The sequence below is a fragment of the Pseudonaja textilis genome, chromosome 6 (assembly GCF_049901715.1).
Source record: "Pseudonaja textilis isolate UNSWEBS1 chromosome 6, rPseTex1.2, whole genome shotgun sequence".
Lineage (NCBI taxonomy): Eukaryota > Metazoa > Chordata > Lepidosauria > Squamata > Elapidae > Pseudonaja > Pseudonaja textilis.
Genome location: NC_141995.1, coordinates 27,822,107 through 27,894,195, shown reverse-complemented (window position 1 = coordinate 27,894,195; position 72,089 = coordinate 27,822,107).

Sequence of the window (72,089 nt, the reverse complement as noted above, 5' to 3'; positions counted from 1 at the left end):
TCATACAGTAACTAAGTAGTTTAACAAATGTGAGCTTGTTAATAGCACTTATTCAGTGACCTCATATTAGCCACATAAATCCAAGAGACCATTAGACAATAGAAAAGAGATATTTCCCCCAACATGGCATAGGTAAGAGTGGAAATTTTCATGAAAGGAACTACCAATAAGGACGTGATGTAGGCAACATGCACTATATGTGGATTTGTTTGTAAATTCAGTATGAAATCCAAATTGATAAATATCCAGGTTGTTAACTTTTCTATATCTGAAATAAGTTGCGATGTTCACTTGCTACATTAGAAATCAAAGAATCTTGAGTTCCAGTTTTTCAGGCTTCGGAGGCAGCAGGAATTCACGTTTGTGCGCGATCCCTGCTGCGCTCACTGCTGGAGTGCCTTCGATCCAACTGGATTAGGAGGCTATAGTTATCCTGTAGGGATAACTGAAGAGAGGGGAGATCCGGGCAGGGGTCGGGAGATATCGCACCCCCCTTTCCCAGCCGGCTTAACTCCCTTTTCCAAAGGTGGTGGAGCGACGGTCAGTAATGGCCGTCACAAAGAATCTCTCAGCCAGACAAGTTGGGTGCAGGAGGAAGTGAAGAAAGAGAAGGCTTTTGGCTAAACCGGGATGACAATTAACATCTGAATACCCTGGAATTTTGGCTCTTTAAGTGATATATTGTTTCCCAGAAGATCGTTAAGCTGCGGTGGAAAGTAAAGGGAAAGCTTTTTTTTTTCTCCTCACTTTCCTTCCCACGGAGACAGCAGATGGAAATCGGAAATACTCGCTTTGGCAGCAGAAGGTACTAACTTTCAAAATTAAAGCCAAGGGGACATTAGATTTCTAAACACTGACATTTAAAAATTAAAATCTTTTTGCTTTAAGTGGGAAGGAAGAGAGGTAAATTATTTATACTAACATTTTCTGAAGGAGACTGCTTGGAGTTTTATAAGATTAGAGATTAAATCGCAATAAAACTTCCAAAAAAATACCTTGGAATTGTGTAATTAAATTCTACCCCAGGAAGAGAAAGTAGAAGAAAGTGAAACAGACTGTGCTGATTGCGCTGACTTTGATTGCTTGATGACTTTGGGACTTTAACTATCTTTTGAAAGACTAAGAAAACATTTGGATTGTTTAAAAAAAATTTTTTTCACAATGGTATCTGTTGAAGAATTGAAAATTCAATTTGAAAATTTAAGAGAAGAGGAAGAAGAAGGCAAGGGTTCCCTTGGATCTATCCTTTGCTTTTTAGAAATGGCGATTTCTACTTATCAGGAAATGCAACAAGAAAAAGGCTGGGATGATGAAGAAGAAGCCATCTTTAATGGACATATAATTTTAAATCAGAAAGAAAAGGGTAAAAAGGAGAAGAAAATTAAGAATTTAAGCTCTAAAAAAAACAACCAAAAAAGGGAAAAGTAAGGTGAAAAATCAATATAATGTCAGAAAGCAACAGAAAAGAGGAATACAACAGAGAGGGGAAACTAAAAGGCTGGAGATTGACAGGGGGGGGGTAAAAAGGTTAGATTTGACAAGGAAGGAAGGGAAAAAGTGAAGGGAAGTTATAAAAGGCTTAAAACAAGATGCTAATAAACAGGTTTTTTTCAGAGATAAAGGGTAAAACATAATCTAAAAAGAGATTCTGCAAAAGTACACAAGATTGTATTTTAGTATTTGTATTTGAAATATGTGTTAATAAAACATTGTAGGGAATGTGTAATTAATGTGTAATTAGTTTAATTAACTAATTTGTTATGGAACATTATTTTTAATATACTATAAGATCATTATGTTTTATATTTTAAAATGTTATGTAGAATGTACTAGGCAGAATCAGAATAGAAACTATGTATTATTTTAAGTGTTAAATTCGGGGGGGAAATAGAAAGGTGTCATACTTCAACCAGTGATTACAGGAAAAAGTTTGTGTTAAAGAGAAAGATAAATGGATAATTGAAAAAGAACGGACAAAAGATATAAGTAAAATGATTTAAATTGAGATTAAGTAAATAAAATAGAATTAAGAGAGTGAAAGAGGGGAGAAGATATATGGAAAATATAGAATGTTAAATAAGATATGAAATAGTATATAAGGTGAGCATGAATTTGATTTATGTCTGTACAAAAAGTTATAACCCGGGGTTAAGCCGCTTTCTAGAAAGAAGTTTTATGTTTTTATGTTATGTATTTTGTTAGTTTATGTTTGTTTATTGAGGATTAATGATGTTGGATAAGAACATATGAAATAGTAATAATATAAAATATAGTAATATGAAATACATGAAAGTATAAGTTTAATGAATAAAATTGAACAGAAATAAAGGAAGAAACAGTGAGAAGTTGGAAAAGAGTAATAAGATATGAAGTTGAATATATAAGATGCATATTAAATTGTGTGTGGAAACGTGATGATTTAGAACTATGTTGTACTTAAATGAGATGTCTTATTTGTTTTGTTAAGCAGTTTTTAGAAAAGATGTTCTATGTTCTTATGTTTTATGTTTTGTTTGTCTGTGTATTCTCTTTGAAAATTAATAAAATTTGTTCCAAAAAAAAAAAAGAAATCAAAGAATCTTGTTCTGTATATGTGTGTCCCAGAAAATTAGAGACAGAAAGACATAGACAACCTGGAAACTTTATCATAATTGAAAGAAAATGTGATCATATCAGAAAGGTGTCCAACAACTTCAGAATGTGGCCCTTAGTGTATCAGACTATAAATTGAAAAAAAAAGTTATACTATGTAGACAGAGGAACAGAAAAATAAAATGTGATTAGTAAAAAATATGATTTTAGTCATGTATATCAATTTTCTCTATCTATGGGCAATGTTGAGTAAAAATATGATTCCATAAGATAAGAGGAGATGGAATCAAAGGATGATGTTGTCATTGGTCACCACCATATTGCAGTGAAAGAAACCAATGTTCCTATTGGTATTCTAAAAGAGTTAAAGAAAAGAACTTGCTAAAATTATTTCAAGGGACTTATATATATTTTAAAGGAATTTTGTCCACTACAGCATAACAAATTAAATTATATTATCAAATATGAAAAGGAAGTGAATTAAACCCTAAACACATGGCTTATGCCACTGAACCTGATACTAGGAGTGTAGGGATTATAGCAATTGCCTCAGTAAGCAGGCACTAAAAGGCAATGATGAACATCCCCTCCCACAACTATTCTTTCTTACAGAATGGTCTTTTTAAAATAATAAAGTGACCTTTACCCCTTAAATAAATCTGTTTCCTACAGATAAAATAGGGGATGCTATTTCTTCATCAAAGTTGAAGTAAGGTTTAATTGTAAGCCCACTGGCAAGAAATGGTAAATACATACCTTGTCTTTTGGGGCCAGGCAGCAATAACTCTTAGGCCAACCCTGTTAAAGGTTTATCTGTTATAAATTCTATCCATGTAATCAGCCAGGTCCATTGTGAATAATTCATGAGCTTATTTTAAACTAATGATAAAAAATAATAAAAAAAACCCACCACCACCAAATAAGAGCAAATATTCTTGTTCCAATTTTGAGCAGATTTCTTGGCTAAAAGCATCAGCAGCTATAACTGCTGCTTCTTCCTGTTATTTTTCTCTTATTTTACTGGGATCACTGAAGACTATGCTTTTTGGTCAAGTAGTTGATTAAATTCTAATAATCCTTATATGAGATCGTGATAAACTTTAAAACTGTTCCCTGCTATCAGTTTCATTTCTATTATATTGCCATTGCAGCAAAGCAGGGTAACAAAATAGCAAAGCAATAGTAATAGCAAAGCAAAAATGTCCACAAGGATTCATTCCACTGAAGTGCCATAGTTAGCTTTAAAAAAAAATGTCTGGGTTGAAAAATATTTAATCAAAATTGCAATGTGTTTAAATAAGGACTGTGAGAGACAATAATGTCAAAGTTGATGGTTCACTTTTAAAGAAAAACATTATGCATGAATTTCATCATTTGGATTCCTGACACTCTGTGATCTAACTTTTCCTTCCATATTTATGACCACTGCAATTTTACTAATCAGATTATTCATCCCACTTTTTAAAGTATTGTATTCAGGAAGAGTGATGCTGAAATATTGATTGCTAGATTTCTGATAGATAGCTCCTTACCACATTAAGTACACTGTTGTTTTTCATTAACCTTTACTTTAGGTGTCTCATTCGGTTTTCAAATTCTGTGGCAGAGTTCATCTTGAAGACAACTTGAAATGCTGCTTCAAATAAAGTGATATAATTGTATTTACTACACAGTCTTCTCTGAATATTATATATCATACTCACATAACTATCTTGGTCAAATGCTACTTGTTCAATTTGTCATGGTGTTATCCCAGAAAGTTTGGGTCCTTTTACCTAATGTGTGGACCCAATGAACCATACAAGATAGGTGGAATGTTTTTAAAAAAAGACTTTTATTTGCAAATCAAAGGGGTATCCAGGAACCAATTTCAAAGAGGCATACCCCTGCTTGGATTTGGTCCCTTATTATACAATTTTGAAAACCCTACATTGCCATGACCCACAACGGAAACACACATTATTATAAAACAGTTGTTTAGAGCAACCATCCCACTTAATCTTCAGTAATCATAGTAACATGATCCAGCCTTTATATTATAACCTTTATAATATATCCCTTTATATTATCAATTATATTCCTTCTTACAAAAAAAAAACCCTTTCCTAAATAACTTAGAATCAGAGTCTTATTCATCACTTTAATCATCAGGCATTCTTGAGCAGGAAGGCAAATCCTCTGACTCAAATTGTTGTCATCTTTACCTAACAAAGCAGCTCAACTCCATACGAACATATACAAGGCATCATGACCATTTCTATGTGCTAAATAGTTTGCAATATATCAATTATAAATGGTTCATCAATGCATAATTTAAATTAGGATAAGGCTAAGGGAATTAAGATACCATATCACATCACTGCATAAGATGTAGGGCATGAAAGTAGGCATGCTCAGTGCTTTGATATAGCAAATCTAAACCATATAGAAACATATTTTCCAACCTTTTTTTAATAGAATAAATATATCTCACAAATTGAAAACAAACACATTCCTTGAACACATTCTTTAAGATGTACCCTTTTTTGCCATGATGGGTAATCCTCTTAGTCAAAATTGAAATCAAAAGAATGTAAGATCTTTGGAAAAGGGTTATCTTAAGATTTAAAATACAATTTGGCACTGCATTTACCTTTTTAAATAATACATTTTTTTGTATAAATGCAACTGATGACCTAAAATGAAAAGAAGACTTTTTAAAATAATAGTCCCCCAGTGATCTGGATCTTCATTTTATCAACCTCAGAAATATAGAAGGCTGAATTAACCTTGAGCCAGTCAGGATTGAACTCCTTGCTATGGGTACAGTTAGCCTGCAATACAGTATTCTAACCATTGCGTCACCATGCAGGGATGGGATTCAGCTGGTATGGACTGATTCAGGAGCGGTAGTTCCAGTGATTGTTTGGCCTTGCCCACCTGCCCCTGCTCTGTTCTGTGCTATGTCTGCTCTGTTCTGTGCTATGTTTCCTTTGTTTGAAGCCCAACTGATCAGCAGGGCAGCCTGGATTGCGACGTCGCAGTTGTTTTTACTCATCCAGGCTGCAGTAAAAGGTAAGTTTTCCTTCTATTTTCAAAAGTACTGTGCGCACAAAGCATGTACCCACCAAACTGGTTGTTACACCAGTTGAATCCCACCACTGCCACCATGGCTCATACTCCATACTCCATACCTTTATGTGTCTATAATGCCTCTCCTTCCCTATTTTTTTCAGTATTTCTATTCCATACAAATAATTATTCAATTTAATGCACACTCATCTGGGTGTAAGTTTTATTAAACATGATATAATTTATTCCTGAATAGACATGCCACAGATTACATAGCCATGATAATTAGCAGCATAAATAAACAGAGCTATCAAGTGATTTTAATGACAATATTGATGAGCTTTGTAAAAAACATTAAATAATTGTAAACCAAATGTTAAATAAAGTACATAACATTTTTCTTCTTTCACTTCACACTATCCATTTTACTTTACTCTGTCTTCCCACAGCCTAACCAATAAACCTGTATTGATCTATGATTAATAGTTTAAGCCTCAAAGCAAACTTGTGTGGCATAAAAAATGGGCAGAGTATAGTGAAACAGGAAGAATATTATGATTGGAAAATATTTCAAATAATTTCATAGCCGTTATTCCCCTGAAATATGTCTGCCTCTAAAAGTACATGTTTTTAAATATCATGTTTTAAAACAATTAAAATATACTAATGTTAAGACTTGAAGGCAGGGTTGGTTTATTACAGAATGCTGTATTTTGAGATGTCAAGGTTGTTTGTAAGTTTTGAAAATGTATAAGTATCCCAATAAACCATTTTTATTCATGAAGGCCATGGGTTTTTTCTTCTTCTTTACTTTGTTGCTTATTTTACTGCAGGCAAAGTTCCACAGAATCATTTCTTTGAATTGACTCTTGTATTGACTGAATACAAGAGAGCACATGAAAGCATTGAAGCAAATCATGTGCCTTTGAATTGCTTCAGAGACAATTAAAGATGACTTGAATCAGTGGTGGGATTCAAATTTTTTTACTACTGGTTCTGTGGGTGTGGCTTGGTGGGTGTGGCAGGGGAAGGATACTGTAAAATCTCCAGTCAGAGGTGGCATTTGCCAGTTCTGTGAACTACTCAAAATTTCTGCTACTGGTTCTCCAGAACTGGTCAGAACCTGCTGAATATCACCCCTGACTTGAATATTTAGATGACTCTCATGCTTTGCGCAATCTCAAACATTGCAAAGTAGAAAGAAAAGAGAAGAAATATTGTTTAAAAATACAGATTTGGTTTTAATATTAACTTAACATATAGCAATTTTGGCTTTTGTATTGCATCATGTTTAAAGAAGCTGGACAATTTTTTAAAGTGTTTAAAAAAACTAGATCAGTGATGGCGAACCTTTTGGACCCTGAATGCCCAAAGCGTGTGTGTGTGTGCATGCATATCCAAAATGCAAGGTGTTCACCCGTGCATGCGTGTGCCCCCACCACATGCGTGCACCCCCACATGTGCCCCCTGTGCATGTGCCCCTGCCCCTACACATGCACAGCAGAGACCCAAAGGCCAGCTGGCTGGCAGGAGGTGCAAACACATGCATGGTGAAGCTGAGCATGCTATAAGTTCGCCACCACAGAGCTAGACAATTGATATGATGCTGTGTAACTTTTTCATCATCTGTGGAGAAAACTATTTCAAAATTTTATTGTGGTTGAACCTTTAAAGGTATTCATCTAAATTCATAGGTTACTATGTGCTAAAAAATTCCATCATTCTAGATATCTTTATCCATAATAGTTAGTATGCTTAATCGCAAGTTATTTATTTAATGATTTTCTTTTTTAATCACTCTTATTTTAATTTCATATAAACATTCATAGATCTGCAAAGATGAAGTGAAGAAAACTAAGGCTCACAATGAAGAAAGGCTTGTGACAAAGTAAAAAAATAACAAAAAAAGCTTCTTCCAACACGTTAAAAACAAGAAAAAAGTCAAGGAAACAATAAGTCCTTTGCTGGAAGAAGGTGTCTTTCACCTTTATGTTTGGTCTTTTTATGTCATGGAGAAAAAAATAATGATTTATGCCTAAAGAACTTGATTATTTGATTGGTTAATAAGTTATCATATTTGCAAACTGCATGTTAATGGCAAAGCCAGCCCAAAGTACTTTATACAAATTTATTGTATTGTTATGCAGGACATCAATTCATTGAAAAAAAAATAGAAAGCTAGGTTGCTGTTGCTGATGAAGAAGATGATGATGAAGAAAGCGATGATGATGATGACTTTGTCCTGAATTGAATATATCAGGATTCTTTCAAGTGGAGAGTCACACTTTTATGTTATAATGAATCATGGCTGTAATCCAAGCTTCCATCTAGGGAAGATTTATTCACAAAATACTTATTGCCATAGTAACCACCACACACTTGGAAGAGTTAGTGGCTATTATTCATGAAGACATTGTGCAAATACAGAATATTCTCTTGTGAAGAGTTTAGATTCTGAAAGGGCTCAGACTTCTTTCTCATTTTAACTAAAATCCAATTTCTTGGTTTCACATAATCAAACATTTCATGCATTTGGATATTATAAAATACTTAAATATAAGCAATTAAAGCAGTTTGTAAAAGCAAAGCAGGCTATATAAATGAAATAAAAATGTACTAGAAGCCAGCTATCGGTGGATAAGAATTTAACTTACTTATTTGACATCTGAGTATGTTCTTGTTTCCATTTAATTTTGTACAATGCTTTCATGCTTTCTTTTATTATAGATAAAAATATCTTAAAACAATTTATAATGTATTTTATATATACTTTTTCAACTTATTTGCCAAAAATGCTTACATGCATGATTTAAAACACTATAAAATAAAATACTCCAAAAGACTTCACAAAGAGACTAACAATGAAAATTGTTTTAGCCATTTACTTCACAAGTTACCTTATTACCAAAGGGAGAAAAACAGTAATTTTCAGCTGAGATTACTTTTGGTCTACTTTTGGTCTACTTTAAGTTTTAATATTTTTTAAACATTTTCAATTCTTTTTCTAGCTCTCCTGTCATTTTGTCAGACTGTTCAGTTCCTGTAAGTGATATTGAATTGAATTTAGGCCATCTGTACTTTATCACAAACTCTTTTCCCTGAAGTATGCCTGGTTGTGGCACATTATCCTTAGTGGCAGTTATCTTCCAACAGATTGATGGACTGCAGTTCACCTTTAAGTTTATATAACACAAGTCTATCTTCATGCTTCCAGGGGAAAAAAATGTGTGCTGCTTTCAGAAAATGAAACCAAGACAAATTTGATATGGGTAATATAATAGTATGTAAAAGTTATTTATTTTTTCATCTAGGTTGTTTATAAGCATCCAATGTAAATATTTCCTGAAAGGAGAGCATAAAAATAAGATGATTAAAAATCATAACTCCAATTTAAATGTTATAGAAGTGCAGCAAGAAAATAAAAGCAAACTCTTTAAATAGGAGAAAAGGAAAACAGTATAATATATTTAAAATGGGAACCAAGAAGTTTGGTCTCAATCAAGGGTGCACAGGTAAAACAAAGAAAGATTAGCCATGTAAGAATCATGTCTTTAGTGCAGTGGTGAAATCTGCATTTTACTTCTAAATAAATAATATTGTGATAAATATGGTAATCATTACCTGTTTCCATTTTTAAAAGATAATTTAAAAAGACAATAACTCCAGAGTGAATACAAATGGTTTCTCCAGCATAAAAGAGAAAGAATGGAAGACATATGTATTATTAGTTATTAAAGGTGACTGTTTTTGCTTTGTTCAACTTTGTGAGGACAGTTTATAGCTGAAACATTTATGCCTGAACCATTTTTCTTGCTCCCTCCCATCTTTCAAATTTTAACCTGTCTATTTTTTTTAATGTATTCCTCTTCCTTTTAAACTTTACATACTTCATGGTCATTGGGCTGTTCTTTATTTTTCATGAGATATGAGGTTGGTGGCAGTGTAACATGACTTTGATCTGTCATATACTTCCCAGACATTCATCCCTGTGCATTTCAGATAGCTCCTCACACAAGATTTATGTTCCTAGCTCAAGAAAACCATATAGTTTTTATGCATACTACTAAACTAAATATATGGTGGACATTGAAAAGAGGTTTTTTTCTCTCTTTTGCATGTTATAGTTGGACTTCACATTTGCAAGAACTACAATGAAACAGTTCCATAGATAAATGATTTTACACACCAGGTTAAAAGTAAATGAAATATTAAATGAAAAAAACTTCAATAACATACTTGTGTCTGCATGCAAACACTTAGACACATAATAAATTGAAGGCAAATTTTTTCCAAGGTTATTTACAACATGAATAACAAAGCAAAAGAGACTATATATAAATGTTTTAATATTGACTTTATTTACATATGGGAAATGTTGCGAACAGAAGGTTCTCATTTAAACAACTGTTTACTAAAAAGCAGTATGGACAATTATTTCACCTATAGCTTCACTTTTGGATAGTTTCTTGATTTTTTTCATAAGTGTAAAGTTTTTTCCCTGGGGTTTGTACCCCAATTTGCACTCATATGTCTATTGCTGTAATCCCAAACATTAGAGCTTTAAGTTCTAGGTTTCAGGAAAACTAAACACAAGTGGTGTAGCTTTTAGCTTATAGGAATAGTGGCTATTATTTGCTCTCCACTGATCTGAAATTCACTATGAAACTTTTGTCTCACATATAATTTTATAAAATATCAAAATGAAGGACAGCTACCAGTGATCAGTTGGCAAACATTTCTGTTGTATGCACTAATAGTCAACTGGGGAGGAGGTGTATTTTGCAATGAATTGAAATTGAAGCCCACAAACTAGACAGCAGAACAAAATACTACATAGAGACAAAAAAAATGGATGGGATTTTGTAGAATTGTATTCTCCTATAGGATCATGTAATGTATTCTAACTGTCCAAAATGGTGGGTGAGTCATATTTGCTGTAAAGCTAAGTGTAATCTGTTATCTTCAGTTTGACTAACTGGTTATAAAAACAGTTTCCATGATAATTAAAAATCTGTGAATTTAATCATTAGATTTATTCCTGGAACAAAAGAATAGAGTTGATTTTCAGTTGACTGGAAAACTGAGTTTGACTGATGCTTCATGCCAATTATCTGGATCAATCTTAATACAATGACTTAATGAACTCTATAAAGGCATAAAAAGCTCTGGGCTTTTTTAAAAAAATTAGATTTAAATTTCTCTATATGCTTATATATAGAATTGCATGTTCTCTTCCAATAAGTTTTCATTTTGTTATAATTATCTATACAGTATTTAAATACATTATTTTCAGCAAATGAATCTGTTTCTGTTTTGTTTTCACATCCTTGATAAGGCCAAGACAGAAATTGATTTTTCCCTGTCATGACTCTTAGATCTAAACTGTAACTTTATAAAAGCTTGAGCCATTTTATCATGTCTTCCATGGATGATATGACATGTTCAGTCAGACATGATAACAGATGTGTTTAAAAGGACTACAGCTTCATTTAATATCTAAACAGAGATTCTCAACTAGTCAAAAGATGCAGTTTTAACAATATAGACATTATTTGTGTGCGGGGGAGGGAAGGATGAAAATAAGTCTCCCCATCACTAAGTAGCATAATCTTTTTTTAAAAAAGCAAGATCATTTGCTTGTCTGGAATGTGAATAAGTGTGTGGAGGTTACTATATTTGGCCCCTCACTGTTCTTGATTAATCATAGGTTAATTGGAAAAATACATAGCAATATCTTTGGTTGTTCTCTACTAAATACTAGGTGAGAATATAATATGGTAAATCTTATCTGTCATCTGATTATGGATAAGAGGGATGATTTAGCATTACCAAAATCTGACAGGGACCAGACACTTCACTTTCTGAGATGTGCCCAGTTGGGCTTTGGGTATGACATCAGCTGAGATCCCAGAATAAAAATGGTGGGACTATATTATGTGAGGGGCCATCTCTACCCTTGTGTTCTACCCAACTGGTCCTGCTTTGCTTTTTACCCATCCAATCCAGCCCATTAGGCTTCATTAGCAAGAAACATTAGTTAATGGGGCCCAGCTTTCTACCATAGAGCTTCCTTATAGGAAATTCTCCCTCCGAATATTAGAATGACCCCAACCCTGCTGGCTTTTCACAAGGTCCTAAAGACTTGATGCTGGGCGAGATTATTCCTGTTCATTGAATTCAAGAGGAAAAGTTACCCACAACTGTATCAGAGCTCAATTATTTTTGTTTTTCTTAGAGCTTTCAAGCCAGTTGACAATGAAAAGTAAGTTGAATGATGGAAGGCTTGGTTTAACTACATTTTTCTTCTATACAATGCTAAAGGAGGGGAGGGAGGGAGGACAGACCATGGATATTCAGCTTATTGAGAAAGTGAAATAAGAAAAAAAGTAACACCTACAAAGCCAGCTGCAGCTGTCTCTAAAATACCTTTTATGTAGCTTTGAAATACACTGCTCAAAAAAATAAAGGGAACACAAAAATAAGATATCCTAGATCTGAATGAATGAAATATTCTTATTAAATGCTTTGTTCATTACATAGTTGAATGTGCTGACAACAAAATCACACAAAAATTATCAATGGAAATCAAATTTAGCAACCCATGGAGGTCTGGATTTGGAGTTACACTCAAAATTAAAGTGGAAAAAAATACTACAGGCTGATCCAACTTTGATGTAATGTCCTTAAAACAAGTCAAAATGAGGCTCAGTGGTGTGTGTGGCCTCCACCTGCCTGTATGATCTCCCTACAATGCCTGGGCATGCTCCTGATGAGGTGGTAGATGGTCTCCTGAGGGATCTCCTCCCACACCTGGACTAAAGCATCCCCCAACTCCTGGACAGTCTGTGGGGCAATGTGGCGTTGGTGGATGGAGTGAGACATGATGTCCCAGATATGCTCAATTGATTCAGGTCTGGGGAATGGGCGAGCCAGCCCATAGCATCAATGCCTTCATCTTGCACGAACTGCTGACACACTCCAGCCACATGAGGTCTAGCATTGTTGTGCATTAGAGGAACCCAGGGCCAACCGCACCAGCATATGGTCTCACAAGGGGTCTGAGGATCTCATCTTGGTACCTAATGGCAGTCAGGCTACCTCTGGTGAGCACATGGAGGGCTGCGCAGCCCCCTAAAGAAATGCCACCCCACACAATTACTGACCCACTGCCAAACCAGTCATGCTGGAGGATGTTGCAGGAAGCAGAACGTTCTCCATGGCATCTCCAGACCCTGTCACATCTGTCACATGTGCTCAGTGTGAACCTGCTTTCATCTGTGAAGAGCACAGGGCACCAGTGGTGAATTTGCCAATTTTGGTGTTCTCTGGCAAATGCCAAACATCCTGCACGGTGTTGGGTTGTAAGCACAGCCCCCACCTGTGGACATCATGCCCTCATACCACCCTCATGGAGTCTGTTTCTGACCATTTGAGCAGCCACATGCACATTTGTGGCCCACTGGAGGTCATTTTGCAGGGCTCCGGCAGTGCTCCTCCTGTCCCTCCTTGCACAAAGGTGGAGGTAGCAGTCCTGATGCTGGGTTGTTGCCCTCCTACGGCCTCCTCCATGTCTCTTGATGTACTGGCCTGTCTCCTGGTAGTGCCTCCATGTTCTGGACACTACGCTGACAGACACAGCAAACCTTCTTGCCACAGCTCGATTGATGTGCCATCCTGGATGAGCTGCACTACCTGAGCCACTTGTGTGGGTTGTAGACTCCGTCTCATGCGACCACTAGAAGTGAAAGCACCGCCAGCATTCCAAAGTGACCAAACTATCAGCCAAAAAGCATAGGAACTGAGAAGTGGTCTGTGGTCACCACCTGCAGAACCACTCCTTTATTGGGGATGTCTTGCTAACTGCCTATGCTTTCCACCTGGTGTCTTTTCCATTTGCACAACAGCATGTGAAATTGATTGTCAATCAGTGTTGCTGCCTAAGTGGACAGTTTGATTTCACAGAAGTGCGATTGACTTGGAGTTACATTGTGTTGTTTAAGTGTTTCCTTTATTTTTTTTCAGCTGTATACAATTGTCTCATCTTACACTGGAAATTTGGAAGGGCACATATCTCCAAACTAAATCTCTATCAGGAAGACCCAGGAAACACTGCCATATAAAATTATTCAGTGCCTCTAAACCCATTGCCAGTACTAGGTCACCTAATAATGCTGGTGCTCATTTTGCAATGCTTCATTTTTGCTAGGAGTGTGGAGCAATTTGTCTCTGATGGAAGTCAGAGAAATGACATTTTGCCCAATGTGTCCTTATAATGTCAGTTTAGCAAATGCATTCAAAGACCAAAAGTCAGGCTGCACAAAATTTTCTTTTTCTGCAAAAAGCATTCCTTTCCTTTCACACAGCTTGCCAATGCAAATCTGCAAGGCCTAGTTGAGAAGCCCTTTAAAATGATGATAGCTAACAAGGGAAATCTTACTTTGCACTGACAGATGTGGCATATCCCAAGGCAACATGAGTGGGTGCTATGATAGGATAAAAAAGAAAGAGAGGGAGGGGGAGAGAGAGAGAGACAGAGAGAAAGGCACACAGAGAGAAAGAGACAGATAACTACATTTGAGGACAAAATATATATTAATTTCATGTAACAAAGTGCTGCTCATCAATGATCTCCTTGATCAGCTAGAAATAAGGTATAAAAGCTGAATTTTTGCCATTGCCTTCCTTATTTTGTTCAGAGTTTGTATTCCTTATTGGAATGAAGAAAACAGTACTTTTTAAAGTCTCCATGATAACCAGTATATACTCCCTTTGCATTAAGCAATGCTAAAAAAAAATCTCCAAAATATAGTTGTACTGTGCAACAGGGCAATATAAAAAAATAATTATATGGGAATTAGGAAATGCTCTTTCGAATGAAAGCAGAACACCGAAGGTATTGGAATGACATAGTAAAAAAATGTTAGTGAGGGGAATTGTTGATAAAGGAAAAAAAGAGCAGTCAGGAGAATGGAAAATATGGTACAAAAGAGTAGCAGGCGAGAGGAAGGAAGCTGATGGAGGATACATTAATTGCACAAAAATGAGTAATTAATTTTGAATACTGCAGGGAGTTCCATCTGCATTCCTGAAGGGCAGTATGCTACATCTGCAATATGCTGCAATACATTGCATTGATTTGCTATATGGAATGCAACTAAGTCTGAAAAATTTTGATTAAATTGAAGATACTTGCATTTTAAGATGTCAAGGAGTATTACCTTCTTCTACACCCTGAGGGTGTTGTGGAGTTTCTAAATTGTTGATTATGCTAGATTACAAAATATTGTATGATGATTTACTGAAAACAAAGTGTGACCATTATTTTAAGGTCATATGTAACAGCTCCTAATAACATAAACATCATGAACTGTTCAGTTTAACTATCCAAGGAATATTCATTCTGTAAAGATAAATGTTTGAAAGTTATAATATTTATAGTCTCTCATCTATTTGAAGGTTAATTACACATGGTGATGTGTATTGCAAAACTGTAATGCTATGTGGAATAACATTTGGTATTCCTGCCACAGATATACTTTTAATTTTCACTATTAACTGAATATTATGATCAAATTCTAATGTCAATTTGCAGTTATTATCCTATTATCTAGTGTCAAACTAACTGCAACTTTAAATATCCCTGAACATCTTTAATGAACAAGTACACAAAAATATTTTGAAAAAGGTTGGATATGTGCATCCCCAAGATTTATTTGTATGTTTTTTGTTTTTATCCTAGTCCACACATCCAGCTGCAACATTAATAACAAAGAAAGAAGCAAAGGAAAAAGAGAAAACAAGGAAACTGCATTAGACTTCTTGTGGGAATTCTTTCTTCCTTCTAGTTTTTACTAAAAGGTATGCCTAAAAGTGAAATTCAATTATTTTTTCATTGTTCTTACTTGTCTATTTGAATTCTAAAGTCCCAGAGCAATTCAGTATCTTCACTGTCTAATACTTTGACTATTTTGTGTTCCCATCAGTTCCTGCTTGCAAGGAAATGGTATTTCTTGTTGCTGTATCATTGTATCATTGTTGCTCCTTTGTAATGCCATTGCTTGAAGTCAGTCTGTACAATCTTCTTACAGCTAATTAGGTAGTCTATTGTTTCTTAAGCTTCTCTGCTGAAACATTTGAAGACAGATATTTGCCATATGTAGTTGTTTTCTTAGTTCTGGTTTTAAATGCATTTTTTTTAAGCACTAGGTGACTAGGTCTTGTGCAACCAGAATTAACCCCTTTGCCTCTTTCTTTAACTTCCTGTTTTTAGCCATTCCCATATTTTCTTATCTGATTTGCCTTTGAGTTTGTGTGTGCATATGTATATGTGTGGTTGTGTTTATGGACCATGTAATAGTTTGCCTTTGCCATAGCTCTATCCTATTTTATATTTTGTATTTCTTATAGGACAATTTGGTCTCTTCTGTATTCAGTAAGTGTTTCTGATATACTAACTTGGGTATTTCTTCTTCACTGCCCTTCAGATATTGTTTCTTCTGCAACCATGTGATATATGTTCAACATTTCATATCTAGCTAGGAATATTTGTAAAAAAAGACAGTCAACATTTCATCCATTGCTGCCTAGATGAAAGACATCATCTTATTGTTAATATGGTTGGTTACACAGTCAGCCAGATATTTAGACCAGATTATTTTTAATTATGTTATCTTATCTATATAGCTATCTCTCCAGGCAGTAGTTCATAGACAACCAACAGTTAGCATTTTACATCCAGTGGAAATTATGATAGCAAGGACTATGGAAAACACAACAAGGAGGCCAGTAAAGATATAATGAAGGGTCTCCTAGTGAATGTGAATATTTTCTAAGTTGTCAAGCTCTAATGAAATGCACTCTAGAATACTGAAGTAGCTAAATGAAGAGATGTCAGAAATTTTGTCAATTATATTTGAGAAATTTTAGAGGAATGGACAGGCATTAAAAAACTGAAGAAGAGCAAATCTAACACTTTTCTTCAAGAGACTATAAAAGGGAGATAATTATCAACCAGTAAGTCTAAACCAAGTAATAAAACAGGATATATGAAGATGCTGGGACAATGCTGGGATTGATAACAGCTAATATGTTGAGTCACAACAGATCATAGCAGTAAAAACTTGTCTCCTTTGAGAAAGTAATCAATCTAGTGCATAATATTATTGTGGACATTTTATAACATATAATGTTGAATGTGGTCTAATCACATGTAATATCATAAGAATAAAACAGATGGAACTTGGATTCTGGAAGTTAACAGAGACCAGACTACTTTGTAAATTTCCCTCATGTGACAGGAGGCAATATAATAAGAGAAAATAAGAGAGAGAAAGAAAGTACATGGCAAGAACTGCAGCTAGAACTTCAGCTTCATCAACTTCATGGGATAACAATAGTCTCTTCTGTATCATTTAGTGATGACTATATCCTTGCTAAATATCCTACAGCTTTTAACTTCCCCAAATTTGTCTTACTTTAGTTCCTGGCATAACAGCTAGCAAAGAGGTAGTTGACACCCCTGCATATTAAAGATCGAGGTATTTTAATACCAGCTGACAGCCTTTACTTCTGCATTTTTCGCTTGATTTACAGGAATATAACACTATTACCACTAATAGGAATTATGAGTGTAACCCTGTTACTGTTAAAAAGCAGGATAGCTGCATATCTGCATATTCCTACTTTCTAAGGGAATACAAAGCTAAATATTTCTTTGCTAATCTATGGGCTTTGCTCCTAAGATCCTGATTCAGAATCTTATTATTAACAAATGGAATAACAAGAGCTCTTTTGAATTAGAAAAGTAATGCTAGAGGAGTAGCATACTAAGCAAATCAATGTTTCCTCAAGCTAGCATTAGGGGAGTACAAACACACACATAAACTTGTCATACTCAAATTCATATAGATGTTGTGTTCCTCCTCAACACAGTCTTGGTGAATTGGCTTTTGTTTTAAAATCTTAGCTGTTAGAATTAGGGAAAAGCTGCCTGGGCATGGAGATGTCATTTCCTGACGTATTTATTTTCCAATGAAAACTGTGACAGTATAATGACACTTAACTTTAACAGCCAGGTGCTTTTTACAACATCTGTACACAGGATAGTAGGCAATTTTTCAGTGTATGGGCCTTACATCCACCAGATAAAAATCAACAGGGGCAAATTTTAAACTGGCTAGGAATAAGATAGGTTTGCTGGTAAAGTCTATTTATATAACCAGGGAAAATCAAGCTTACCATTGGGATTGTAAAATTGACTATAACTCAATAGACTTGCTGATAAGATTACTTGTGAATTCTGAGTTTAAGCAATTGGGAAAACAATTTCATGAATGGGAAAGCAGACTTCCCCAATCCATACAAAACTTCAATATTTCATGACTGAAAGTGGAAGTTTTACAATCATTCTTGTAGCCTGACTGGTTGACAAAGGAGATTTGAAGCTGCTTTTAATCCTCTTCCCTCTGTGCCATTATTTTAAGTCTGAGAAGGAAAAATTAAATGGATACAGTAAAGCATTCTTCTTAAGATTTTGTTTCAGAAAGAAGGAAAAAGAATTTTTTTTTAGCAATGTCAGTAGTTGAATGTTTATGAAGGTTCCCAATCATCCAGATCACCACCAAGTATGCTAACTACCACCTTGTAAAAAAAAAAAATACTAATGTTGCAGTGGTGGGATTCAATTATTTTTTTACTACTGGTTCTGTGGGCATGGCTTGGTGGGCATGGCAGGGGAAGGATACTGTAAAATCTCCAGTCAGAGGTGGTATTTGCTGGTTCTCCGAATTACTCAACATTTCCGCTACCAGTTCTCCAGAACTGGTCAGAACCTGCTGAATACCACCTGAATGTTGGATGTATTGTTTATACTGTTGCTGTGTCCTAGGGAATTTGAACTGAGACAAGTATAAAACTTTTTAAATATATAATTTAACAATTTAAAACTGTAAAAAAAAGGATAATTCAGGATTGCTCAGAGCTGCAAGATGGAAAGTGTATAAGTTTAATAAATGAATTCAGTTGTGTTTTATTTTTTCTATACAGCATTAGAACACTTTCTGATTGAATGTATAGTTCTTAGCTTAATTTATTTCATCAAGATAAAATAGTACAGATAACATTGGAAAATATATTTTATTTATTCCTTTGTTTAATGGGATAAAAAAGAAAGGATACTGAGGGAAGTATCCCCAGCCATTCATTCTTCCCTGCCATTCAATCTCTCTGCAATTTCCAGGGCAATAGGCTAGAAATTACATTTGAAACAAAAGGTGAGAAATTACAATAAACTGGATTCAAAGATTAAAATTAGCAAACTGCCAGATACTACTCAGGTAAACATTCCTTTCAGGATGCCAGAGTTTCTCTCAATAAATAAAGACCTTTCCTCCACAAGATTGCCATCTCCATCTGCAATATTAAAAAAGAAGGAAACCTTGGCTGCAATGGTAAATAAGTAGGACAAAATCCAGCTCAGCAAGAATGCTTGACCACAGTGTTCTCCCTTTGGGAAATCTGATCAATTATTTTTTCTTGGAATTTTGAGCGAATAAGTGCTCTTTTTTTAAAAAAAAATAATAATTTTAATTATGCAAATACAACACAATACATCAAACTTATCCTTGTTATACATAAATATATTTTACTTCATCATTTATAATCTTATTAAAATATTAAGTACTCATTAAACTAATCATAACTTCTAGTATTTCGACCTTGTCTTCTATCCTCACTCTTTTTGCTTTTGGAGAAAAAAGACAATACTTCCTTACAGAAGGGGCTATTGGGGGAACCTTAATCTGTGTCCATCTCCAGGCAGCAGACTATGTATTGTGCTCTTGGAACAGAGTTAGGGTGTATGGGCAGCTTTAAGTTGGGAAGGTATGATAGAAGGTCAGTAGTTGGTTTTATGTCTTTTATAAATCAAGACAAAGCAAAAACTTGGAAAGTTGCCCAGGATCATTTTAAAGTTGAGCAGACTAAAAATTAAATCAATAAATCGAAGCTCATAGCTGTTAGACAAATGTAATATTTAGCATTTCAAAATACAATAGCACTAAATTAAATAACTAACTCTTTTGAACGAGTCCTTTTTTAATTGAAAAGGAAAAGGAGGTGGTTTTCTGAAATTTACAAATAATTCTATTGGCTGTTTGTTTCAATCCTAGATTTAAAAGCTTTATCTGCCTCTCTTTAAAGTATTCCATAATACACACACACACAACAAAAACTCCAAACAACCTTGAATGCTAAAGCTGTGATTAACTTTATAGGTGCAGTTGGAATTTTTAAAATGTATTGTGCCACTCTTGCTAAAATTATTCTGTAATCTTGTGCTTAAGCCAAGTTTTAAATAATTCAGTGATGTATTGAATGAATAAATTTGTAACATTTGTTACTCTAAATACTTGGAGCTTTTATTTTTCTTTGCCATTTTTTTTTTTAAAATGCAGCTGCCTAATATTCCTGATGTATTGCATTTCAATTAAATTACACAGGTCTTGAAAAAAAAGCAGTTTGTCCTGATCTGTTTAGTGTTGACAGCAAATGTCTTTTACCATTTTTTCTACACTATCATAACCAGAGATATGTAATATAAAGCACTGTCACATATGAACAGGAAATGTTTTTCATCAAGCATTATGCAAAGCTGCAGAAGGCAAGAAAATAATCTAAATTATTTTTCTTGTATTGGAAAGATACAAATTTGAACATATTTTATTTGAACATATAATATTTCCACTTCAGGTTCAATTGAAATGAAATACGGAAATGTGCTCTCTCTATAAAAAAACCCTTATGTTTGTAGTCTTCACCATTTCTAATTATTTGACCTCTCTTCTAGGTTTGTTATTCAGATATGACAATTTTGTTTTCCATGTGGGTAGCATCTAATGAGGGCCAGATCCTGGAATTACTAACAGCAGACAAAACAAACAAGCATGCAGGCCATTTTCAAAATGCTAGTCTCTGTCTTTCTCTATTTTTGTAAGCACAGAAGCCTTCATACTGAATAGCTTACACATTATAACTGCATTCCTAAAGTCATTATCAAATATAATAGTTTATTCCATTTTGATGCAATTAAAACTAAAAAAAAAAAGCAATGAGATCTGTTTTAAGGTTTGTGAGAAACGAATGTGAATACAAGAACAAATTATCACCCATTTGCTCAGAAACCAATTACTAAATCTTCTTGTGAACAATAAGAAATAAGTAATAGCAATACTATTTAGGCTCCTGCACTGCTCATAGTACTTTACAGCACTCTCTAGGATGGGAGAGGAGGGCTGTAATGTTATCACAGGGGGTCTGTGAAGGCTTAATTTTTTTAGTTAAATCTTGAGTTAATTCTTGGGAGTCCTTAGCCATGGTCCATGGCCCCAAAAGGTATTTAAAGGGCGGGGAGGTCTGTGGTGAAGAAAAGGTTGAGAATCATTGTTCTAGACTGTTTGCACTTATTGGCCCCAATAATCTGGTTCCTCGTTTTAAATACATTTATTCATTTCTTTTATTATTCAAACAAGAAGTGGCCTGACAATGCTTGTGGGGATATAGATTTCTCTTTGGTAGTTCCTTGAGTAGGACATTGTTTATTGCTTGATTGTTTGTCTAATGTTAGTCCATGTTTGTCTGGATACTGGCTAATGATGAGAAGATGCTCTGGTATTTTTGTTTTCTTTCTTTTTTGGGGGGGTCTGTTGGTGTGTGTCAACACAGCTTATCTCTAGGTACCTTTTCCCATTCATTCAGATTCACAAGGATATTCACTTTTTCCATTCACTAGGATTTGTACATGAAAGTTCAGTAGAGCAAACTGCTTCAATATCAAATGATTCAATTCAGATAGTTTGATCTGTACCATTTTTGTACAGATACAATTTTAATTTGCCTTCATGGCAGTTTTGAAACATTTGTCATTTAAAATATTTTGTAATCAAATAACAGGGTTTTATTTCCCACCAATAGTACTTTATGAAAGCTGATAAAGGATAATACCCATCTATAACATTCACCTTTCATATCTAAAATTGTCTTATTATCCTAAGGAGTACATGCATTGTTACTTATTATAGCCAATGGTCTTATCACAATGTTCAACTATAGAAAAATGGTAAAGCAATATTTCATATTAATTTGAAAAGGTATTTTTAATATAAAACCAAGACTAAGGAAGCATTCAAGAAGAAGAATTTAATTGATGTAATATATTAACTGAGCAGCTGAAGATTAAATCAAAGCAAATCCGTTCTTGCTCTATAATATGAAAAGATATCCAGCATGTGTTTCTTAATTCTAAATAGTGGTGATGTCATATTACAAGAATAAGACATTTTTAAAATACATTTCCCCATATGGTTACAAAAAGCTAGATTTTTTTTTTAACTGTAAGCCTTTACTTGAATATAAAAAATGTTTAATTATGTGAAAGTCAGTAAAGGAAAAAAAAATACAGACCCAATTTGACAAGCAGAGGTACAGAAATATGCTACAATAATTTAGATTGTTAAATTTAAGCGTTCCATGAAACAGAAACACTATTTTGATAATACTTTTATTTGTGTATGAGATAGAAACAGACGTGTGTGTGTGTGTGTTGTAAGCTGTGGTGAAACCTGCTAGCTGGGGAATTCTGGGGTTAAAATCTACATACCTTAAACTTGCTAAGGTTAAGAAACACTGCTCTAGAGCATGCCAATAGATGTTACAAACACTCTGTATAAAAACCAAAATATCAGTGTAATATTTTGACCTGTGATGCTTAAGGAACCCATTTTCCTTTTAAAATTTTTCCAAGTTCTCCATTGTTTATGAGAGTATTCATTCAGTAGTCATATATTCTGAAAGCATCCAATTAAAAGTTTTATTGAATTTAATAGAATGTATTATTTCATCAAAATTGAGGTATGTTGTTTGAGGAGCATGTTTTCTAGCCAAAAAATGTGTAGAACCACCCCGATATATAATTGATACTTTGTTTCAAGTAAATTACTTCTTTGTTTCACTTTTTGGTAATTATCCATCATTACAAATATTAACTATTTTTGCTGTTATAAACAGTAACCTGGGAATTTATTTGTTATTATTAAGAGTTTGTAATTATACCATATTAGACATAATGGAATCAGTAACTTACTAGAAAACTTAACTCAAAATAAGTGATGTTCATAGAAAGAAATTGTGAAAAAAGGTGAATAATAATACTGTGACAATGGAAATATTTAAAAATAATTATAATGGCATATGAATAAATACAAATACAAAGGGGCTAATAACATTGTGCAGGATACCACCAAGCAAATGCCATACCTATTTATAGGGATTCCTGGTGAGGGGGTTGTTAAATTTTCCCTTCATGACTTTAGAGAGAAGGTCATCAGATCCTGCCATGGTGAATGTTCTTCTATGAGAAACAGATAATTATAAATATGTATGGGTGGCATAACAGATACTACCAAGGTCTCTATAGCAAGAATGCAAAAGTTTCATGTCTGTTATTTTGTAGGTTGAAATCAAGCAGTCTCTTTTTAACTTCAGCTATGCCTGTTTTACATTCAAGACAATGGATTGAAAACTAAAGTAGACCAGTTCACAGACTAAAATTTCTTTCAGAAGGAAGTGTTTTTAGCTACCAGGGTGATGTGGGCCATGCGGGCATATAATGGCCAAAAATCTAATCACCATGATTCTCCCCATCATGCTTCAGATATATTACTCCCTATCTATTACCCATCTACTTACTGGCAGCAAATGTTGATACTTGCATCTGTACCTGTATCTATATTTGCTGCCAGTAAGCGGAGGGAGCCATGGTAATAAATAGGGAGTCATATATCTGAAGCATGATGGAAAAAATCATGGTTATTAGATTTTTGGCCATTATGTGCACAATTCACACTATTTGTTATAATGCTATGGAACATTAATAATTTAAATTTCTGCTTAGTAAATTTAAGAAATAACTTCATTATATAGAAACACCTGCAATTAAATCTGTGACATGTTTTATTTTAAACGGTGTTTTCATAAACTAGTGATAAAATAAAACACTTATAGCTGTTACAACTAACTTTGCAAATGAAAGCAGAAAGAAAAAGTTTGGTGGTACATTAATGTTATACAATATTGGGAAAGGCAGAGCTGTTTATTGTTGCTGTTTAGCATGGCTCTGTCAGCAGAAAGTGTATCCCATAGAGATATCATTAACCATTGTCTCTGCGATAGCTTATTATTTAATTCAGTGAATTGAGACAAACAGGTGTGAACATTTCTCTCCCAACTCTGCTTGAGAGACCTGGAGTTACTATTAGAAGCAAGCATCTTCATTAGGTTGTACAATGTTCTGTGAAATTAATTCCTTATGCCAAGTCATAACAAAGAGTGAGAAAATGCCATTTTTAGAAATGCATCTTTGTTGACAACAAATATAAATGTGCAACCATTCTTCCTTACATCTGTTCTAGTGGCTGTCAAGAATCTTTGTTGATTTTGGATGAGAGAAACTTACCTGAGTTATATCAAACATGTTAACTATGCCCTTTTGTTTATGTGTATCAGAGGTGGTATTCAGCAGGTTCTGCCCAGTTCTGGAGAACCGGTAGCAGAAATTTTGAGTAATTTGGAGAACCGGCAAATACCACCTCTGATTGGAGATTTTGCAGTATCCTTCCCCTGCCATGCCCACAGAACTGGTAGTAAAAAAAAGTTGAATCCCACCACTATTGTGTATGATGTCATAAAGCATATACAAGAGGCACTGCTGCAGTGTTACTTCATCAATCTGACTCTTCACCCATGGATGCCAGTGGTTTGCAACTAGATCATTAAAGAAAGAAAAAAAGGCTCCTTTCTTACTTTTCACTTTAAGTTGCCAAATGATTCACTTCCAGGAGAGGAAGAACATGCTTTCTCCTTGTCATATACTATATAGAAACTCTGCCATTCTTACTTCTAATAATTGGGAAGAAAGATAATTGGTGAACAATGTACATTTTCAGGGCAAATTTTTTTAACAAAAAGGTTATTGCCACCTGCTCTCTTATATAATGCCACTGGCATTTAGTCGTTAAAATGTTTCTGTAACTTAATTCACTTAAAGAATTAACCCTGCTGAACCTTATAAGACAAATAATTTTGCCGTCATTATTGTTTTCTACACACACACATACATTTCATCCCTTACAGAAATAATAATTAATTCTCATTTTTAGAGTGTCTGGAGGAAGCACTAGAGTTTCAGACTAAGAATGTGATATTTCTCTGTAACCCACCATAATCACTGTGTGAATTTAAGCAGTGACTTTGATTTCACGTGAGATCATTCTGGTCCTGCATTTAATGGGCTCCTTTTCTTCCCTGGCAGCCTAGCCTGGAATCAAAATCTCACATGGTGAATGAGACAATCTGGGATAGAGAATGGTAGTTTGGCTTGTGAGGATGGTTTTCTTTATTCTCTGAGTCATATACCTTTACGCTGGAAGTATTTCATCTCAGCCTCATTGCTTGTTTGTTATTTCTTCCTGTGCCACTGGCAGTTGAGTCTACCGCTTGTAGAGAGAGAGAGAAAGGAAGTGGGTTAGTTTCTTGATTACAACGGGCCAGCTTTGGGCTGCAATAAGTACAACAAAGCTGCCTCTAGGGCAGCTCAGGGTAGAGAATTCATCTTTTGATACAGAATCTTTGTATCCATTTCAGTGGGAGCAAAGAAAGCTTCAAGCTATTGGAAACTCTTAAAAGCCTTTCTTCTTCTTTTCTTACACGGAATAATCTCAGTTGGCTTAATACAATGTAACATTCATTTTTTATTCTTTAATTAACCAAGATTTTTGTAAAAAAAAAACCTCTTATTTTTGCAGACTAAAGAATATCAGTTTGTCTTCAAAAATATTCATATGCTGTATAACACAATCTACTTTAAAAAATGTTTAAATAAATTCATATTGCATAAACATGCATAATATATGACACACATAAAATAAGTGAAAGGCGATGATAAATTTCAACATATTGGGGTGCCAAAAGTCTACTCCATAATTTTGTGTGCAAAGGGTGGACTATTGTTTTCTTACTCTCAGTCACCATCATTTCATTTTTTCTTTGGCTAATAACTTTCTTTGAATTTATATGACATTATCAATAGCACCTTTTAGTTTCCTCTCTGGAAAGGTTTACCTGTGTTTCCTCCAATAATTTACACAACTGACTTATCTTGTGTCCACCTGGAATGTTTTCTGCAATAGATAAACATGCCACTTGTCAAAAAATAAGGGAAGTGATTGATTGGAGACCACAAAATATATGTTTGTATTAAAGCTTGCAAGATTCTAGAATGCCTTTAATTGTTGGCCCATTTGTGACTAATCCCAGAAATGTAAGAATTGTTTGCCTTATATTAATGCATTTATATACTGGTTGTCTTAAGAGCCAATCTAATAAATTCATTTGAGGTGAACAAAGAACAACTACTACTAAACTTATGGATACAACATGGCAGCAAGTTCTTATATTAATCCTATTGCTGTATAGAATCCTAATTTCTCCAATTAAATAGTAGATAGTTAATTTTCAAATATATAAAACCAAACAAAAAGAAGAAGAATCCTTTTGCACTGTGATGCTCCACTGCAATTTATTTTCACACTTCATAGATTTACCATAATTTTTGCCCTAGTGAATAGCCTGCCTTTTTTTACATTTATTTCAAATATATGATGGATTACACATCTACAATGAGAGATATGTTTAAAATTAACCTTCAGAAATGTGTGTGTGTGTCTGAGTGTTGTGTGTATGTGCAAAATATATTGATAGCAATTCCCAGATATCTTTTTCCAGTAGCAATATGTAAATACTTTTTGCACCAAGGGAACATGTTAATTATCAACTTATTTATTATGTCAAGTTTTATATTCAAGAATAACATTTAATGAGTGTCTACATGTATTTGCATGTGAATAAGTATGTATGAAAAATATTTATGAATCTAAATGTCATCTGTCAGCAATACTGTTTAGTGAGCTCTGCTTTATATTGATTTTAACTGGAAATGAAGAAGTATGAGTACACAATGGAATGTTATCATATATATAAAGTGTACTAAAGATAAATTATCATCATGCTTACATCTTTTTCAGTCACAAATCTTATTATTGATGACTAGTCATAGATAAAGTTGTTTATTTCATTATTTTGCCACTTACTTTCTCAATTCTTTAATTCTTCAGTTTATTTTTATATTGTTGGAATTTTTTATATACACCAAATTGGATCATATGTATTTCCATAAAAATTTCTCCAAATATGTACATTTTGTGCTCATTTTTATTCAAGAGAGATTTTTGCAATTTCTGTTCATATTTACTCTGTATCCATATGTATATCTCTGCATTTATAGTTCTGGCTTATATGTTGTTTCATTTACAAAAATGTTGATTGTGTCTAATTGAACAAACAGAAAATGTGGGGAAATTATTGCTATTCCTCAACACATTCATTTTTCTTAAGCAAACTGAACCACAAAATTATGAGAAACATGAATTCTAAATAATAACCTTGATTCTCTTAAAAATAAATTGAAAAATATGAACTAATTAACTCATACTTCACATTCAGACTGATACTTCTACTGTGAATAAGTACTGGAAGAATGACCATCTAAGGCCCCATTTTGAGCTTTCATGACCATGACACATCAGTGATCTTGGTTTTTTTTTTTTAAGTAAATCACTACTTTATATTGGTGCAATATTTTCAGTACTTAAAAATAAAATAGCCTAAAAATAATCTAAGTTCTCCAATAGGATTCATGCACCTGTTTTGAACAATAGAAGATTGAAAACTTTTGACATATCCTTTCCAATAAATTCATTTTTTGCTATAGTCCTTAAAGGCTTATATTTTGTGAATTAAAGCTTCACCACTGATCACAAACAAGTTGTCAGATTCTACTACAAACCATGATAACCTTTCTCTATTTCCAGCTTTGTGTATATCAGTATACAAAAGAAAGGGATAATGGGGATAAAATGAAAAAAAAAAAACCCAGCAACTAATATACCTTTCTCAGATATTAATTATTAATACTAGTCTCATATCATACTTAAGTTATTAATATATGCTAATTTCTATTAGTCTCCTGTCACATGATTTAACAGTCAAGCCTGTTCATTAAGATTATGCACTACCAGCAGGGTCATCCAAGTTATGAAGGTTATCAGAAGTGCAGAGCTAAAACCAGCAGGACATGATATAGGATATTGCTAGAGGCAGATGATCATTTCAGTGATAATGGCAAAGGATCATTCTATACTGTAGAGGAGAAAGCAATGGTAAGCCACTTCTAGTTTTATCAAAAAGATACAGATAGATGATATGGCACTTAATGATTATCCCACCATATTAGATGACAATGTAGGTAAAACTGAGAATCTTTTGGACTATTTATGCTATTTATGACAAAATTACATTAAAGCTTTCAGAACATCTATTTTCTGAGGTTGCCACGTAGGAAAAGAAAATCTGAAACTGCAAAGTCATGATCATGGTCGAACATGGTGAAACATGGAATTAGGGCATCTGTCAGAACCCTGACAGTATAAACACAATGAAAGATGAAATGGATCTTTCAAGATATTTACTACACTGAGAATTTAGGTATAAGAGAATTGTAATGGACTCGAAATCTAGATTATACTGTTTAATATTCAGAAAATGAAAACCAAAGAAGAAACCATATTGATCTCATATTTAAACAGAATAGTAAAGATTTGGGTACAATGCAGACAACAATTGAGTAATAGCAATTAAATTTCATGGACAAGTTCTTTAATATGAGGGTTATCCATGTTGATAGTCCAGTTACTGATGTAAAAGAAGTGCAGATTGGCAAATTTTCTGATCAAGTCCAACTTGAAGTAGACCTTACAAATATCTTTGTAAAGAATAACATCAGGCAGTTTTTATGGTCATCCTCAAAGAAATGAGAACATAATTAAAAGAATAAAGTATGTGTTTGCAAACTTTTTGGGGCAGCTGTTTTTGGAGCAGCTAATTGTATAGAAAGATCCTACTTAAGCAGTTTGAGTATAGATTTCTATTCAGTTTTAATAAAGGCTGTTTTCATTAAGGATACTTTTAAAATATTTACTATTTGTTAAAGCAATAACTCACAAAAAACAATGAGAAGAAAACATATAAACTAAATGGTATTTCCACAAGGGCACAGCCATATTTCTTAGAGGGTAGGAATTGCAGGAAAGCAAGATATGCAGTGTCTTTTATGTACAATCATGCAAATGCTTAGTACACGTGTCCTTAAATTAAGGTAGAAAATCCTTTTACAGGCATTTTGGTCATCAAATATTGTTTAAATTGAATAGGACATTGGAAGATCTTGAAGGATCATGAAGCTGCAATACAGCTGGCTACAATGTTGTTTTTGAATTACAATATATCCATCCAACAGAATTTAGAAGATAAGTGGTTGTTTTCAAATTGCTGGATTTGATTCAGGTGGTTTCCCAATAAATCAAGCTACTGCATTTCCATTATGTACTGTATTACATAATTATTGTACAATAATTTCCTTGTTATATATTAATGCACTGTAATCAAATGACATGAATGATGCATACTGACCAAAAGAAATTTAGTAATCTGTGTGGGAAGCCCCCCTCCCTGAAGAATAAAATATTTTAGGAAATATTAAAAAGGCAGTATATTATATTTCCCTACATGAGAAGTGGGAAACGTATTTTTTTAGAGCAGAAAGCAGCCCCTTCTTCATAAGCAAAGCAAATACCATAGACAGAAATCCATTCCAGACAGGATATTTCAGAACTGCTTTCAGCAAAGTTTGACGGCTAACAAAAGACAGAATGATAGGATTAGAAGCAGTTCCTCACTCAAGATCCAACACAGCATGAAAGCCATTAGACACAATAGGAATTGCCCAACTCCTTTTCAGAACACAAGGCCCCTCATTGCACTATCTCAAAGCAGTCCAAACTTCAAAGTCACAGAAACCTTGGAATTGATAAACAATAAACCAGATTAGCTCAGACATCTTGGATTAGACAACACCTAGGATTTGCATTTCCTCTTTTGCCTATAGAGCCAGCTATGACCCCTATATAGCCCCCCACACGATCCCTATAGAAATGTAACAATCACCAAAAGAATATTAAAAGACATGTTCTTGCACAGGAACAAATACAAAGCCCAAACAAGGTATAACCCCCCCTACTCTTAAATCCATTTTGTCAGCTGCCCAGAATCACATGTAATGGTTGGTGATTCTGCTTTAATAATAAAGCAAATCTTTCTTTCCAATCAGCCTCCACCCTCCATTTTATTTCCAGATGGATATTTCTTCCAACCTCTGCAATGAAAGTATAAGGAATCCATTTGTTCCTGAATATTATCCAAGGCATATGTTCTAATTTTTGTTTATGATATTAAAGTTACAATACATGTACTCCTCAACTTGCAACCAATCCTTTTATGACAATTCAACATTACAATGGATTAAAAAAAACCTATTTACTGCATATCCACAGAGTCACAATTGCTTCTCTCCCCACTCCAATCACGTGACAGCATTTCAAGTTGTTGGCAACCAGTTTGTATTCATGACCACTAGCATCATCCTGCAGTCACGTGACTGTAATTTGTGACTTTTTTTTCCTGCTTTTCAGTCAAAAATACCACTTCAGAAGAAAGGATTTGTTTAATAACCATATGATTTGCTTAATGACCATGTGACTCACTTTATAACAATTGTAAAAATTGAGTCTAGTCACATGGTGCCTTGAGTTACAATTGCAATGTAAAATGTTCTTGCCATGTACCACAGTAATCAACTTAGTACCAAATAAATGTAAATTGTATAAATCATACTGTGTAACATAAAGTGTAAGGATTAGGTTGTTACAAGTAATGAACATAGGATTCAATAACCTAAACAGACTCAAATTGGCTGAAGAAATGCATTAGCAATTGCTGATTCTGGCAAGTTCCAGTAAAGAATCAATTGGGCCTAAAATTATATATGCTGATTTACATTATTCTTTCATAGGGAATGCTTTTAGAACCCTATGTGAACTTCTTCTGAACATTTTGATTGCATCATAAACATCAAATAAAATACACTGATTTACCTCATTTCATTTAGGGAAATAGAGGCTTGCATTGATTCAGTTAGACAGCACTTTAATGGCCACTAATAATGAAGGACCAAAATTAAAACAGATGGAACATAGAAGGTATCAGAAGTAAATGTGGAAATGCAACACAAATGAAGAAAGTTAGCAGATCATTAGAGGTTTTAAATGCCTGCTACTTCTAACTTCGCTGAACTGTTAGATTTCATTGGCCTCTAAGTTAATATGAAATTGTTTCTATGTCCCAATATCTTTGAACTAATTACACATTCCATGATCAATTAGCTTATAGTACTATCACATGTTGGTTGCACTATAGATATACTCAGGGGTGGGATTCTACCAGTTCACCCCTATTTGCTAGAACCGGTTGTTAACATTCTAAGCAGTTCAGAGAACTGGTTGTTAGAAGAAATTACTGGCATAATCCTGTAAGGAAGGCAGGAAGGAAACATTCTGCCTCTCTGTTAACCCTTATTACATTCTTGGCAGGACTGGAATTCCTGTCTCTGGAGTTTATTTTTCCTCCTTTGCTGGTACTTTGCTTGTGTGGAGTGACCATTCAAAGTTACAATGGCACTGAAAAAAGTGAGTTATGATCATTTTTTACACTTACTACTGTTGCAGCATCCCCACAGTCATGAGAGGCCAGGTGAGGAAATGCATGCCTCAATGTGACTGATATTGAGTTGGCCATGCCCAGCCAATAACATGACCACCAAGCCATGTCCACCAACTAACCCACACCACAGAACCGGTTGTTAAAAAATTTGAATCCCACCCCTGGATATACTATCTATACACATACATGCTTGAAAGACTAGTATAAGCCAAATAGGGTGGAATTTGTTTTATGTATCTATGTACTTTGAGTGTAAATGAGAAGTCTTTTATAGCCCACAAATTTTAAGTTTGTAGTTCTGTTATAGGTAATATTAAGAGTGGATAGCATTTTATAATTCCACACTTGTAATATTATGTAACATAATATATATTTATAATATCATTTTATAATATTTTATAATATAATATTTATAATATAATTATATAATAAAATAATATATACAACCGATATATTTTCACACATGGAATGTTGCATCCAGTTTTGGTCACCATATTACAAAAAAAAGATAGTTGGAAAAAGTGCAAAGAAGAGCAACTAAGAATATTAAAGGCCTGGAAACTAAAACATATGAAGAATGTTTGCAGGAACTGAATATGGCTAGTTTAGAAAAAAGAAGGACTGGGTGATATGATAGCAGAATTTCAATATTTGGTGGGTTGCTACAAACAAGAGGGAGTCAGCTTACTTTCCAAAGCACCAGAAGGCAAAACAAGAAATTAATCAAAAGAATAGAATAGAATAGAATAGAATAGAATAGAATAGAATAGAATAGAATAGAATAGAATAGAATAGAATAGAATTCTTTATTGGCCAAGTGTGACTGGACACACAAGGAATTTGCTTTCAGTGTACATAAAAGAAAAAATAAAGTACATTAATCAAGAATCATAAGATACAACACTTAATGATAGTCATAGGTTACTAATAAGCAATCAAATCATACTAGCAAACAAATAAAACAATATAAATTGTAAAGATACAAACAACATGGTTATAGTTATAAATGGGAAGACATAGGTAATAGGAAGGATGAGAATAATAGTAATACAGTCTTACTAAGGAGTTTGACAGTGTTATGGGAATTAGTTGTTTAGCAGAGTGATGGCATTTGGGGAAAAACTGTCCTTGTGTCTAGTTTTCTGGTGTGCAGTGCTCTATAGTGTTGTTTTGAGGGTAGAAGTTGAAACAATGTATGTCCAGGATGTGGGTCTGTATCACAGTCCTCTTTTTGACTTGTGCAGTATATATGTCAGAGGTGGTATTCAACCTGTTCGCACTGGCTTGGGTGAACCAGTAATAGTGATTTGGCATGGGTCGCCGAACTGGTGGCGACCCCTGGCTGGCCATGCCCCCAACCCGGTCGCCTGGTCTCTCACTTGTTCTGGTTGCTCTCCTAGCTTTCCTTACCACGTGGTGGCCATGGCGCAGCTCAGGAGGATGTCCCACAGCTGCTGCACATGTACACCACGTGTGCAGCTGCTACACATGCAGTGCGCAGGTGCAGCTGCCCCGGGACATCCACACACCTGCCTACCCTCCTGGAGCACACTTTCTTCCATCTCCCAGTGGATGCACCTCTTCCAGCCTGGCCCAGCCTGCCCAGCCCAGCCCAGCCAGCCAGTAGGTGGCCACATGTCCAGCTTCCCCCTTTTCAGCACAAGAAGCCTCCCCCAACCAGATGGCTGCTCTCATCCTTCTCTGACTGTTTGTTCTGTATTGTCGAGGAGGAAGAGAGTAGCCATCTGGTTGCACTTTTTCACAGCGCAAGCAGCCTCCCCCGACTGGCCAACTACCCTCCTCCTCCTCAGCCATACAGAACAATCTGGCAGAGAATGAGGGGAGCAGCCAGCTGGTTGTGCTGAAAAATGCATGGCTGGAGACCGAAAAAATGTCATCTCCAGCAACTTGTTTCGGAGTGCTGCAGCACTGTGCTTGGACTTGCTTGGGCAAGTCCCTTTGGTGCAGTGGGCTCAATAGGGTGGACCTGCATAGCCGGTGCCTATAACGCAACGGTAGCATGTTGGAGAAGTGCAACAAAGCTACTGCAAGAAGCTTATAGCTGTCACATGTTTTTTTTTTTTTTTTTTGGTGCAGGAGGAAGGAAGGTAAGGTTTCAGGCAGTCGGAAAAGCTGCCTAGCTCAGAGCTGCTGGGGGTGGGGGAGCAAGGCTGCAACAAACACCTTGCTTGAATTTCCCAGCCCTAAAAGTGGGAGAGGAGGAAGTCCCACCTACAGCCCCTTTGTTGGACCCAGAAACCTTGCTTGCTGGCTTTTTCGGGCAACGCAGGACTGGAGACTGGCCGGGAAGAACCCTTGCAACAAGCAACACTGCCGGGCACTTAGAAGTGTGTGTGTGTGTGTGTTTGTTTGGGTGGGTCTCCTCTCCTAGCTTTATTTCCTCAGCCCTTAACTTTCCCCAAAAGTGTGAGGGGAATAAGTCCCACCCGCTGCCCATTTGTTGGACCCGGAAGCCTTGCCTGCCCAGAGACTGACCAGGAAGAACCCTCATAACGAGTTATGTTGCCAGGTGCTTAGAAGCGTGTGTGACTGTCTGTATGTATTTGTGTGTGTGTTTGTTTCAGGTGGCTGCATGGAAGCATATGTGTGTTTCAGGTGGATCTCCTCTCTGAGTTTTAGAAGGAGAGAGGGAAGGAGGAAGGGAAGGGATAGAAAGAGTGGGAAAGAGAGGGAGGTGAAAAGAGAGAGAAAAAGAGAGAGAGAGGAAGAGAGATGGAAAGAGAGAGACAGAGAGAAAAAGAGAGAGGGAAAGAGAGAGGGAGAGAGAGAGGGAGAGAGAGAGGAAGAGGAAGAGAGAGAGAAGAGAGAAGAAAGAAAAGAAAAAGAAAAGGGAAAGAAAGAAAAAGAGAGAGAGAAAGGAAGAAAAGGGATAGACAAAGAAAAACAGGATGGAAGGAAGGGAGAGAGAGAAAGAGGGGGGAGTGAGGAGAAAGTGAATGAGATATATGAATGAATGGATGGATAGATAGATGCATGGAAGGAAGGAAGGAGGGAGAAAAAAAGGAGAGGAAATAAGGACACAAACCCTGGCATCAGAAGACTCTTTGAAGCAGCACAGCAATCTAGGACTGGAAGGGATTTTGGAGGTCATCTTCTAGACCAAGGGTCTTCAAACTTGGCAAGTTTAAGACTGGTGGACTTCAACTTCCAAAATTCCTGAGCTAACATGACAGGAGGAGGAATTCTGGGAGTTGAAGTCCACAAGTCTTAAAGCTGTCAAGTTTGAAGACCTCTGTTCTAGTCCAACCCCCTGCTCCAGCTGGAGATCCTTACAGAATCATAGAATAGAAGAGTTAGAAGGAACCTTGGAGGCCATCTAGTCCAAGCACCTGCTCCAGCAGGAGACCTGATATCATCTGGAATCTGGATTATTTTGGTGCCTCTAACAGAGAGGAAAATTGGCAGAGCAGTTTACTAGGACAAAGCTGCCATGCAAAGGAAGGCAGAGATAGACCTTCACTTATGACCACAATTAAGCCCAAAATTTTGGTTGCTAAGCAAGAGTATTGTTAAGTGAGTTTCACCACTTTTTACTCAATCCATGATATCTCCTGGGTCTAACGGTCATGTGAAGGCTAGTGAACTAAATTTGAAGGCATGTGTAATGTTCTAATGTACAGAAGTTATAGTTAAATGTGTGACAGAAAGTGGACTATGGGTGTGTTCTTCCAAATGCAGTGTATAGTTTTAGAAGAACTCTGTATGTGTGTGTATGTGTGTGTGTGTGTGTGTGTATACATACACATACAGTATATATAGTAGATAATTATCTTTTTGTGTGCCTATACACAACTATACTATGTAATATGTATGTACACATATGGCATATATACATAGGATTAAATAGCATATTTTGGATGTTCAGTAATACTAAATAAATAGAGAAGGAAATTGTATTTCTTTGAGGCCAGGCAAGGCACCCCTTGACGTGAGTGATGTCAAGTTGGCCACACCCACCCAGTCACATGACCAAGTCATACCCACCCAGTCACAAGACCAACCACGCCCACCCAGTCATATGACCATCAAGCTATGACCACCCAGTCACATGACCACCAAGCCACACCCACAAAATAAGACACATCCACAGAACCGGAAGTAAAAAAATTGGATGGAAGGCAGGTTGGTAGCAAAAGTGAAGCAATCTGGAATTAAGAAGAAGCTTCCTAACAGTGAGAACAATTAACCAGTAAAAGGGCTTGCCTTCAGAAGTTGTAGGAGCTTCATCATTGGAGGTTTTTAAGTTCCCTTCCGACTCTATTCTGATAGACTCTCCAAATCTTATATTTAAATTCTATTGTGTTTTTGTGAATATCATATTTTATTGGTGGATACAAAATGTATGGGGATGAAGCAAATATTATATTGAGCCTGAGCCCAAATTAAATAAGGATAGGATAGAAAATGATTTTTAAATTAAACTGATAACTGCATGCAGCTAACTTTTAACTTATTTTATTAAAGTCCTGGTTCATAAGGGCAAGTCAGCTAACTGCCATACATGGTGAAGGCAATAATAGAATTGAATAATGTGGGACAACCACTACAGAAGTTACTGATGTATATTTTTTAGAAGTTTTTAAAAAAACATTTTGTCCTAAGTTGTTTCTGGTTTATTTGGTCCTTCTCTCTGGTTTGTGCTCTGGTTGGTTTCATTTAATTACTTTAGAGATGTCCAGTCTGGTACCCAGGTCTATCGTATGCCCCAATTCATTGAAATGAAGTGAACTTAGCTGGTCCATGAAAAGAAAGCTTCGCTCTATAAACCTATTGGCAATCAATTCAGCAACTCTATAATTGAAATTAGGATGTTCAACCTCTCTGGTGGGAATTGAGCCTCTGCATTTTAAACCAGTTAAAACTTCCATAGTCCTTTCAAATATTGCAGTAATTTAAACACAAGATTTGGATAGTTTAAGTTATCATTAAATGACTTCCTGGACTAAGAAGGCCCACACCTTATATATTCTGAGGTACACTCTTCTTTTATATTTGTTGTAAAAATGATTTCCCTTTGATTCTAGATAAGTCAAAGCTAAAACCTGTAGGGATTAATTCTACCTTGTTTTTCTATGCGTGCCTTAAGTATCTTTATATTTCTTTCAAACAATCTGTCTGTCTCCAAGAGGTTAACTTTTTTCAGCTTTTGTTAGCAGAAGCAAAAATGTTAAAAATGACTTTTCTTAGCTTTCTTGTTAGCAGCATTCTCACTTGTGCATTATTAAAACTATGTTATGGGAAACAAGAAAACAAACTATGAATATCACTACTTTCACTAAGAATCAGTGCTATTAATTCTCTATCTTTTTAAGCTTTTCATGTGTTAACTGATGCAAACAATATTTTTTAATCTTGACCAGAGTTGTCAAACTCCAGGCCCATGGGCCGGATGCATCATGTGCTGCCCATGCCCACTCCTGGTTTAGCGAAGAGGGCAAAAGTCCAGATATGTCATATAACGCCACCATGACAATGTGAGTTTGACACCCCTGATCTTGACATTCAATAGCATAAAAATTTTAAATATTTTAGAAATAGATTTTTCCTTAAATTTGGCATTTTTCATGATTATATCAAGTAGGTCCTTTTATCTTTGTATCATGCCACACTTTTAAATGTTTAGGTTAAAATGAGAATTATGGAAGATCAAGGAGTTTGCTACAGGGTCTTTCTCTCTTCAATGTTGCTCAGATTGTTCTTCAGCTCAGGGTGCAATGTTTTGCATGCACACCTAATTATATCATGTGCACCAGGCAAAATCGGAATGCATCTTTACATCTTATCAAGTTCAATAAATTCTTCCTTTGTCTTAATGAGACCTGCCTGTCATGAGGAGATTTCTGGATGTCCTTAATGTTTTGATTGCCAATGTGGCAATTTTCCAAAGAAAATAATGCTTGACTCTATTTGACATGGAATCTGTGATATATAATTTTGAAGGTATTTGATTCATAGTATTCAGACCATTGAATAACAGGGATGGTGGTGGTAGTGGTGGTGGTGGTGGTGATTTTTAATAAGTTACTTGTAAGACAAATGGGCAAAAGAATGGGGAAAAGTTGAATAATCATGCTGGGAAGAGATATATGTCCCTCCATAAAAGAATAACAGTTTATAATTAATGTGACAATCATTCATCATGGATGACAGGAAGAAAAGTCTATGAATCTACTCTCTCCCAAGTACCTTTAGTCACTATCCTTCAGTTTAAAACAGAACAAAATCAAAGAAAGGGAGATTTCTGAATATTTTTTATAGCTGCTATTTACAGCAGTTGTAATGGCATGGAATAGCCCCATTTCTCTCGAAAATCAAATGTCTATCTATGTGTCTGTGTATTCTTCTCAAAGCTATAAATAAATTCAAGATATCAAATGAGGTATAAAATAAGTTCAAGATTTCAAAATAAATCAGAAGCAAATTGAAAACTCCATGATACTTTATGATTTTTGTTTGGAGGGAGGAGATGGAAACCTTTGAGAAGTTCTTGAGTCTTGACATATGTTTATTTATTTATTTTTATTTTATTTTATTTATGTTGATTTGTCAATCTCTTACAAGATAATAGGTATAAGTATATACATAGTTATGAATACATGAAATGGGTACATATAAGAAAAATAAAAGAAACAAGAGGACAGGGACAATAGGCCTGTTGGTGTGCTTATGCACGCCCCCTACAGACCTCTTAGGAAAGGGGTGAGGTCAATAGTAGACAGTCTAAGGTTAAAGTTTTTGGGGTTCGGGGAAGAAACTACAGAGTCAGGTAGAGTATTCCAGACATTGACCACTCCGTTGCTGAAGTCGTATTTCCTGCAATCAAGTTTTGTGCGGCTAACCTTGAGTTTGTATCTATTGTGTGCTCTTGTGTTATGATTGAAGCTGAACTATTCATTGAGAGGTAAGTCATTGCAATGTATGATTTTATATACCATGCTTAGATCAGACTGAAGACGGCATAATTCAAGGTTTTCTTAGTCTAGAATTTCAAGTCTGGTGGCCTAAGGTATTCTACAATGAGTAGAGGAGTGGAGAACTCTTCTTGTGAAATATTTCTGGACTTTCTCAACTGTGCTAATATCAGATACATAATGTTGGTTCCAGACTGATGAGCTGTATTCGAATATTGGTCTAGCAAATGTTTTGTATGCTCTAGTTAGTAGTATGATATTACCAGAGAAAAAGCTATGTAGGATTAGGTTAACAACTCTTAATGCCTTTTTGGCTATGTAGTTACAGTTGGCTCTAGAACTTAGATCATTAGAGATAAATACTCCAAGGTCCTTGACAAAGTTTGGATCCTCAACAAGGTCCTGATTATTTAGCTTGTATTTTATTTTCTGGATTTTTTGCCAATATGTAAGACAGAGCATTTATTTGTTGAGATTTGAAGTTGCCATTTGTTTGACCATTCTGATACATAGTCAAGATCTTTTTGAAGGGTAGCAGTATTGTCTGTGGCATTGAACAGCTTTACACCATCAGTGAAGAGATCACAGTTGCTCTTAATGTGATCACAGAGGTCATTTATGTAGAGTATGAAGAGAGTTGGTCCTAGAACACTGCCTTGGTGGACACCACTATTGACAGGTACAGAATTTGATAGGACACTCCCAATTTTGAACATTTGTTGTCTGTTTGACAGGAATGCTTCTATGCAGTTATGCAGTTGTCCAGAGATACCATAAGATTTTAGTTTTGGAGTAGTTTGTCCTGTACCACTGAATCAAAGGCTTTATCTATGTAGATTGCGTCTATTGTTTTGCCCTGATCGAGTTGTGTAGTCCATATGTTTTTGCAGTATAAGAGTTTCAGATTACAGGATAGTTTTTTTCTGAAACCAAATTGTTTATTAGAGAGTAGGTTGTTTGTCTCTAAGTGGAGGATAATGGATTGGTTAATAATTGATTCCATGACTTTACAGGTGATGCAGCATAAGGAGATTGGTCTGTAATTTTCAACTAGGCTGGGGTGTCCCTTTTTGAAAATGGGGATGACCGTGGCTTGTGACCATAGTTTTGGCAAGGAGCTGGTCCTGAAAGATTTTTCAAAGATTATGCTTAGAGGTTCTGCTAAGGCAGTGGATAGCTTTTTTAAGAATAGTCACATATTCCATCTGGTCCAATAGATGTTTGAATATGTTCTGACAGGGGTTTTTTTTGGCAGGATTTCAGGAGGCCTCCTTTTTAGGGCTGAAAGAAAGTGACAAGCCTACCTGGATTACATATCTGGTTTTGTGCCTAGGGACTAGAACTCATAGGTCTTCTGGTTTCTAGTCTGATGCCTTATACCAAACAGGTTCTCTTAAACAAGGTCTACCTTATTATTTAATCAATACACTAAACCGGCTTACTATGACAAATAAATAAAAAAAAAACAGTTTATTTTCTTGGAAATTAAAGCAACTTCCATGAAATTGGAGCACAGATTGTGACACTGTAATAAAAGTAATATTTAATATTATATGTTGCACATCATATTTTCTATAATATCCATTGCATATATTGTGTACACTAAGTAAGATTTAAATTATAGCAGTCAAATTAATAAAAACTAAAATGAGAGAAAGTAAAGTAAAAAGAATATGTAAGTAGAAAGGAGGACAATGGAAAAGTAAAGAGTGAAATAAAGGAAAAGAAATACATAAAGAAATAGCATCCAGTCTTAAGGTGAATATATTTAGACAGATACTTTCTCCATCTTTCACAACTTTGAATAATTATCAGAAAGTTTTCCCATTACAATTTTTTTCTAATTTATCAAGAACCATTAAAATATATATGCAATTTAAGAAAAAATCTTAATATCAAGTGCTTTATAAACAATTAGATAAGATTCATAAATAGATGAGTGGATAATAGCAATAGTCTTTACAGGTATCAATTTAAAGTACCTCTGTTAGATACTTTAACAGAGAAAGTTTAGATTAATAGCTGCAAAAACTGCTGTTATTATCCACTCATCTATTTAAGAATCTTATGGTTTATACCATGTTTCTCCAACAATATTCCCCCCCCCCCCCAATAAGAAGACCTAGCATGTTTTCTAGGGATAAAATGAAATTAAGCCCCTCCCCCCCAAATTTAGGCCTATTTTAAAACATGCAAAATTGGGGGGGAGGATGGGGGGAACTTGCCTTTAGGAGCACCCCGCAGGCAGCCATGCCTCATCACCAGTTGCTCCTAATGGCTGATCATGGCGGAGAACGGAGTGCTCCCTACTCCTGCCAGGAACCTTTGTTGCAGACCCTGGAATGGTGCTGGTTGCAGGCCGGGTCAGCAGGTGAGCTGTGACAGCTTGGATGTTGGCCTTGGCAGGGCACTTTAAATCACGAGACCTTCAGCACCCGCTGCTGCTGCTTACTCTGTCGCTGTTGGTTTCCCTTCACATTCCTCCACCCGCAGCGTTTTAGCTGATTCTCGGGTGGGGGAGCTGCCACTGTAGCTTTCACGGTTCCCGCCAACACTGTCGAAAGAACAGTGTCAGTGCTGACGGGAACCATGGAAGCTACAGAGGCAGCTCCCCCACCCAAAAGCTGTTAAAACACTTCCATGATTCCTGCCAGCACTGATGCTGTTCTTTCACCAGCACCAGCAGGAACCGTGGAAGCTACAGAGGTGGCTCTCCTGCCTGAGAAGCATCTGAAAAGCTGCTGGTGGAGGAATGTGAAGGGAAAGCAAGAGCAATGGAAGAAGCAGCAGTGGTGGGTCCCGAAGGTCCCGTGATTTAAAGTGCCCTGCCGAGGTTGACATTCACACCACCTCTGCTCACCCACTGACCTGGCCTGCAATCAACACCATACGCAGATCTGCAGGAAAGGTGCTTGGCAGGGGTAGGGAGCTCTCCACGCTCCGCTATGATCGGTCATTAGGAGCAGCTGGTGGCAAGGAATGGCTGCCCGCGGGGCATTCTAAGCAAGGGTGCACTGGGGGGAGAAATTAATTCACCCCGAAAACATCACCTAGCCATTTTTGGGGGCTCAAAAAAATGACCCGGCCTTATTATATGAGAAACACAATAGAAGCTTAATCATATTGCAATATTCCTTTTTACCGTCAGAATCTACATTAATAGCAATAAACCAATCTTTTTTTGCTAGAGTGTATGTTAGTTGTTATCAGCCCTTCCATTTAAACCAGACAGCAAATGTGACAAGATGAACTATTTCTACTTTATTATAAGGCTACATTAACAGAATCTTTCAAATCTGAACTTCCTACCTTCACCTTTTACTAGATTCATTAGGGCAAGTCTTTCCTATTTTTTTTCTGTTTGTTAAGGCAGGCTCCTTCCTCCTTTGTCTGATTGTTTCCTAGATAGCATCCTCTCATTCCCCAAGATTATTCATAATTCCATTATAGATGTCATTTAGCTTTTGAACAATACATTTACCATAACCAAAGGTTAGTTATTTATCTAGTGCTATTGAAATTATATTGCCCCATCGAACATCATGCAATATACTATTCACCACTAGGAGTGCTTCTAATGAACATAATATTAATAGAAAATATGAGATACTTTAAATGAGCCCTTATTACATCACAGTTCTTGATTTTCTAATTTTGCCGTCTACTGTATCTGTGAAGGAGAATTTGCCTCAATGCTTTCTTTTTAATCTATTAAAACTTGCTACTGATGAAATTCACAGCATTTCATTTTGTTCAGTCAGCAGCTTAGGACCTTGTCACTGCAGGATGAATTGCTTCAACACTTACTATACCTTTGCTTTTTCAATTTGTCTTTGTTGAATATAGAGCAGGTTCATGGAAATAATGAAGACACCCACTGGAACATTTTCAGCACCACTGAATTGAAGGATTTATGTTACCACTCCATTCTCTCACTTGCAAATATTTCAGTTATTGCAAAAGCAGCTTCTGCTAGATTCATAAACAAAATAATAGCAGGGATAATCACTCACTGGCTCTTAAAATGTTAGCCTTGATCCTTTCAGTTTAATTTCTGAAATATAGTCATCTTCATCATTTGCAAATGAAAAGGATGAGAAAAAATAGAGAAAAACAATGCACTGCATTTCTCCATGTACTGCGACTTTAAATAATTAAAAAAAAATAATCCTTAAAAATTTGCATCAAAAAATTAACCAAATTTATCTTCTAACCCCTGCTATCATTGTGGAATTGTCTCCCTCAAGAAGTGCATCTGTCGCTGATTTTTAGTGATATTTATCAGTGCTGCAAGGTTTATTATTTTTAATAATATTTTTATTGCTGAATATTTAAATATCGTTATATATCCTGGACACAAGTAATAACATTTAAACCAAATTAAATAATTATATATTATTATGAATAGCTTGCCCTCGGAAGTTGTGGGAGCGCCATCACTTGAGACTTTCAAGAAGAGATTGGACTGCCATTTGTCAGAAATGATGTAGGGTCTCCCGCTTGGGCGGGGGGTTGGACTAGATGACCTACAAGGTCCCTTTCCAACTCTGATTATCTGTTATCTGTTATATGAATGTACAATAACAGATTTTGGAAGGTAGCCACATATTTTTTTATTTTCTCTCTTTTTTAGAGGGAACAATAAATCTTAAAATTTATTAGTAATTTATTTATTTTTAAATGGTACTTATTAACTAATAGCATAGTTTCTCATACATTTTCTTCTCCTTTAGTCTCTCCTTTATTTAAATATTATTTATTTCACTTAATTCCATATATAATCATGTCTATCTTTTCAGGTGAGGCTTTGATCATTAGCTAACAAGGGACTGAATAGTTAATATGTCTAAGGGATAAGGGCTAAATGCCATACCCAAGACTTGCACTGGGCTACATTTTCTTCCATTTCTGAAATGTCCTATTACTATTAGTACCTGCAGATCTCTACTTTTAATCAGAACTGGTTTCTACACAATTATCATTTCAAGCTTTCATTGATTGCTTTTGCTAAGCATAATGAGTAAAAAGAAACACTGCACATCATGCAGAATATTGGATTGGTTGGTATAATAGACACAGTCACTATTTTACCCTGCTCTTTGAAAAGTTAATTTTCTCTTTCATCAAGAGAAAATTTCTAACAGTGTATAAGGTTTTAGAGGGATTTGCGTTAAAGAATGTAGTCAAGTGCCTTATCTGCTTTTGGAACTAAAGTGACACATGAATGTTCTTTAAATATTAAAACCTTAGGCAAAGACTAACACTCTTGCTAAAAATTGCCTTAGGCTGGTTTTAAATGTCCAGAATAGCAATATGCCTCATGCATCAAACTCTTTTATAGGTCAGTACTGAGTAATTGCAGCTATTTGAGACATGAAATTGTAACAAAATCAATCCTGTGGATATCAGCAAGATTAAATATACCACTACGTCAATAAAAAATAAGAAATAAACCATAGTGTTATGCTACATGAAAGCACAAAACTGTTCCATAGGATTCAAAACAAAATTGCTCAAATAGCAAAACAAATAGTAATTTGCAATATTTACCCAGTAAAAATACATTTACATTTTATTAAACAACACACACACACACACACACACACACACACACACACACATTTAAATGTCTTAAGATACAAGGTGGTATTATAGAGAAGATGTTGACTGGACCTAGAAAGACAACCATGTTTAAATCTACCTTTAACCATGGAAATAACTGGATGACTTTGGACTACACTAAATAATTCCTGCACAGAAAACAGGGTTATAAATATCACTGGAAACAACAGTGTCTGGTGATTTGCAATGAAAACCATTCAAAACACCTCTTCCGTGCAGTGTGCCTGAAGCAATACACAGTATATTTGCAATGTCTCCTAGAAACACCTAGAGCGCTATACTTAATGAATGAAATACAAGTCTTAATTTGTACTGCCACATCTAGTTATTGTTTATTTTTTTTAAAAAAGCACTTAATTTGATTAGTATGCATATTCTAAAGTGGATCATGTTCTAGTGAAAACAATAATTTAATCAGCCTAAATTCTCCAGCACTCCTAGATGCAGTAATAAATAACATCTGTAGCAGCTTATTTTTATCTGCTGGCTAGAGAAGAAATGGAAGCCAAGGGATTTTTTTTAAAAAAAAGTTAATTGAAGCCCATGAGCTACACCTCAGTTTCAGTAGCTGAAAAGAACAGAATCATGAAGATCTGTGGGGATTTTGAAGGTGCAACTAATAGGCTATTATAGTTTCAGAAATACACCTTGCCTAAAACAGAGGATACTTTTACTGATCCGCTGGGGGACAGCATTTTGTCAAAATATGTCTAAGAAGAGGCTTATTTACAGAAGGAAATGGAAGAACAACAAATACATGCAAAGGGTTGTATTTTAACAGGTTTGCTTTGGAGTAGCAGTTGTACCAACACTTTCAGAGAAAAGAAAAATGTGTATGTGGCTTTACAGGGACCCAATATTAATTAGATAACTTCATTCCATATGGACACAAGATGAGGTACATCTGTAAAATCTCAAGGCAGCCTTGGAAAGAGTGGCAGACTATGGAGTTTGAGTGCATTGAAACAAATATGAGATCTTTAATCCTAGTCTTTCAATACATGTCTCACAATGTAGCATTTAATATGGTTATGGTTATGTGACATCATGACAGAAAAAAACCCTGATAGATTTTGTTCATGCTAATTAACATAGAAAAATAATGCATGAATACACATAAGTGTGTCTGTGCATGCATACTCATGTATGCGCATACACATACACACACACAGTGTGATTGTGGTACTTTTCTTGAAGATCATGTGTAATTAATTAGCAATTAGTATAATTTATTGATTAGGCTGATTGTTCCTTAGCAAAATTATTTTACTAGAGAGATTATTGCAATTGATTGATTGGTGTGATATTGGCTATATTGATTACCCAAAATTGTTTCATTAAGTAATTTAATCAACGTCCCATCTTCACAAACCTACCATGCTGAGAAAAAAAATCCAATGCCAAACCACAACCTAAAGAGAAAGTAATCCCCACCAATGAACCACAAGCCTTAAATGCTACAAAACTCTAAAGGATAATGAAAATTCCATGAAATGTTCTCTATGTAACAAATACGCTCATCATGACTGCTTGGGATTACCAGAGCAAATGATTCAATACCTAGAATCATCCAATGAGTTTCCATACCTCTGCAAATCATACAAACCCAAACTGGATCTGTTTGAAAGAGTTGATACCATAGAAACACGAATAACATCCCTTGACACCATAGGAGCATCCCTGGGCGCTTTAAAAGAAAAATTATCCAACCTTGAAAAAAAAGACACAATGCAAAAACCTGAACATTCAACAGCTACAAACCACACCTCCACCCAACAACCACAACCCAATCTACAACCCAATCTACAAAAAAACATAAATCTGGAAATGGATTATATACATAGTGAGGTTTGCTAACAGTTTGGAATACTCCAGTAAGGTTAAAACCTGTTGGATTAACACAATTATAAATGTTCTTTTAAAAGGTGAATATGGAAAGATGATAGTACCACCAAAATTGTAGTGACCTTGTGTGATGTTTGAATTAGGCACCTTGTAGGAGGCATGAATTACACAGCTTGTAATGTCAGCTTAATTATGAGCCAAGTGACCACTTAGAAGTTCTTTTCATATTTGAATGAATGGAATTCCAAGTATGCATGGTTAAAATTAATGAGACCAACTGCTCACCACCTGCCTTTTAATTGCATAGAATAATGCAGTGATTAATTCTGTTGCTGCTTTCAAAATTATTTACCGAAACAGTCTCAAAGACTGTTTTCTCCTTTTTCCTATCCTGTAAAATAATCTTTATTTTTTTTAAGGGGGTAACCTCACAAGACTCATAGAAAGTAGCATTTAACAGGACATGAAAGTCTCATACAGACTTCCAGTGTAAGCTGAAAAAAATCAGTTTGGACTTCCTAACTTACTGTTCCAGGGTATAAGGTCTCCATGCATAGTTGTGGTTATTAAGATATTAACTATTAATAATATCTAACCTATTATTAGATATTAAGTAAAGTTATAGCCTATTGAATTTACTTTCTAACCATTTTGATATAATTCCAAAAGTTCGTTATATAAAACGTACTATATGAAACATACTTTAAAAATAATTCTTTGAAGCAGAGAAAAGGAGAGTATCATAACAGGAAAACAAAAAACAAATAGATTTATCAATCTTATCTGAAAGATTTTATCTTAATGTTAATATGAATAATAGTAGTAGCACACAATCTCAGACTTCACAATTATTGTTAAGAAAGACAAAAACGTTTGTATAATGGTGTAGCGGGACCTTGAGACAGAAGAATTGAAGAGAAAGAATTGGAGAAATACAAAGACCTACAAATAGAACAACTGTGACAAAACAAGACAAAGCTGTACTAATAGTAATAGATGCCTTGGGTGTAATCCCAATACATCTGGAACATCACTTGCACACCATTGGCACTGCCAAATCACCATCAGACAATTACAAAAGGCAGCTTTACTTGGCTTTCATCCAGCAGTGATACCTCTATCACCATCAAACAAATGCCAAATGTAGTCTAAACAATTGGTTGAATGGGTGATTAACCATGAAAATAAATTACATGAATATGCCTTCCAACTCCCATAAAATCAATATTGTTAAAATAATAAAGCATACTGTGATCACATACTGTATGATGGCGATCATAAACAACTTATAAGATTCTGTATCCTTCCCTTTCTTTCTTTCTTTCTTTCTTTTTCCTTCCTCCCTCTGTTCCTCTGTCTCTCCCTCCCTCCCTCCATCTCCCCCCCTTTCCTTTCAACCTGATTAAAGAAACTGAGTAAGACTTGCTTTATAGGTCACATGTTGCTATGCTTTCAGCTGTATAAAGGGAAGCTCAACATACTATTTGTGTGTGTGTGTGTGTGTGTGTGTGTGTACATACACACACACACATACACACACATATACACATACATATACAATATTGCAGTATTCCACAATAACTAATCTACATAACTATGGCTGGATCATCTTTTTCTAAGAATGCTTGTGGCTAACTTGTCAAAAATTTGTGATCAAAGACAATGAATACTATTGATGCCATCTGAGAAATCAGTGGCAATGTTGAACTTAAATTCTCTGTTTGTTACATTTATATAGCTGTCCATCTTCTAACCAACTCTGGGAGGCTCCCAATCAAAAAGTATTTTTACCATCATCAAAAAGGTGATTAAAAAACAAAATTATCTGCCCTTTCCAGAAAATAGTTTGCAAATTTCCTCACCTGACCCTTCCTGAAATAGTAACATTATTTATTCATATATTCAAAATATAGAATAATTATATTATAATATTTATAATTAATATTATAATATTTATTCATCTTCTTGAATATGATCACTGCTCCATTTGGTCACTATTCTCTTGTGTTTGAAAACGATAGTGTGAAAGCGGAAGACACTAGAGCAATAATATTTGCTTCTTGTTGTTGAAAATTGACACTTTCTGTGGCTAGCTTGGTAGTTTGTTTGTGTTGAAACTTCTGAACAACAAAAATAGAGAAATATCAGAATTTGGATTAAGAGGTATTTTTCTATAGATCCAACTGTAGTTATTTTCTTTTGCAGATTCATTGCGGATCTATAGCCATGATGGCAAACCTATGGCATATGTGCCAGAGGTGACATGCAAAGCCTTTTCTGTGGGCATGTGTGCCATCACCAGCTTCTCTTCTGGTTTCCAGAGTGCACACATGTGTGCCAGCCAGCTGGTCTTTGCGCACCAGAGCGGCGGAAACCTAAAGACCAGCTGGCTGGTGCATGCAGTGGGTGAGAATAAAATCTAAACATCCTTCATTAGAAAAAAAAAGTCTCAGTTTGAAGAAAAAAAGTTTACTTTTTAAAATTAATAAGGTGATTGAAAAACCATTTTTATCTTGAAAATTTTTGGTACGCTTGTAGCCAGTCATGATTTATTGATATATAAAAAATACTTCTAGCTCTAGGATTGTTCAATGACGAAATAGAAATTGGTAAATGAAGTAGAAGTTGAAGAAGCACTGGGAAGAATATTACTTTCCATTTACAAAGAAACATTGTAGTTATTAGCTCTGTATGTATATACATAAATAAAACAAATTCTGGTCAGTGACTGTAGTAAATACTCAATATAAACAAAGTGAAGTAAATGAATAAAATATCCTGTTGATTACATTAAATCCAGATTAGATATGTGGAAGTTAGTGAGGCAATCATTAATATGTAATGTTTTGGAGAATATATGTGTGTGTGTGTGTGTGTGTGTGTACGGTATTCAGCTTTGTTTGGGTATTTTCCCACATCATTGTAGTTGTGCTTTTAAAGTTGTAGCAACGTTTCGGCAGAATCTCATCTGCTATCAATCACCTGAGATTCTGCTGAAACATTGCTACAACTTTAAAAGCACAACTACAATGATGTGGGAAAATACCTGAACAAAGCTGAATACCATACATGTAAGTACCCGCGAAAACTTAAGAATATATATATATATGGAGGTAATTTGAATCTGCATATAAAGATCTAGATCAGTGTAAATTTTGTATTCTGTAGAATCTAGTTGGACAGCACCTTTATGTGCTACACACACACACACACACACACACAAATATATATATATATATATATATATATATATATATATATATATATATATATATATATTTGTTTTCTGAGGTTCTCGCGGTATTTGTATGTGGATCTTTGGTTGTTCGGGTTTTCTCCCGCGAAGATTCGAAGTATCTAGAGCAACGTTTCGATGAAGTCTCATTCATCATCTTCAGGCTTCTGTCTCCAGCTCGTGCTTCTCAGAGTAATGGAGATTGCAGCTGCTTCCTCCTTTTAACTGCCAGTGGGGGTGGAACTTGATTGGGTGGGGGCTTGGCTGTGTTCTGATTGGGTGGGGGTGTTCTCATTGGTAGGGGGTTTGGCTGTGTTCTGATTGGTTGGGGGTTAGCCGTGTTCTGATTGGTTGGAGGCGTGTTCTGTTCAGGAGGGCTTGGTTGTGCTCAGGTTAGTTTTAGTTGCTGGGGGATTTGAGCTGGAGAGTTGTGATCTTGCTGTTTGGCTTCTAGTTCGTGGTCCTGCTGCATCTTCATAGTGGGTGTCAGTTTGCTTCATGTATGGCTCAGAGGGGTTTGAAGTGGGTAGTGATGCAGCTGCAGTGCAGCTTCTGGTCCATGGTCGCTTTCTCATTTTCTGAATGGGTGGGAGTCTGTTTTCTACATGGAAGTGTGGTGGTGGCATCTTGTGTGGCTCTCATGGGTGTGGGTCCAGTGTCCTTCTTCATGTTAGGTACTCGTCTGTTCATGAGGCGGGTTTCCAAATGGCTGGAAGGCGGAGGTGTCATCTCGTTTGTTCATGCTGTGTGGGCGTTTTTCTATCTCTATGGCTTCTCTGATTATTCTGCTGTTGAAGTGTTCGGTTTTGGCGATAGTTCTGGTATTTTTAAAATCAATTTCATGTCCTGTGGCTTTGAGGTGTTGGACCAGGGAAGAGGTCGTTTCTTCTTTTTTGATTGAGTTCTTATGTTCTTCAATTTCAATCTTCGATTTTAGCCGATGAACAACACCAAAAAACCGAACTACACACTCTCACCAACGTACTTACAGCCAATGGATTCCAAAGAAAGAAGATTACCCACCTAATCCAAAGAAGCCCTACCAAAATCCAAGACAGAGAACAAGAAAACGGAAAAGCCCTCCTCCCATATATAAAAGGCACTACAGACAAAATTAGCAAGATCCTCCAAAAACACAACATCAAAACAGCATTCTGCACAAACAAAAAAATATCCACCATCCTAAGAAACCCCAAAGACAAAATCGAATTAGAAAACCAAGGAGTATACGAAATCCCCTGCACTGCCTGCCCTAACACATACATTGGACAAACTAACAGAAGAATAAGTGCACGCATTGAAGAACATAAGAACTCAATCAAAAAAGAAGAAACGACCTCTTCCCTGGTCCAACACCTCAAAGCCACAGGACATGAAATTGATTTTAAAAATACCAGAACTATCGCCAAAACCGAACACTTCAACAGCAGAATAATCAGAGAAGCCATAGAGATAGAAAAAACGCCCACACAGCATGAACAAACGAGATGACACCTCCCGCCTTCCAGCCATTTGGAAACCCGCCCTCATGAACAGACGAGTACCTAACATGAAGAAGGACACTGGACCCACACCCATGAGAGCCACACAAGATGCCACCACCACACTTCCATGTAGAAAACAGACTCCCACCCATTCAGAAATGAGAAACGACCATGGACCAGAAGCTGCACTGCAGCTGCATCACTACCCACTTCAAACCCCTCTGAGCCATACATGAAGCAAACTGACACCCACTATGAAGATGCAGCAGGACCACGAACTAGAAGCCAAACAGCAAGATCACAACTCTCCAGCTCAAATCCCCAGCAACTAAAACTAACCTGAGCACAACCAAGCCCCTCCTGAACAGAACACGCCTCCAACCAATCAGAACACGGCTAACCCCCAACCAATCAGAACACAGCCAAACCCCTACCAATGAGAACACCCCCACCCAATCAGAACACAGCCAAGCCCCCACCCAATCAAGTTCCACCCCACTGGCAGTTAAAAGGAGGAAGCAGCTGCAATCTCCATTACTCTGAGAAGCACAGAGCTGGAGACAGAAGCCTGAAGATGATGAATGAGACTTCATCGAAAGCGTTGCCTAGATACTTCGAATCTTACGCGGAGAAAACCCGAACAACCAAAGATCCATATATATATATATATATATATATATATATATATATATATATATATATATATATATAGGGTTTTAACCATAACTATACCCAACACTTAAAGTATCTGTACGCAACTCCCTGTAAGGCAAAAAGGAAGTATTTACCCTTCTTTTCAAGATTTTAACCCTTCCTTCACATATTTCTTATTCTCCAATCTTCCTTCATTCTTTATGTATGATCAAACTTCCCTATTCACTCACTTTAGTATTCAATGCACATTCATCAATCTCCTTTTAATTATGGAAGTTAACTCTTTATATTTCATTGTAGACATTTATTAAATAATTATCACTGCAATCAACCAACTTTTATATTTCTCTTGATGTAGCTAACTCTCACCTCCATATAACAGTGTGAAAAGAAAAACGTTCACCAATATTTATTTCTTTAAAAATATTATTCCAGTCAAGTATAAACTTTTAACATATATATATATATATATATATATATATATATATATATATATATATATATATATATATATATATATATATATATGTGTGTGTGTGTGTGTGTGTGTGTGTGTGTGTGTTTGAAATTTATCAATCCATTTTCCCTTTTTAATAGTCTTCTAATATAAACAAATTCATCACCTAACTTTATTATTATTTTATAATATATATGTAATTTATATTGGTAATTAATAATACCTATTAAATACAACACTTTTGATTAATTATTTTTTGAGATTCATACTTCTCATTACTACTTTCTGAAAATAATTAAGCTTCTCAGGAAACAACATGCCACTCACATAATCGCATACATATACACACACATACATTTTGCCCATCAACATTCCTTCTTCAAACTATGTTGAAGAATGAAGGAGAAATGCCCATGGCTCTGTGCTCTTGGGTTAATTCATCTTCTCTGACCCCTTTGGATTCAAGTTTTGATCCTGCATCCTTATATATAGCCACACAATCAAGGAAACACTTTATAGACTATAAGTATTGGTGTCATAACTAAACCTTATAACAATGGTTAGATTTTCTTTGTTGTTTTCATAATGAAAAGGTATATCAAAACAAAATACTCAATAGCATCCCAAAGCAATATAGCAAAATATGTACTACCATGAGCCTAAGGTCAGCTTTAGACTAACATAAGTTAGTCTTAATTAAATGGATAGTACCTGCATGTTTTGGCACATTTTAGACTGTATCTCACAAACAAAACAAAATCCTATTTTTACCTCAAACATGATTGTACTATTTTATAGCTTGTAAACAGAATCTTTAACCTAAAAACTATTTTGCAAGCCAATATAAAATTACTTGCATCCCTGTGTTAGGCTGTGATGCACTGACATATTCAGAACAAGACTGTGAATGCAAAATATGTTTATTCAAGTAGCATCAAGAGGTGATTTTACTGTTATGCAGACTGAAGCTATTCCCTTTCAGTACCAGAGAAAAATAGGATGAGGAAGGAAGTGACCATCTATTTTTTTTCTCTTGAATATTGCTTATTCTCTATTCTGTAGAAGATAATTCTATATGTTCAGACTTTATGTTAGTGTGTAAGAAGAATATAGATCTCACATTGGGAGGAGGGAAAAGATCAATAAAACATTAAAGGAGGAAATTCACTATGCGAGAATAAAGTAATCCTGGAATCCCTGAAGCAACTGTTTCCTCACCTAGTTGAGCTTAATGAGCTGACATCTAGCTTGTTTAAAAGTAACATCTTGTCTCCTATATGATACTGTTCCAATGCAAATACTGAGATAGGTTTAGTTTAATCCAGGTCACTTTAATCAGATTGTGAACATGGAACATGGAGAATCATTTTCTCATTCTTCTTCATTTCATTTTAACAAACTCTCTTGGACTATTCTGGTAATTTTAGAGCTTCAGTCCTGCCTTGACAGAAAAACATCAGAACCTAGTTTTGTGGAGTCCTGTAGATGGTATCATCACCATCATCATTGTCATCAATCATTATCATCCTATAATATGGTGATAGATGTACTTGAGCAGGGCATTTCCTTGGCTCCTAGTGATGCATACCCTGATTACCAGTGATGTATTACTTTGGCCCCAATTACCTTGATTCTCAGTGAAACAATAGTTGGGCTCCAAGAAGGATTTACATTGATATGATTCTGGGGCCTTACACACTCTGAGGAGGATCAAAACTATGTCAGCAGTTCAATCCTACTGGATATGCTGTCCCACTCACCCACACATCTGTGTTGGTTTAGAGAGAGAGAGCTTTATTTTGTGTGTCCCCTCCCCCACCCAGCAGTTCTGTTTCAGGTGTCAGCTCTCTCACAGCTGCTAGATTAGAACAGCAATTTGGCTCAAGACCAAGTAGATAACCAAGACATGAAAATACATGTCTCGGAAATACAGGCTTTGCCTAGGTAGTTTCAAAGGAGAAGCCAAAATCCAATCTAAGTTTTAGAGCCTCCCATTAGGATTTGTCCGCCAGTGTCTCACAAGTAGACATCTAGCCACAACCCATGCACGTTGCTTCCAGCAATGCCTCCCTCTGCCTGCCCTGTTAAATATCAAGAGGGGCAGAGCCTTTTCCTCAGCAATCTGGCAGACCTCCACCTTTCTGCCCTGCATACTCTGGCATTCACTATGGCAGTCAGCATCTCCCCCTCTTTCTCACTGGCCTGCAAGCGCTCTCCAGCTGAGACCTGTTCTACTGCCAGTTCAGGGTCAGTAATTCCTTTTTTTAATTAAATATTTTATTAATATTCCAAAGTTTAAAAACATAAAATAAAACTATATGTATTGTTATCAATATCAAGACATTTTTTACATTTTCTTACATTTTTCAATATATGATTACTTATGCCATTTCCATTACATCTTACTCTTGTTACAAATCAATATATTTCATCTTACACTTCAATCTCTTCTATAATATATATACATATTTCCATACTTCCTCATTCTTTTCCTAATTGCCATTTTATTTTCTTTTTATTTCTAAACTACTCATACCAGGCATCCCAAGCTCTATAATATATTGAATCTTCTTTGTCTTTTAATTTCAACATTAGCCTGTCCATCTCTATATAATCTATTATTTTCTTTATAACCATGCCCTCTGATGGTATCCTTTTCTCCTTCCAAAATTGTGCATATGAAATCCTTGCAGCTGTTAGTATATGTAGCATAACGTATCTATCTTTTTTACTACATTTTTGTGTTATTATACCTAATAAAAAAAATTCTGGATTAAATTCAATTTTCTGATTTATAATTCCCTCCAGCCATTGTCTGATTGTATTCCACTATTTTTCACCCATACCATCATCATTTCTTTGACCACCTCATCTTCCATTTTAAAATTTAGTAAAAATTTGTATATTCTTGACATCATTTGTTCCATTCCTTTTAGAATCCTGTCTAATTGGTGTTTTTCCATATGAAATCCATATTGTTCTTTGTCTTTTTTATATCTTGCCTGAACTTGTATGTATGGCCACCAGTCTATGTTTATGTTTTGTTGCTGTGATTCTTGTATCGTTTTCAACCTTCCTTGTGCATCAAATGAATCTTTATAACTCCTCTTTTTTTCCAGATCTATTGCATTTGGGTATATTTGTGTTTCCATAGTTGACAACCAGTATGGTATTTTGGTATAATGATTCTTTTTTTAATTTTGTTCCATATCTGAATTAGTGAGTCTCTGATCATGTGTTTCTGAAAATATGCATGATGTTTGTTTTTCCCATCCCATAGAAAGCTATGCCACTCTTTCTGCAAATCATGACCTTCTATCAACAGTGTTCTTTTATTTCCCAAATTTATTTTCCAAACTGACATGCCAGGAAAGACCTCATTATTCCTCAAGGTCTCTGAGACAGAAGTAAAGGAGTTGTCATCCACAGGAGACATCACATTGGACTCATCAGAGAAGTCAGTTCAAGAGTGTCATTCTCAAAAAAAAAATATTGGTAAAGTTCAATGTATATACTAGATGGTCATAGATTGGATTCCTTGGACATCTGGTGACAAATAAGCTAAGCAACTTGGATCAGTGGCTACAAGGAAAGTTGTTTACCCTTCACAAATATAAGAAGGATTTAAAATGAAAAATAATGATCTAGGCAGAGATTTGTCCTCTGAACTTGCTGCTTGGCTCTTGAATGTTTCATTATAGATTTATATTCTGGGAAAAGGGACATTTTTTTTTAACTTTTTAAAAATATCAACAGTATCATTTGTAGGATCCAATTCTTTTCTCTTCTTTCTGTCAATACTACTTCCTTTTTTGAAGAAGAATACACAAATATTGTTATTTGTTATTTGCCTTGCTCCATTAACAATCATGTAACTATACCAACAAATTAAAATCTGAAGCCCAGATTTCAGCTTAAAAGACACTATACCAAATCTAGTCCAGAGTTAAAAGGTTTTTGGACAACAATCTAAAAGAAATTTAAAAAAAAAAATTACCTTTCTATATCTCCAGCATTTCTATCTATATTTTTTTGTGTGAAGAAGAAAGATAATTTCTGGAGATTTATTTATAAGGCTTTTAGAATCATTACCCACTGGCTCTTATTTCAAACCTCCTGAATCTCCTTCAGAAAGCATATTTTCAGTAAATTTCCCTTGAGGGTTCTTACAATTTGATTTGAATCAATCAGGATCATGAATGTTTACTAGTTTTTGATCTTGACACTATTATAAATTTGAATATTGCAGTGATGCTATTTGGGTTGATTAGTTACACTCTGCTCTTTTCTAGATACATACATGAGAATATTTTCTGATATTTTAAACAGATTTATACTGTATGACATCTTGTTTTTGTTTTTAGAAGATGCATAAGAAATGTGCTAGAGTGTTTTCGCAAACAAGCTTTTTACTAAGTTGGAAAATATTGTATTTGATCTTCCCCAATTATGCTATTTAAATTACTGGATCTATGAAGAAAGATTATAGATGAATCCACCTAAGGTGCAATAATTCTCACGTAGCTACAAATGTGAAATATGTTTAACTGGAGGAGTTCTATCCATTTTTATACAAGAGTTACCATTATTTTGCAGAATGCTAGGGGCTGCTTATTTAAAAGTATGACAAAAGACATACATTTAAATAGTTTATTATGCAAGGCAGAGTCATTTTCACGTCAGTTACTACTCAGAGATGTGGATTCCAGTCACGCCTTTCTTGTGCAAAGTAATGCCTTGAACTCTACTTCCTGGGCTGTTCCTTAGGCTTCAGCAACAGGATGGTAGGAGATCTTGCATTGTTGTTGACAGATACTATGGTGTTTAAAAAAATTACTGTTCATAAAAGCAATGCTTCAACAATGGAGTTTTTTATTGGGAGATAGAACATACTGTGTACATACATTAAATGAAACATGAGTTGAAGCATCAGGCATAAATTGATCAGGTGGAAACATTTTTTTCTACAATATTATTGTCTATATCAGCTATATTCCTATTTCACAAAATAAGCTGCCAGCTGCACTCTTAGGGCCAACCATTGTCTTGAAGCAAAACAATTATACCCTTCTCTGTCAAAGAGACACTCCAAAGAAGACAAGCCCTGGGAGGCAAACAGTAGATCTGTTGTATTAGATTTACTTGCAATAAAAACAGGACTTGCAACAACAACAGAACACAGATCGATGACTTCCACAGAGACCTACAGACTGATTCTGCTTTTTCTGTGACTGAGGGACATTTGTTTTACAGGCAGAGCTATTATATCCATGCCATAACAATACAACTGATAGAGAGAAGAAAGTTCAAAATGTTGCATTTTATGCTATGAGAGTTTTGGTGACCGAGGGTGACAATGGATGTCACAGGTTATATGTTATTCTGTTATATCTGATTCTGGGTATCATTGTGAAGCTGGGCTAGTTTTCTCCACTGACCTCCCTTCTTCTGGATCTTAAAATATAGTTTCAGTTATTACTGAACTTCCACCTGTACAAGGTTACACAGCCATTTTGAAGATAGTTGATTTGTTTACTAACATACTTAATTTTATTCCTTACAAGAGTTGGTTCAGAAGACTGCACAAATTGTAATAGATGACCTTTTTTTTGGTACTGAGACTTAATCAATCAACTCAGATCAGAGCTCTCAGCTTGCATCCAGGTTTTGGAAGTCCATTTTATATGTATTCAATAACTAGCTTGATACCCGTGCTTTGCTACGAAACTATGTGGTGGGACTTAGTTTTGGGGGAAGAAAATTAGGGGGGGGGAGAGAAATGTGCCTCTGCCTACCAGTATCCATCGGTATTCATCTGGCTAGCATCCTGTCAGTGTGTGAGAGAGTTGAGGGCTGTTTGGAAACTGAAGCAGTATCTGCTGTGTGAGCAAGAAGGAGACAGCAAGGAGCCTGGGCATGGCTTAGCTCAACTGTTCTGTACTAAAGCTGCTTGGTGCTGTGAAACTAAAACTGAAACTCCTCTCCTCTGCTTGTGTTTTGCATTTGGAACAGATTTCTTTTCAGGTGAGGAGGGGAAGTAGAACTCCTTAGCATCAGAGCATGTTAATAATAATACATGAAATACTAATGCTCTGATGGTCATTTCGAAAAATCCTTTCTTAGTGAGCACCTAGAAGCCAAGAGGAACATGCCAAATTTCAAGTTTGTAGGCTTTACGGTTCTGGAGATTTTGTGATGATGTGTGGGTAGTATTTTGTGTGTGTGTGTGTGTTTGTGTGTGTGTGTGTGTGTGTGTGTGAGAGAGAGAGAGAGAGAGAGAGAGAGAGAAGATTAATGCATTACTTGAATAGTATGTTTTTTATCAACAGAAAAATTAGGCAGAATTATTGTGTCTTTCAGAATTTGCCCACATCACCTGCCTCCATTCTTCTATCACGTTTCCCTTCAAATAGTCTGAAATTTCAACTTCCACACTCTCTCTTCCTAAAGTCCTACCTCTACTGTTCTCTAAGCCTCTGACTTTTTCCAGGAGACTCAGGTTGTATAGGAAATTTTCAATGCATAGTTCAATTTTTATTGAACTATTTTTATAGCTCAATAGTTTATTATTTTTATCCTCTCTTCATTATTTACACAAATAACTCAAGATGGTGAGTATATCCAACAGACCTTTCTCCTTATATTTTTCCCCACAACAACAACCCGGTGAAATGGGTTGGTGTCAGAGAAAGTAACTGGCCCGAAATTACCCAACTGACTTTCATGGCTGAGGCAGGACTTGAACTCATGATCTCCCACTATCACCTGGGGTCTTAACCATTAGATCAAACTATTAGATTTGACTAATGTGATGTACACATGTGTAAGACAACACCAAAATTCTAGTGGAGGTTTTGTTCTGGCTTTCTATGCAGTTTTGCTTTCCTTACCCATCAAAAAAAAGCTGGGCGCAAAGTTTGTATGATCTTTTGCTGTTACACAACAGATTAGCTCAGACACCTTTTGCCTGTATTTGCCTACGCCAGTGAAGATTGATCTGGGATTTCAATGGTTATTTCATGCTCAATAGAAGCAACTTTTTTCCTTGTATTCTGTACCTGTTCTACTTCCTTCCACATCAAGATGAATCAGGTGAAGGAATATGAGATAGAATGGATTCTAGATGCAGGAGGGGCTGCTTACAGTAGAATCTATTGGAAAGACTATCCCAAATGGACGCAAATATTACAACAAATCAAGATATATCTGAAATTATGCATAAACCCATTTTTAACTGCCTTTAGTATCAACACACTTTGACATAGGGGTGGGATTCTGCTGGTTTGGACCAGTTCAGGTGAACCCCTAGCTGCAAAGATCAACCGGGAGTGAACCAGTTCACTCTGATGATATGTGGGCCTACCCACCCACCCCTGTGATGTTCTGCCCTTTATTGCTGATCAGTGCGGAAGAGCAGATTGCCACTCCTCAACTATGTTACTCTCCCAAAGTAACATAGAAGGTAAGGATTTTTGTATCACTTTTTGTATCATTTTTGTTCACGCGTGCACATCATGTTTCAGGTGCATGCAAGCACAAAGCCTCCATGCGTGAAGCACGTGATCACTGAATTGGTTGTTATATTGGCAGCATCTCACCCCTGATTTGACATCTATATTGAAGGAAATTCTTTCATTCCAATTACCTTGGACTCTCTGGTTGTTATTGCCATAAAAAAGAAGTCATCTTTCAATGTCATCTAGATCTGCTACATCAGATCTGCCTAACATTGCCTTTGAGAAACTGCTGGATCCATCCTCACACGAAAGAAGGAAAGTGATTGTGCATTTATTACTATTTGCCTGGGCAAATTTCCTATACAGGAATAGAACTGATTCTGACAGAGAAAGAGTGTGAATTTAGTAGACTTTGGAAACGGAAAAGAAAATGAAATGTTAATAAGCAGGAAATATGACAAATCAGCAGTGAAAAGTGGGAAATATGGGAAAAAGATGTTAAGGTCAACTCATCTAGATTTTACTTGGTATAATATGGGAAGAGATGAATTCTGACAAGTTTTCAAGATTGAAATCTTTGAAGGGCTGACATCTCTATTTTGACTCATGTATTGAAGTCTCTTGTCCCAGAAAAACAGGGTCTGAGCAGTTTTTCAATAGGGGTGATAGAAAACCATCTTTTTCTTAATGTAATATAGTAAACTATATTGAGTCAATTCCAATCAAACTTCTTTTAAAATAAAAAAGCATCAATTTCCTTGATCTACTTGAGCCCGAAATGCTACTTGTTTTAATCCTTTCTTTGTTATATTATTGGGAAAAAAACCCAAATTCTTCCATGCCATATAGCAAATAAAAAGGCCTCCACATTTGCCAAAAATATCGCACTTTAACCTGATTTTTCTATAGCTGCATTTTAAAAAATGGCTTTGTGAAAACCAGTTCGACAAATCTGAAAACACTGAATTAAACAGAGGTGGTGTCTGGAACATGTACAGATGTTAATATATTTGGCCTCTAAAAAGAACAGATAATTTATAAAGCACCATCTGAACAAGGTTGGTAAAATTGTGAGCTAAAAGCTTGTGCGTTGCATTTTAAATGTGACACATTTTTTAGCTAAATAAAAATTACTGACATATTATATGGTGCAATATTATTCTTCTGCTTCATCAGAGTAACACATTTATTTATTTTTCTCTTAACCAGATACAGTTAAAAGTGCCAGTTATTAAATATGTTCATTCTATCATAAAGCCTAATGATAAAAAACAGCCACATTCTATGAAGAATATAGCTGAGCCACAAGGGAAACCAATCTGTGGCAAGACATCAAATGGTTTCACTGAAATAGCTAAGGAATCAGAGCCAAAAAATACTGCTGCTGCATTGTGTTTGCATTTCTGTGATGGGATTTACATAACTCAACATGACATTTTATTGGCTAAAACACAAATCCAGTCCTTAATCCAACAAGATGCAAAATGCTCACTGTGTTGTGTCACCAAGACATTGTTTGCCAGCCTTCTGTATCTTGCCTAGCCAAATACAATCTGTATGCATATATATCCATTTAATACTAACTGCAGGTTTCCCAGGTTCTATAAAGCTGCAAAGATACAGTATTCAGGTGCGATATCCTATCTTGGAAGCATGGGTTTTTTTTTTTGTTTGTTTGTTTTTGCTATCGATATGGAGATATTTAGGAACAGCTTATACATGAAAAAGATATTCCTGCAATTCTTGAATATAAAATGCTTCTTTCCATTCTTGCTTTCAATTTTAATTCTCTCTTTCCTCCTCTCTCCAATTCATTTGTGTTTCCTGTTTTATTTATTTATTTTTATTTATTTATTTTTATTTTGAAGAGCAGTCCAAAGAAGACATCTAAATATCCATGATAATATGTGCAATTCTGGATTTAAATACAAATGGCAAACACCAGAACCAAAATTCCTCTTTCATTTAAATATTTAGTATTATTGCAAGCCTTGATTGATATAATAACTCAATAGTATTTGGGGAAATTGCAATTCTGTCTTCAACAGTAGGTTTAATTGGGAGACAGTTTCCTCATGTCTGCCACAGGAAACCCTTCAGTAGATAGAATAGTATAAATGTATTCTTTCTGCCCAAGCCTTCTGCTATATAATTGTTTTATTCTGTCACTAAAGAGCAGGATTGTGTTATGAACTCTACTGCAATCTGTTCAAAATTTAGCATAGGTTATGAACATTTCCATAGTATCCAACTCTATATAAGCTCAAGAGATGGTCATGAAACCATTATCTCCTGCTTTGTAGACACTGAGCATATTTCTCAATGACACAGAGTTTTGAATTATATTATGACTACTTTTATACACTTTAATTTTATACTTTGATGGTTATCCAGTTATAGAATATTACAGTATTCCATTTGAGCATTTTTCATTGTTGAGTTGAAGCATAGATATTTTTTAACAAAAATGGGACTACCATTTAAAAGAAATAGGAACTTTCAATTGGAGTCGCAGCAAGAATGCTAAAGTGGCATTCCTTTCTGGAATAAAATGATATCTTTGTTTCAAATTATGCACTGGTTGTCAAGGCATTCTTAGACCCATCTAAGATATTGGCATTAATTGTTAAAATACTAAGAGCTTAGGGTTTGTTGCTTGTAGAACATTTATCATATCAATATCCTTCCTGATTTTTAACTCTGGATGAGGGGATTTTCTGAAATTCTTTCTGATTTCAGAGGCTATAGTCATGCTACATTCTTTAGTTGTTGCAGACCTATATTTGTGACTTTCAAGAAAGTTAAGAAAGTTGTTTCCAGTATTAGACTCTCTGACAAAAGTTTTCAGGGAATTCAAATCTGTCTGTCTGTCTGTTAATACATACTTAGGTTATCACATATCACACCAGGTGTTGGAAATGGACCCAGGGAAATGAAAGCGGTCTTGGACTGGCAACCCCCGCACACCAAGAAACACTTGCAAAGCTTTCTGGTGTTCACAAATTTTTATCTCCAATTTATTCCCTTGTTTGCTGAGATTGCCCTCCCCATTACAGAGTTGCTAAAGACTGGGAGTGGCCCTACCAAGCCAATACTGGGGCAACCTCAGAATTGGACTTTAGAATGCCAACAAGCTTTTGAATGCTTAAAAAGGCATTTTGCAAAAGAATCGATATTAAAGCATCCAGACCCCAAGCAACCTTGGATGCCTTTGACTTTATTTTTGGGGACATGTTTTACACACACACACACACACACACACATACACACACACATCCTCAGATTCATATAAAATAAATTTATACAGAGAAGTAAACAGGCACAATGACCCTTGAAACAAATTATTTTCTGGTAACTCTATTACATTTCAATATATTTAAGAGAGCTCTTTAATAACAGTTTTGAAATTACTGACTGAGTGCCATCTTTGCCTAACATGTAGAATTTTACTGATTCAAAAACATTATTTTTTAATTATTCTTTTTTTCCTCCAAGCTAGCTAGTTTCTGCTCCCCATCCCACCTCTGGGTTGTTTGTGGTATTGTTTTTAACTACATCTAAGGATAAATTTTAATAATGTATACAATTTGTTTTTCTCTATGGTTGCTGGCCTGTTTTGACAAAGGTAGAACAAGGCAATGTGTTTATGTTTACACCGTAAGACAGAATAAGAGAAGGTATTCTTTCATTGTCTCAAAAGTGCTTTTTCAAAAGGAAACTGACTTTTTTTTCTTTTTTTGAGGAAAAAGAGGAAATCCTTTTGCTTCCCATCCAAGCAGCTTCATCAGTTGCAATGGTGAAGGTATGGAAAGATACATTTCTATCCTTCCATTTCCCCACCATTGCAACTGATGAAGCTTCTTGAATGAGAAGCAAAAGATCTTCTTCCTAAAAACAAACAAACAAAACAAACAAATAAACAAAAAACCAGTCCAGTTGCCTTTTGAAAAAGCACCTTTGAGACAAATATGACTTGTATGAGAATTTTCAGAGATGTTCTCTTTCATTTTTCCCAAGATTAGAGTCCACCTTTTTGACGTTTAGAAGAGCCACTAATTTGCAGTTCTTCTAGCAACCCATCAATTCTAAATTGTCTTAAAGATGATTTTTATTTCTGGGTTTGACATATTTGTGCCTTATATTTTAGGCTTGGGCTGCCATATTAACAAATAGATGCATAATTTTAGTCAGTTTAGATTCCACAATTTAATGTAGATCTCTGTTATACATAAAACAGCCAGTAAAATATTTTTGTTACATTCTGCAATCATCAGCAGAAGTATTTTAGTGCAGACATAAACACTGAAGTCATCATTCCCATTCAGATAGGCAAACAGAGTCCTGGGTTCAACTTCTATAATCTATTCCAAGTACTGTGGAATGGTTTCAGTTTTTTCCTCTACTAAAATTATACTGAGTAGTATACTGCAGTTCTTGATAAGTTTGTAAAATTTTATCTATAAGAAAAAAAATGAGCCAAAACAAAGTACCCCAAACAGAAACAGCTTTGGGTAAAACAAGTACAAATCTGTTTCAAACTATTTAAAAATCTATAATATAGGGCTGTGTCATAAAGTAAAATTAAAAACTCATAAGCCACCACCACATCTGTCACCAAACAATATTCCAGTAGCTATATGTTTATAGTATTTTAGCATACCTTTCCTTCAAAACACCATCTGGTGTACTCTGTAAAAACAAATATGTCATAAATGTGGTAGTGCTTTTGAATAATCAGCAAATTTTTTTTAAAAAAAAAAATATAGTAGATTCATATTTTGAAAATCTATAGATTGTGACATTTTGCCTGTTGCCTTGCTTTAAGCAAGCAAAGCACAATATTCTGGGATGTTATAATTCCTATCCACATTATTGTTCCTATCTGCAGTCAGAGATGTAAAAAAACATCTGGAGGTCTCCATGCTAAACTTCCAAAACTTTTTCAAAGCACTTGGATGTATAAATACAGTATCTTATATCTCAACCTGAATTTTTTTTTTTAGGCAAATTTGATCATACTATTGTTGTCCTTTACTTTTTAGGCTTGATCTCAGATAAATTACTTTTGGTTCTACTTCAATTATTTCAATATAGTATTGTCATGTGTGTGTGTGCATTCACCACCTTAATTAAGAACAAACAAATATTTATTTACTAGCTGGATATCTGTGCTTTGTGGTGAAACTTTGTGATTGGGCTATGCAGGAGAAATTTGGTTCACAATCTGTTGGCTCAGTGGTGGTTGTTGATTGAAACACATAAGGGGATATTGTTCCCGCCGCCTTGTGTCTTGAAACAATTGGTGGAAGACATAAAAATTTTGGTGAGGTACCAATGTTTAGTACTGTAAGGAGCCCTAGAACTTCTAATTTGAACTGACGGAATGTGAGGCAACTGGAAGATGGAACAGAGTTCTTTTTAGGTAGGGAAGGGGAGAAGAATGTCTAATTCCTTAGCATCAGAGCTAATTACTGTATAAGAAATATTAATGATATGATGGTCATTTTGAAAAATCCTTTCTTAGCGAGCACCTAGAAGCCAAATATCAAGTTTGTAGGCTTTACGGTTCTGGAGATTTCATGATGAATGTGTGGTACGTGGTGTATACGTGTGTGTGTGTGTGTATGTATATATGTATATGTATATTATACATATATTATACTTATATTTTCTTAAGTTTTTGTGGGTACTTACATGTATGGCATTCAGCTTTGTTCAGGTATTTTCCCATGTCATTGTAGTTGTGCTTTTAAAGTTGCAGCAATGTTTCGGCAGAATCTCATTTGCCATCATCAGGCTTCTGTATAGTGTTCATCTGTGTTCATCTGTGTATAGTGTTCACAGATGAACACTATACAGAAGCCTGATGACGGCAGATGAGATTCTGCCAAACGTGCTACAACTTTAAAAGCACAACTAAATGACGTGGAAAATACCCAAACAAAGCTGAATAACATACATGTAAGTACCAAAACTTAAGAAAACATATATATATATATATATATATATATATATATATATATATATATATATATATATATATATATATATATATTTTTTCTGAGGTTCTCGCGGGTATTACTTTGTGGATCTTTGGTTATTTGGGTTTTGGCCAACCCCCCAACCAATCAGAACACGGCCAAACCCCCACCCATCAAGTCACACCCCCATTAGCAGTTAAAAGGAAGAAGCAACTGCAAGCTCACATCACTCTGAGAAGCACAGAGCCGAAGACAGAAGCCTGAAGATGATGAATGAGACTTCATCGAAATGTTGCCTAGATACTTCCAATCTTACGTGGGAGAAAACCCGAATAACCAAAGATCCATATATATATATATATATATATATATATATATATGTTTTCTGAGGTTCTCATGGTATTTATATGTGGATCTTTGGTTGTTCGGGTTTTCTCCCGCGTAAGATTCAAGTATCTAGGCAGCGTTTCGATGAAGTCTCATTCATCATCTTCAGGCTTCTGTCTCGGCTCTGTGCTTTTCAGAGTAATGTGGATTGCAGCTGCTTCCTCCTTTTAACTGCCTCCCCATCAGTGAAGAAATCCAGCAACGAATCATACCCAGAGAAAAATCATCCAGATGCCCCAAGCTTTATGGTCTCCCCAAAATACACAAAGAAGGAACCCCACTCAGACCAATAGTCAGCTCCATAGGCTCACCTCTACAAAACCTAGCCAAATTTCTTGCCAAACAACTACAACCTTATGCAGAATCCATCAACTCACACGTAAGAAACTCATTCCAGTTCATCGAGATCATAAAGAAACAAAACTTACAACCCAGCGACCTACTAGTAAGCTTCGATGTCATATCCCTCTTCACCCAAGTGCCAATAAAAGAAGCCTTGACAGCCATCCAAAACAAATACAACCCCCCCAAGCACATCCTAGATCTAACCAACCACTGCCTATCCAATACATACTTCACCTACAATGGACAAAAATACAAACAAATAGAAGGAGCACCCATGGGATCACCCCTCTCACCTGTCATCGCTAACCTCTACATGGAACACTTTGAAACACAAGCTCTAGAAAAATACGACCACAAACCCAAACTCTGGCTCAGATACGTAGATGACACCTTCATAATCTGGCCACATGGGAAAGAAAAACTGAACAACTTCCTCACACACCTCAACAGCCTACACCCCAAAATACAATTCACCATGGAAACAGAAGCCAACAACCAACTTCCCTTCCTAGATGTCTTGGTATACAAAAGATCCAATGGCTCCCTAGGACACACCATCTACCAGAAGAAAACACACACTAACCGCTATCTACATGCACTCTCACACCACCACCCAGCACAGATCAATTCCGTAGCCAAGACACTCATCTCAGAACAAAATGCTTAGCCGATGAACAACACCAAAAAACCGAACTACACACTCTCACCAATGTACTTACAGCCAATGGATTCCAAAGAAAGAAGATTACCCACCTAATCCAAAAAGAAACCCCAACCAAAATCCAAGACAGAGAACAAGAAAACGGCAAAGCCCTCCTCCCATATATAAAAGGCACTACAGACAAAATCAGCAAGATCCTCCAAAAACACAACATCAAAACAGCATTCTGCACAAACAGAAAAATATCCACCATCCTAAGAAACCCCAAAGACAAAATCGAATTAGAAAACCAAGGAGTATACGAAATCCCCTGCACTGCCTGCCCTACCACATACATTGGACAAACTAACAGAAGAATAAATGCACGCATTGAAGAACATAAGAACTCAATCAAAAAGAAGAAACGACCTCTTCCTGGTCCAACACCTCAAAGCCACAGGACATGAAATTGATTTTAAAAACACCAGAACTATCGCCAAAACCGAACACTTCAACAGCAGAATAATCAGAGAAGCCATAGAGATAGAAAAACGCCCACACAGCATGAACAAACGAGATGACACTTCCCGCCTTCCAGCCATTTGGAAACCCGCCCTCATGAACAGACGAGTACCTAACATGAAGAAGAACACCAGACCCACACCCATGAGAGCCACACAAGATGCCACCACCACACTTCCATGTAGAAAACAGACTCTCACCCACTCAGAAGATGAGACACGACCATGGACCAGAAGCTGCACTACAGCTGCATCACTACCCACTTCAAACCCCTCCGAGCCATACATGAAGCAAACCGACACCCACTATGAAGATGCAACAGGACCACGAACTAGAAGCCAAACAGCAAGATCACAACTCACCAGCTCAAATCCCCCAGCAACTAAGACTAACCGGAGCACAGCCAAGCCCCCACCTGAACAGAACACGCCTCCAACCAATCAGAACACGGCTAACCCCCAACCAATCAGAACACAACCAAACCCCCTACCAATGAGAACACACCCCACCCAATCAGAACACAGCCAAGCCCCCACCCAATCAAGTCCCACCCCACTGGCAGTTAAAAAGGAGGAAGCAGCTGCAATCTCACATTACTCTGAAAAGCACAGAGCCGGAGACAGAAGCCTGAAGATGATGAATGAGACTTCATCGAAACGTTGCCTAGATACTTGAATCTTACGCGGAGAAAACCCGAACAACCAAAGATCCATATATATATATATATATATATATATATATATATATATATATATATATGCCATACATGAAGCAAACTTACACCCACCATGAAGATGCAGCACAACCACGAACTCGAAGCCAAACAGCAGGATCATAGCTCACCAGCTCAAATCCCCAGCAACTAAGACTAACCTGAGCACAACCAAGCCCCCACCTGAACAGAACACGCCTCCAGCCAATCAGAACACGGCCAACCCCCAACCAATCACAACACAGCCAAACCCCTACCAATGAGAACACACCCCACCCAATCAGAACACAGCCAAGCCCCCGCCCAATCAAGTCACACCCCCACTAGCAGTTAAAAGGAAGAACCAGCTGCAAGCTCACATCACTCTGAGAAGCACAGAGCCAAAGACAGAAGCCTGAAGATGATGAATGAGACTTCATCGAAATGTTGCCTAGATACTTCCAATCTTACGCGGGAGAAAACCCGAATAACCAAAGATCCATATATATATATATATATATATATATATATATATATATATATATATATATATATATATATGCCATACATGAAGCAAACTTACACCCACCATGAAGATGCAGCATGACCACGAACTCGAAGCCAAACAGCAGGATCACAGCTCACCAGCTCAAATCCCCCAGCAACTAAGACTAACCTGAGCACAACCAAGCCCCCACCTGAACAGAACACACCTCCAGCCAATCAGAACACGGCCAACCCCCCAACCAATCACAACACAGCCAAACCCCCTACCAATGAGAACACACCCCCACCCAATCAGAACACAGCCAAGCCCCCGTCCAATCAAGTCACACCCCCACTAGCAGTTAAAAGGAAGAAGCAGCTGCAAGCTCACATCACTCTGAGAAGCACAGAGCCAAAGACAGAAGCCTGAAGATGATGAATGAGACTTCATCGAAACGTTGCCTAGATACTTCGAATCTTACAGGGGAGAAAACCCGAACAACCAAAGATCCACATACAAATACCCTCGAGAACCTCAGAAAAAAAAAATATATATATATATATGTTTTCTGAGGTTCTCTTCGAATCTGAGGTTCGTACTTCGAATCTTACGCGGGAGAAAACCCGAACAACCAAAGATCCATATATATATATATATATATCCTGCTTAAACAGTCTCCTGTTGGTTTACATAAAATATAATTCCTATACTGATTTTGAAATTAAGAGACTATTTATTTATTATTTAAAATTACCATATATGTACACCTAGTTTATGAATGATAGTCTTAGCACTGTTCTCTGTGATCCTAAATAAAAACTCTCCAAGTGAACCACAATAACTTTGTATTATTCCACTGACTGCCTTAATCCTAATTTGCTGAGGTAAGAAAAGAACCCAAAATTTGATCAGTTTAAATAATCTCATAAGAAGGGCAAATGGAGATACAATTTTGCAGATAACTCTTGCATCTAAACAATATAACATGGGCAAAATGTGAAGCACCCAGAGCCACAGACTAAACATGAAGCATTTCTTATCATCATCATCATCATCATCATCAACAACAACATCATCATCGGCATTGTCTATCCACTACAGGATGAAGGCCTCTTCTGCATATTTCCAACCAATACAGTCCTGAGCTTTCTTTTGTCAATTGGGCCCACAATACTTGATCCAACCTACTTTGCAATTATGGATGAAGGAGAGTAGAAAGAGGGAACAATATGTTCATCATAATGCTGCAATGCTTACTCTTTCTTGTTGCAATATCATGATGCACATGTTTCATCATTTTACGGTTTTATGTCTAAGTTGTATTTCTTCTTATTAGTCTATGATGAAGACAAAAGTTTGCAATAAGCAAATTATTAAATCCCCTTCCAAATGGACAAATTAAATTATAAGCATTTTAGGGAAATTCAGCATAAGTAAGCTTACATTAAAGTGCAATATACCATAATATCTACCATAGTTGATACAGATGAATAGTGATAAACTTTTCATTCTCTCACCTATGTCATTATTTTTCAGTTGAATCCTCCCCCAACCTTACAACAGTGCTTTTCAACATTTAAGGCTTCAAATTTAAGGCAATATTAGGGGAGAAAGCACATAAAGCTGGATGATTTAACAAAGGTTAAATGATGATTTCTCTTTGCATTGAGAAAAATTGCTTAAGCATTCTTTAAGGAAATTATTACAGCAATTCATAATTTAAAATGCATATATTTAGAGAATATATATGAAACAGTAGACAATTTTTGTGCAGTTTCCTTTTAAAATTATAAATGGATATCAAAATGAAAAAAACAAAATTCAAGCAAAAGAAACAAAACCAAATGAAAAATAAAAAATTAAATAAAATTAAAATTGGTAGCTCTGTTCATCTTTTATAAACATCTTGACAAGTCTTCAGAATTTCAAATACTTCCTGAAAGCATCTTCTTGAACACTATTAAGCTAATTCATAGCTTGCCTAAAATATAAAAGATTAAGAACTTTGATTTTGCTTTAAACCAGAAAATATATTACCAAGTGAATATCAATATTTTCTAAGCTATATGAAGAAATAAGAAGTCAAGGAGCAGTTTCTAAGCTTTATATTTAAAATAAACATGCTGAAGTTTTGGTGAGCTTGTTAATCTTGGCAAGTATATCATGATGAATTAGTTATTTTAAGAATGAATGAAAATCCCCATTCATGGAAGCTGTATAAAATACTTTAATGGATATTTGGTTCATAGCTATTATAGACTGCAACAGTATTAGGCAATTTAAATAACTTTTACCCAACAGAGCCAAACACTAATTGCGTGAATTGAGAAAATTCAACTCATAGAGTGTTTTCATCAGGAAGAGTAAGGGTAAAGATAGGGCCTTTTTGTGCTAACAATCTTTTAAAAACCCAAATGTGAACAGCTGCTAGAGAAAAATAGATTTTTTGATGTTACATTACAGAAAGAAAATGAATTTTTCAATCTGTGTTATAACAGAACGAAAAGCAGAATGCATTTGATTGTAGGAAAAATATTTGTACTGGAGTGCTTACAGTTATACTACAACATTAATTACATTTTTATTAATATAACTTTATATATGCAACTTTTGAACAGTTCCTAAGAATTGCTTCCATCATAATAAAATAATTAAATGATTTTCCAATACATAATAGCTAGAATAAAATATAATAGAAGAGTTTTATATACACAGATTGGTAACAGACCAAAATTACCTTGGTATTTTTTTAAACTAAAGGAACATGGAAGCAAATGTATCTGGAAATGATAGATACAATTTATCAACAAAGATAAGGAAAATTTATCAACAAAGATGGCTATGCAATGTAGTCAAAAAGCTCTACTACTTCTTATTTTTGACCAGTTTGATCTATTCTATTTCCCAATGCAGGATAACAGAGATAGAAAGTCCTAAGGCAGCATTATCATGCCATGGAGATCCATAATCAGTACAAGTACACATTTTAAATGAGTATAAGAGAATAAAGATCTTCTGAGCCTTTAAAAATCTGTAATAATTCAACCATCTTTTTATTTTGAATATCCTAAGTTGATGAAATAAAAGTCCTGTACAATTCAAAATTATGTCTGATGAACATGAGAGTACCCGAAAACAGCAAAATAGAAAAGAAACAATTAGAGAAAGTCAAAAATAAGAAGTCCTGCAAATAGAATGTCAACTAGCAAAGCATCCCTGAACTGCTCTTGAGTTGCCATGGGCACGGGAGATGAGAGAGCAAATTTTGCTGCTACATCAAGGAACTGGTATCTCAGTCAAAACAAGGCACATTCCAATTGATATTCCAAGGTCGTCTCCTCAGCAACCCACAGTGACCGGAGGGAGTGACTTTTACAACCTACAAAATTGTTTCATTGGAAAATGTGACTGATGACACATATTGGGGGGAGGGGGAAACAGGGTCAGAGGCAAAGCACGAATTAACTGAGGTCAGAGTTGGCTCCACCTGGTCCATGCTGGCATGAATCTGGATTTCTTTTGAAGCTTGACTTGAGGCTCATGATTTAATTAGGGCATCTGTCAGAACCCTGACAAAGAACAAAATAAGCAAAAGAAAGCAAAGATAGTATCAATTGGAACAGAACCTTTTGCTGCAATTCCCAAACACCTGGAGGACCACCTGAATACACCATCAACACTGACAAAATCACTATGAGTCAATTACAAAAGGTAGCTTTACTTGGAACAGCTCACATCCCGTAACAATACTTTTAACAGCATCAAAAAGCAATATTTGCCTTAGTAAGATTCAATAATAGAAGAAAATACCAAATCCAGTCTAAACATCTGGCTGCCTATGTGATGAATCATAACAATAAAAAGCCAAGCCCATGCTTTACACTAGTGTAGGTTTTCACAACAAGAGTGAATCAAGTAATTCTAG